The 66,881-nt window shown below is 41.1% G+C and overlaps 1 protein-coding gene across 1 annotated transcript; it reads left to right on the forward strand.

Annotated features, from left to right (window-relative positions):
- Positions 1-2,898: 2,898 nt before the first annotated feature.
- On the forward strand, positions 2,899-51,402 carry LOC306710870 (LIM/homeobox protein LMX-1.2-like; the record flags this gene model as incomplete). The annotated part of the gene is made up of 8 exons (XM_079179582.1): positions 2,899-3,024; positions 4,130-4,316; positions 42,370-42,602; positions 42,806-42,981; positions 43,136-43,213; positions 46,984-47,050; positions 49,302-49,466; positions 51,245-51,402. The coding sequence occupies exons 1-8, from the start codon at positions 2,958-2,960 to the stop codon at positions 51,400-51,402; spliced, it is 1,131 nt and encodes a 376-aa protein (XP_079035708.1). The 5' UTR covers positions 2,899-2,957.
- Positions 51,403-66,881: the final 15,479 nt, after the last annotated feature.

Below are 66,881 nucleotides of genomic sequence, written 5' to 3' on the forward strand. Positions count from 1 at the left end.
ATTAATAATGGTGAAAAGGACTTTAAATGTTTTTCACGTCAAATGTAAATATCAAGCTCTTCTGTGCTTCTGGTATATAATAAAACAAGTATTACCATTAAAACGTATAAAGGGAGAGCTATGGTTTGGATTTTCATACTTTTCTGAGCAAGGCTTCAACCCTAGCCTATAAAAATGGACGTAGTCACCGTGAAGTAACCTATTGGTTTGTGGAACCCGGAAAATCCCAAGAGCTTGGAGCTAAGTAACCTAATGCTGAATAAGACATTTTTAATATGTTACAATACACTTTTGTGAACTGAAAAAAACCCACTGCAAAAGGGGTAAAGTGCCTAGTCGACAACAGACAACTCCCATCCCTAAAGCATACCCAGCTTTATGGTATGTTTTACTCTAAATGAGTAGAGATTGAGACCATAAACTCATGTTTATAATGTTTATTGAGGTAATAAATCAAGAGAGAACTAGAGTCATTTTCTCATAGACTTCTATACAACCAGAGGAGTCGCCCCCTGGTGGACATTAGAGAGAATGCAGGTTTAAGACACTTTCGCATTAGCTTCACTCTTCAGGGCTGGACGTTACCACCAGGCTAAAACATGTGGTTGTTAGCTTAATCGCTTGCAAAAAATTGCAGTGTGGGATGCTTGTCACATTGTCTTCAGGGTTGGTTGTCACATGTGACTAATTGTGAGTGACTGACATAAGGACGAGTTGAGTTGTTCTTTATATTGTTATAAGGAATGCACTCATAGAAATGGTTCTTCCTGTTCCTGTTCTCCCAATGCAGGAGATGTGTTAGGTTGTTGCATTTGTATAAAATTAAACTTTTTTAAAATTCATTTTTAAGATTGCCTCCCATTAAAATAACACATAGGGACAACCTCAGATTAAATGCGTGGATCATCACCTTTTTTATTTTTACTACTGACATTCTAAATCAGTGTTTTAAAGATGCATCTTTAGAAATATACACGTTATTTTTCTTTTGAAATCTATTTTATTTGACCATCGTTCACAGTTCCATTAGAAACTTTGAAGCATTGCTGATCTGCTGCATATCTCGTTGTTTTCTGAATGGAAACAACTTTTCATTTTTTCTGCATGTAATGTGTTTGGAGAGGCCGTCAACCATCATAGCCTACCCCTCTGTATTTTATAATATGGACTGGAGGACGGGTCTGTAGAATGTGGCACTTCTGATTAGTCCCCCCCCCTCCTGCCCTCTTAATTGAACCCGACCCGCGCGCATCCTTCCATATATTTAATTTCCCGTTAATAAAAGCCTCCTCCCGCCGCTCATACATCACGACGATTTTATCTGCGAGCAAACTGCTGAATGCAGCACGAGCCAAAGAGCAGACAGCTGATGACTTTATATTGCTTTTCACACAGCTGATCTCAGGCCTGCGGCAGAGGGCTGATCAATCTGCAGTGCTTTATTTGAAACCGCCGGATACATCATATCATACCCGTTTAGAATCACGAGATGCTATCTGTGGGTAATATTCCATAATAGAAACGTGAATATTTATCCGTATTGTGAAAGCCGAGTGGGGGGGGGAAAAAGTTGCCTTTTAACGACGCGCGTCATTATGCAAATTCTACATCAGGCTGCACGTGCAGATGTAATCTTGGTTCCAATAAAACAGCAGATCGTCTGCATGTCGTGACAAACTAAAGGCCTGCCGTTCAGACCCAAATAGAAATAAAAGATACATACAAATGAACACAATTATGGATTCTAGACAGCAGCAGTATGTCCATGTATTGGGAGGGAATATGTATAAAACACGTAAATATTTCTATATGATATCATGGTGCTGCCATGAAATAAACCTGAATATTTCAGCAGTAAAATACGCAACCTGCTACTTCAGAGACACGAGACTACCGCAAGACCGACTACCAGCAGTAAGACGCCCCCAACAATTCTGATTAGACACTTAAAAAAAATCTCCAAATTATTTGTCATTATTTGGAATTACATTTTCAGATTTAGGAATTCTGTTAAATATGACATTATACTTTCAGTAAACGGAATATCCTTACATGAATTATAAGCAGGGGGTCAGGACCCTCTCCCCTCTCCAGTCTGAGAAGGCAGGGTATGTGGTTATATATATATATATATATATATATATGTGGTAGTCCACGAGGAGTGGGCTGATAGACTACTGTTCCATGTGACGGGGTCGCGAGTTGATATTCATAATATTTAAGATGCTGCTGGTCTAAATGCTGCCATACAGCACGGACATAATGAACCCCTTACTTTTAATTGCTGTAGTGAAATTGAGTCTAAAATACCATAACCAGCCTGTAAAATACAACTAAAACACCCAAATGTCCAGAAAACTGACATCATATGACCTCAGTGTCATCACCGACTGGAACATGTTAGAATCATTTACATTTGTCCTGTAATTTGAGGCCCAGTGTCATTCCGTGATGTTGAGCTTGTATGTGGATATTTGATGTGATTTGACAGAGCAGCATTCGGGAGGCCTGCATGGACTCACTGTGCAGCTTCTTGTGGAGGCGGATCCATCCGGACCCCCGGGCACCAATACCGCTGCAGAGCGGCGGAGACGGCGCTCGGCGGAGGCCAGGGGGGAGGGCTTCTATCTCCGCCGCAACCCTCTTTGAAAGAGCGGCTCATCAAGGTTAGGATCGCCGGACCCTCTTCGGTTCACACCTCTGGATTTACACCAGCTGCTGGTTCTGTCCTTGTCCTCCCCGGAGACAGACATCTCGCTTGGCTTGTTGTTGTTTTTTTACTTCGCGGATTTTACAAACTCACTATTGCTTCGTTGTTGTAGTTTTTGCCGCTGCTCGAGGCTTTGTGGGGGACTTCTCACGCAGACCGGGATCTCACGGTTTGTGGAAGTTGCAACAAGTCCGGAGCGTGCGGAGAGGCGCGTGTGGGCCGGCGGTCACCGCTCTGCTGTTTGAGGATGCTGAAGGACATTAAGATAGAAGACCGTCTGCGGACCGATGCGGGCTCTTTGGATGTTATGATCGGTGAGTCCACAGTCCTCTTCTCTCTCTGCTGGAAGAGTCTCTTTTCTTTTCTTTCTTTGATGACGTTGCAGTAAATCTCCACTCAGCTCTAAGCTTTGGCTTATAATAATACAAATATTAATATATATAATAATAATAATTATTATTATTATTAATATATAAAAATAAATATGTGCGTGTATGTTTATATATGTATACATATATATAAATACAATTATTATTGATATTTTTAGCCTAGTGAGGAGAGAGCTGAATGGAGATCTGCTGTAACGTCATCAGTCGGATAACATCATGTCAGGAAGTCGTTATCAGATCAGCCAGCTCAAGATTTTAAATCTCTGCGGAATTCTTCTGGATACAAAATGTATGAAGGTTACATTAAAATAAAATAAAGTTCGATCTTGTACCTCGTCGATCAGTTCAATTCTTCTGTGCAGCTTGTCAGAAATGACTGCTCTATATTATCTCTTATGATATACTTTGTTGTGTTGTTGTGTAGCAAAATGGGATTGCAATCTGCATTTCGTTGTGCAATTACCTATTTTCCCTGTTATGTTTTATAGGAGGTGATGCTTTTTTTAAGTACGTATATATTGAATCAAGAATGCATATTTTTTTCTCAACCAGATGTTTCGAGTCTACAAACTGCACGAGGCATTATATATAATGTTGATCTATACCATAGCATCGGAGTTGTGTAGCCTAAATCAATGCTCAGGCCTCGGCTAGGCTATATGGAAATATAACCGATGTAATTGCTTCTATTGCTAAAGGCCCGCAGCAGGTAGGCTATATGATGAATGTAGTGTAATATTTGCTCTTCGCCATAGTATAATGGAGAGCGAGAACAAACGAGGGGGAAAACAAACTGTGAGAAAACATAGAGCGGACTGGGTTTATGTCACATTACTGGTCCTTTTTATTTACTTATTCATAAGGCCAAAACAGTGCAATTAAACGAGCGAACACGAAAGGAAACCCTTTCAATTAATTCGCTCTGCGCGCCGAATGACGGAGACGCTACACGACCTTTCTCCTTCTCTGTGATTTTTTTATACGAACCACATCGCAGCGTTTCATTTGTTTCCCTCTTCCTCTCCGTCAGGCGGGGACTCTCTTCAGCGGGCCGTGTGCGAGGGCTGCACGCGGGTCATCTCCGACCGCTTCCTGATGCGGGTCAACGACGCGTCCTGGCACGAGGAGTGCCTGCAGTGCGCCGCGTGCCAGCGGCCGCTCACCGCCACCTGCTACTTCAGAGACACGAGACTCTACTGCAAGACCGACTACCAGCAGTAAGACGCTATCTGTCCTCCGCACACCACGCGCTCGGGCTCGCTGGGGCCTCCGGGGCGGAATGTGTGTTTAGGGTCGGTCGGGGAAGGACATTTGAAGTAGCGTAGCTTGTATTTTCTTTAAAAAATGCCGCCGTGTTTAGGCGTTTGAGCCGCGTACTAACGGCTGGCCAGGCCTATTCAGAAGCGCGTAGGCCTACGTTGTGTTTCAAGTTGAGCTGTGTTTCTCTTCTCTTTACCGCGAAACTATTTAAGACTTTGTTCTCTCCACAACATTCAAAAAGCTGAACAATAATCAGACCTGCTGTGCAAAGAAAATCACGGTTTAACTTTTAAAAAATCGCACTACGTGAATTGACGAAGTTGGCATAATTTATTGTGGGACTATTTTGTTCGTTACGCAAATGGCGTAATTCACAGATCCGTTTAATGACTCCAGGAAAACAAAGGCAGCCGTGGCCGTTTCTCTTTGGGCATAATAATATATTTTCATATCCACTGACTACCTGTTCTTTTGAATTATAATATCTACATTTTAATGCCAGATATTAAAAAGCAAATGTATTTTTATTTGTGAAAGCACAAGAAAATTGGATACTGAAATCTAATTATCATGTAGTTGAGCAAATAAGAGGCTGTGTTAATAATAACCGAAGAAGCACACACTGAATGTGTCACTTCTGGACGACTTTATGAAACATGAAAAGTCATTGATCTTAATGTGTCGGCCTAGTTACATTCATTGGAAATGAATGGGGGCTTTACAATATGCATTGATTGCTTTAATTATGACATAACTAATAATAATGTTGTACAGTAAGCAGGATGAGGTTGGACAGTGTGCTCTGGTTAAAAGGCTGTCTGGAGCTTTGAGTGGAGCGCCTGCAGGTGTTGTGTTATTACAGTATGGGCCTCCATAGGCTTTAATGCACCTTACAACACACACGGTAAACTGTACAGCTCAACGTAACAACCTAACAATCCACAACAGCTAAGAAACATCCTAGCACCCAGCTCCAGTTTGCTGTAGAATATGTGTATCTGTGCTTTAAAGTCCTATTTTTAGTAATATAATGAAAAAGGCACAGAAGAAGAGTGATAAGTTGTGAGCAACATGAGAGTGGTGTAAGCCTATTGGGTGTGGTGAACAGTGTTGGTGCAGCTGGGTGGTCTTGCCTCTTGAGTTTTTTTCCCAGACAGCCTGTGCAGCGCGCTGACAGCGGGCCGTCTGACTGTCACGTCATCTCTCTGCTGGGTGTCTCTGTGAGCCTGTCTGCTTTTCTTTGAAGGCCTTTTGTCCCGTATAGTGCTGGAGCTCTAAACACTCGCTGCCATGCGTCACCGCTGCATGCCGGAGGTCCGCTGGCCACAATGGGCAACACGCATCTCCCATGCAGCATCGGCCCATTCCCTCAAGCGTCAGTGTAAACACTGAATTTCACAACACAGATTGACCTTTAACCCTTTACCCTTTTGTAACACCAACTGGAAAAAAAGTAAATTGTTGCATATGATGCAGATGAGGAATATTTAAATAAAAGGTGTACCAGGTTTAATATTAAACCCTGGAACCAGCACAAGACTAAAAACCCAAAAGTGCTAAAACGAGAGTGAGACAATTTAACAATCAGAATAAAGCCAAAGCCAAATATGAAATGTGCTATGAGACAAAAGGACGGCTAAAAGTTTAAAGATTTTCTTAAAAAGTAAAAAAAGAAATATAAAGAATGATATACATTTATGATAAAATGCTATGTTTTGCCACCATAAAATCAAAATGAAATCCAATCAAATAAGTCAAACAAATGTACAAAAATAGAAGCTGAGATGAATATATTTGAAATGTAGATGTTACCAAAATATTTTTTTTTATAGTGAGACATTGTAAACTAAACCCCAATATACCAAGCAATACTAATATTACAAAAAGATTGAGGTCTGATCAGTTTCAGTAAAAACGTTTCAAACAACATAAAGTCTCCATTTCTCAAAGGTCTGGGTGTGATTCAACTTAATGCTTTAATTGTTAAAAATGTCACTTCTCTTAGGGTCAGCTTTTCTTTACTGGCATTAAAAATGCAGAGATGAATTCTAAGTGACAGCCGTAGTGTGTTGGATATTTTACATTTGATACAAGCAAATACAGAAATACAGTTCATTATGAAGGAGAAACCCAACAAACTGCTAAAACCCTTCAAGATGTGGATATAAAGTAAAATGTATTTATTTCACCCACTTGCGAATTTAAATAATGCCATTAGTGTCAAAAATACTCCATAATGTGGTTGAAACAAAAATAAATATGTTTTATTATTTATCGATCCTGTGTTCTGATCGTCATGCGTTACAACACTGACGGCCAACTGGCCAACAAATCTCTTTCATTGATGTGGAGAAGCAATAAAAGCATTAACGTTGTGCAGTTTAAACACTCACTGGAATCCTATATGATATGAGAAGAATATGTGACAGGAAATAGTTTTAATCTATCTAATAAAGCCATATGAACATAATAGTGAATGACAGAAATATTGTAGGTTAATATTAGAAATATTCAAAATAATCAGAGTGCTATTAGAAAGTTGACACTTAAAAAGCATAATTGTTAATGAATGCCACATCATTATTATTTCTTAGAGGAAATGGTACCACTTCATAAATGAGTAAAAAAAATTCACAACAGGCCTCATCAATAAATCATGAGACGAGCAAATCTGTGTGTAAATTAACATTTTTTTGATTGTTTTGATTTGTATTATCTTAAACGGTTAAACCAGCCATATAGAAGAGATTTATGTTCGATTAATCACAAATTCGTTTTATGTATGTGATTAAAAACAATTAAACATGTTCAATACTTTGTAAATGAGACAAAATAAATGCATTAATGCCGAGTTTCTTGCACCTGAGAGCCCTCCAATTGGGGGGCTAGGGGGAGGGCGAAGAGTACACACATGCAGTACAAATCACTTCTGAGAACGAATGAAATGATATTTTAAAATATTTAAAAAACCTACATGACGAAGAAATTCTGATCAAATGGACCATGTAACCTATTTTAATCACTCAAAAACATATATATACACAAAGTACTTCAAGATAGTACAAGTACTACCACAATTTCACCTATTTCTCGCCAGGAGAAGGTGAGCAATGTTCACCGTTACGATCCCAGCCGCGATCTATGGCACTTTCACACACACACCGCATATCCAAGAGCACGACACTCTTGAATATGGGTATGACATTTTCGAGCAGAGGACTCAAAATAGGCTTAGGGGTTAAGAGGTTTTAACAGACTGTCTCATTCTTTTTAGTTTCTTCTCATCAGTCTAACAAATGCTAGCCTGTATGCTAGCCTCTCATATTAGATTCAGTGTTATAACTTTGGAACAATACGAATATTCAGGCTCCCTCGTGTGGCCCAAAGGTGTACTGCAGATATACATTTGCAATAAAAGACTATGGAAGAAATTTATTTGGCGACCCCAAAAAAAATCTTGTGCAATCCACCTGTGGGTCCCGACCCAGTCTTTGGGAATGACCGTTGTAAACCATTTATTAATTGTATACATACTGTTAATATAGATGGTAAAAAACACCGGGTTACTCTACCTGTACATTTCTGCTTGCTTCCTGTGTGAGTGCTACAGTCTTTGTTGACTACCGGGGCATCGTCTTATTAAATGTTGTTTTTTAATCAAGTGCAGCTCAGGATCAGGGTCAGAGTTAGGGAAGATTTCTCTCGGGCTACCGCCTCGCTGTTTTATACTGTGTATTAAATTACTTCCCTCATCTTCCTTCGCCATTCAGGGAGAAAAAATATTGATGTAACGGCAATAAAAGGAGCGACCGGGGGTTTAATCACGGCTCTTCAGTCCTCACAGACTCAGCCTTAGATGAGGTTAACTCTACTGCTCTGTAGCGTGTAGGGTTGTGGTCATGTTTTTACAACCTGGAAAGTAAAAAAAAACAACCATATTATCAGTAGTCTCAAAGCGCTTACAAACAGTTACATTTACTCACTATAAAGCATACGGACATTTATTCAAAATCTGATTTATTTTACATATCCACGAGTTCCATTGAACACCTCAATAAAACATGGCTCACTATGTTTTTAATTTTAAAGGGAACATGTAACTCATTTTCAGGTTCGTACTTGTATTTTGGCTTTTTAATAGAACATATTATGAAATCTTATCTGTTTTTTTACACACACACGTGGGGTATCTGGACCAACGAACTATGAAATAAGACAACCCAGTCATTTTTTTGTGGGCTGACTAGATCGGGAAACATGTGATGCAACCAGACATTCAGATGTGGCTCCCCTTCCTATGTCACATGCAGCCCAATCACCTTTGATGTCAAGATGTGGAGATTTTGGAACCATTAGCAGGACCCTGCTAGAGGATCTCGTGCAGCCATCAGGCTCTCGGGGAGTTAGCATGTCACAGATATAGGCAGGAGCCCTAATCATTCAAGGCTTTATAAATCCTCAAATCAATTCTAAAACTCACAGGCAACCAGTAAAAAGGCAGCAAGGATGGGTGTGATGTGGTTGCTCCTCTTAGTACGTGTTTAAAAGCATAGAGTGTATATAAGAAGTGGACGTAGTCATCGTGACATCACCCATTGGTTTGGCCGTCGCCATCTTGGATTACGGCTATCACCATGTTTTATTTGGCAACCAGTGAAAGGAGGTTACCATAATTAGAAGGCAGAGGAGTGACATAGAGACGCCTTATACGGCTCTGGTAGCGTCAACAACCTGTCAATCACAGTAAGCCCGCCCTAAAGCATCCCCTGCTTTATGGTCTGTTTGACTCTAAATGGACCATCATTTACTAAATGAACATCATGCTGCATTGAAGAAGACTTGAAACTAGAGATTGAGACCATAAACTCATGTTTACAATATTTACTGAGGTAATGAATCAAGAGAGAAGTAGAGTCATTTTCTCATAGACTTCTATACAACCAGAGGAGTCGCCCCCTGATGGACATTAGAGAGAATGCAGCTTTAAGACAATAATGCAGCGTTTTGTATCAACTGCAGTCTTTTAATGGTAAGGTTATGTTATTTAAAAGTGCGTTGCAATAATCAAGTCTCGGGGTCATGAATGACCTTTTCTAGGTCTACAGATGAAAGGAATGAGGTGATCCTAAATAAATAAAGCACTTTATTCATAGTCAGTAACATGGAAAAATATATTGGGTAGCACACGTAATGCACAAATCAGCGACTTTGACTTTAATGTAAACTGTCCAGATCATGTCCCACATCAAACATGTTAACTGTCATACATCAGACATGTTAAATGTCCTACATCAGACATGTTAAATGTCCTACATCAGACATGTTAACTGTTCTACATCAAACATGTTAAATGTCCAGATCATGTCAGGGTTTCTTGTAAACAAAAGTCGTTATTTAACAACGAAATGCAATTGATTGGTTTCATGCTGAGCAACATTAACTGTCCATTTCTTTCTTGTCACTCAGCACAACTTATTTTTTTGTATGCTAGAAAACTAAAGTTAGCTTGAGGCAACAAAACCACATAGTTGGGTTCAGGAAAACAGTAATGAATGTGTGTCTTCACATCTACACATTCAGTGTAGAGCGCCGATCTCATGGTTGAAAGTCCTGTTTGTTGGACCCATCCACCTCTTATTTTTGGAGCTGTTATTTGGTTATGTGTGTTTAGCTGAACAGCTGATGAACTCATACAAAAGCGTTATCTTCATAACCTCATGTGAGGAGATGTCATTCTGTGGAGAGTGTATGGAGGATGTTGTGATCTGTAAAATACAAATAAAGAACAACAGCTCATTATGCATAAGCAATATGTTGAGACTATTAGATAGATAATTGTTGGTAATTTAATTGCTATTGACATCAGTATGCTATTTTTGTCAGTGCTTGTTATGTTAGTTATGTGTGAAGTTGAATATTTAAATTATAAATCAAAGTGAATGTCTTATTATTTTTCAGTTTTCTTTTTGTCAACAATTCCCATGAAAAGGCCTAAACCAACGTCTTACCCTTTCTCTGGGTCTCTTCAAAACGGCTCATAAATATATATATTTCATTATAAAATGCTCAGTATTTTCCTAAAACACCTGTCCTTTGTAGTTTTTATAAAACGTCAATCAAACAGGGGGAAATAGTGCATTTGTTGGGGATTATTTTAGGCCGAGGATTAATCCACATTTGGTGCTCTAGTGAGTGTTTGGGTCCAGCAGGACGGTGTGCGTGGGACTGAGTCAAAATAAACTACAGCGTGTGGGTGTATGGACCCAGTGCAACAGTGTGGCCCACTGATGTGTTTTAAACAACAATGGAGCTCTACTGCACAGAGGAAGAAGATCATCAGGCTGTGATCCACCAGCCGGTTGCTCCAGTTGCCCCTCGGGTAAACACCGTTAGCTCTGACAGCAGCTGTTCGTGTTGTTAGCATCGTTAGCTGCCAGCCGCCGGCTCAGCCTTCGCCATGTTGAGAGCCGTGCGGAGGCAATCCCTCTGCTCCGAATGTCGTATTGAGAACCTTTAAGGTTTTGTGGTTGTCTTTCAGTCTTATGCAATCAAGTCACAGGAAGTTTTTGAGTGTTTTGAATCCCTGGTGTTAACAGCCATATGCTGATTATGGCTAAAAGGTAACCCAGGAGTTGCGAAACTTTCGTGAGATGGTTTAGGTTAGGCATTGACCTCGAATGGTTAGGATAGGTCGTTGGGGAGTTTTTGCATGTTTTTGCAACTTGTGGGTGACCTAAATCTAGACACAACCCCATATACCTACTCTTCTCATTATATATACCCTGTTCAGATCAAAGCAGCCTCTCACGGCAGCATGCTGTCGTTCTGTCTCTTCTACATACTTTTTCATTCGTTAATAATATAGTGCGTTTGTGTGTGGCTGCATGTTTGTCATGGGTTCATGCAAATGAAAGATTGAAAGAAAATGTTTGGGGACTGCAGCTCTTATTTTTTTAGTGGGCTACAGATTCAGATGGATAACCAGCTTCCAAACAGTTTTGGAAGTGTGTTATGTTGAAAGATGCTAACACAGGCGATAAAAGCTAGGCTAACTCATCTTCTACTCAAACTGTCCTGATTCCTCTCCTCCTCTCTTTCACTTTGTAGGTTTCGTCTTTGTATATTTGTTTTGCTCCCTGCCCTTGTGTGTGATTCCTCCATTATTCATTTTTAAACAGGGACGTATGTGGGATGTGTAATTGTAAAACGGAGCAGGTTTATTTTATTAGAAACCAGAGGACCTGGTGTGTTCAGCATTAATCAAAGCAGAGACCCCTTCAGGTGAGGATCCAGGAGTAAATCCTGGACCCAGGCACAGCGGGCTGTCCAGGAGTCTAAATACACTCCCGTCCCCCCGGGAGCAGGGGGCAAAGAAAAGAAGAGGGGGGGAGGGCATATACAAAGTCAACCCAAAGCAACAACACAGGAACCAGCGGGAGCTCCTTAAATCGCTGTTCTGTTTGGATACCACAGCTGATCAACGGCCGAGCTCAGCGCTACAAAAGCAAGCCCCCGAGAAAACTTTGCAGATTGGGTTTCATCACCTCTCCAGACTCCTGCCCCGGCAGCCGCAGGTTGTCCTCCTCCCACAGTCTCCGACATCAGCTAAATACAATGATTTGTGCCACCAGTCCTCTGACCCCACCTTGACTTCAAACAGAGGCAACATGAGTTGCCTCTGTTTGGCACAGTCTGTGGTCGTGGCTTTTAGGGGGCAGTGGAGGGAGTTTTCAGCTCACAGAGTCAGGATACGGCTACTGTCTGAGGAAAACACAAAATCATACTAATTTCTATTGAAATAAGGGATAAATGAGTAAAGTAAAACGTGATATATAGATTTGGACCAATGAAAAAGTCCTGCTGCCAAGATAATACATATTTCTTGGTTGTTAAGATGAGTATAAGGATACAGAGGGTGTAACTCAAAGCTATAATCTGTATCTGTCACAAAAACAACCCAGTCGCCCGAAGAAATTCCATAACAACGTAACTACCGTGAATAAACAACAACCACCCTTAACTGACTTCTTACATAATGCTACATAGTAGCGTAAAGTCAACGTCAACTTTTGGTTTCAGACGGGACAGAAACATCGGTCTCCTGTGTGAAAGTCCTGTGTTTGTTTGACCAGTCCACGAACACTTAGTCTTTCTCGCTTGTATACTCGCTATCATACCACGTAACTCTGAATAACTGTTGCTCAATATACTATGTGAGTTGCTCTGACCGAATGCAAAAAACGTTCACATTCAACGTACCCGTTGATTGTAGAAACTTACAATGCAGATAGTTTTTCTTGCCAACTTGGCTGCACAAAAATATCTGTATTTAGATTTGTTACTGGATGAGGATAGGTCTGCACTGGAAGTTGTTAGAAATGATTTTGTGGGCTTAATTATCTGTGTGTGTATATATAAATATATATATATATACACACATATACACTCATAACTCTTGTAATTCCTAAATTAATAAAATGATAAACATGCCTTTCACTTGAACCACACCTTGAAAAAAGACATTCTTAAGTAAATAAAAGTTGTGTAAATGTTAATGATCCAGGTGGAAATAGAACAGTAGGAAATACAAGTGAGAATATGTATAATAATATTTATTATAATATAAATTGGAGAAAGTGTGTATTTGAAATTGTTGGCATTTATTGCAAGCCTTTAGCTCACACTCTGTTTTTCTGTGATAAAATGAAAAGTCAACATAATGAAGTGATTGCAACTTTACTGTGTCCCATACTTGTATCTCATATGTTGACCATTGACACCGCGTGGGATAAAAGGGAAATAAGAGGAAACCACAAAGGAAATAAATACATTTCAAAGTTAGAACATAAAAAATGTATTTGTAAACTTGGAAGACTATAACCCAAATGAAAAATCTGAAAACAATTTGAAAGTCATAATAATTGTCTTTAGCTTTTAGTCACTATGAAGGTTGCATAGTTGGACAGAGCACAGTTCATTGCTACATTTCAGATACATTTGATAGCACTGTCCCTTTACACAGTCCTGTTGTTTTATCACACAAGGTTAGGTGTTAGTCATTTAGGAAGTGATCTGTGTTTCTTCCTGCTGACCTCAGAACAGCTTGGCATTCCTCTACCACACTGGGGCGGACTGTAAAATTTGAGAGAGCCACAAATCATTAAGGGGCCGCAGGCAGTCTCTGTTGAATGCAGCCACTCTGAGAGGATGATGATGATGAATCTGCATCTGAACATTTATGCACCCCATCAATCATACAGCGTAGCTGTTTGAACTAATCCCTGGTCCACATACAGTGCTAAGTAAAAAGAGGTGGGAATTACTTTCTTTTCTTTTTTTAGTTTAAGCTACTCTGAGATTTAGAGTGAGATGGCTTGTTGGTCAGTGATAATATCTACTCATGACGACCTGAATTAAATGTGATGTTTGATTTGTGGTTGAATTGGTCACACGTCACAAAAGGGTTTCTGTAGATTAGTTTGATACGAGGAATCTGAGGAGGCTCAGTGGTCTGAACCAAGAGTCAATCTTTATTACTCCCTTCAACCGCGATCAAGGCAGCCTAGATCCAGCCCTTCTGTCCTTAACTTTCACAATAAAAGCCCTAGACATATACACTACATACCTGTTTACCAGAGGGAACTCAAATTCACTTAGAGCATTTTTGGTTATAGGAAACTCAATAAAATAGCTTTAGGCTGTATTGCATATTGCATATTGTTGTAAAACTCTGGAAAAATAAGACATTAAGACTAGAAAATATGTCATTAGAAATACTACAAACCCAAAAGTTGTGTCCTGTGAAGCTATGATACTGGGATGTACTCATAAGTATCTGGTGTTGCTCATTCTTCGCTGGATAAAACACATCAGGTTAAAATAATTTACATTTGTGCATGAATATGACTAAGCTACCTAGCTAGCTAGCAGGTAACGGCCGTGTTGGTGACGTGCATTGTGCGAGACAAGAGATGTAGTTCACTGATCAGTTTCACACAAAACTAAATGATACTACAAATCTTCAACAAACTGCAACTTTCTTGACTTGCAAAATGATCTTTTGAATTGGTAATAAATCAAGTGAGAAATAGAGTAATTTTCTCATAGACTTCTATACAATCAGAGGAGTCGGTAAAGAGAATGCTCAAACACTTCCGCATTGGCTTCACCCTTCAGAACCCGAGGTTGCTGCTTGTGCCGGTGTGCTGTGCCGGTATGAATAGTTTTGATGCAAAATATTTGCAAGTGAGTATTTCACATTTTTTGTGTCATTTATCCGTCATACCCGTCAGACCTGGGCCCTATTCCTCGTACGTGGCTAACTGAGTTAGCCGGATAATTTCCAGGATGAGATTACATAAGTGAGGCTTTTCGGTTCCTCAAAGCAAGTTTGGAAAAATCACCATAGCAACACATCCATAAGCCTGAACCTGCTCCAGAGCAGGCTTGAGCTAGATCCGCTGGATAAGCTGCCACTCCCCCGGGGAAAAATGTCAGCTCCCTTCCTCAGAGATCCATCGATAAGGAAGCGATATTAGTCAGATTAGCGTTTTATAGGGAGAGAGTTCTTCAAGATCGCCAAGATCCGTTATCACATCATGATGACTTCCTGTACGAGCGCTATCGATTCTACCGACAAGGAATCATTTATTTAAAGACCTTCTCGAGCCGTACATTGAACACCACACGCCATCTACTGTCTCACAGACTGGATGCAGCCTCGCGCTGTGTTGCGAGTGGTTCATGTTTCTACAGTGTCGGTGATGCGGAGAACATCGGGAAAGCCGCTGCATGCCGTGCTGTTCGTAAAGTTTATTTGGCGCTGAAGAAACTTCTGGATGTGTTCATTACATCACCATGACACATGTTGTATTGACTCACCATTCTGAATAATGTTTGTGTGCTTAGTGTTTACTTGCTCCCGTGTCTCTTGATGGCTGGTTGAACTACATGATGGTTGAAAGCACTCATAATGATATGACAGTATTATTAGTACACCATAGATATCATTGTTGTAGAACATGATTAAGGTGGACTCATGATAAGAATAGAGAGAATTACACACAATTTATTTTCACCGCTTATTACGAATAATACATACACACTGATCCGCCCATACACAGATTCACACACACATATTCAAACTCCTATTCTATATGGTAATCTACACATACATGTATACACACACATATATATATATATACATGATACATAAGCGCATACAGTACATATATCCTCATAAGTATCTATTAATTCGTATCAGTTAGATTCTCTTTGGGCTTGTTTTTATCTACTTATTCTGAAAGAGTTGATATAATTATTTTCGCTATAGATCTCATTGGATGATGCATTCCATTAAGCCTACTTAAAGAAATATCATCTGATTGATTGAGGTGATGAGGCACTTAAAATTAGCCGATACATTTTCCCAACACTTGCGCATTTAATGACGTCTGCGATATTTTGCCATGCTTCTCGTCTAGCCCTCGCAGCGTTAGATTTCGCCATGATTATGGTCTTGAATTCCTCATATGCGTTCATGATCATCTCCTGCTCGTCAGCGGAGAAAAAAGAGGCTCTTTCTTTGAGTTTATTTGCCGTTGTACTGTTAGAAAATCATGGTTTCGGTGATCGACGCTTCCCCCTTTTGAAGTAGGACGGACACGCGCAACGATCCTGATGACTGACGTCTGGCTCGAATTAACGAGACTGTTTGAGCGCAGATCAGCCTTTGAGGAACCGAGATAGCCTGATGTCAATCATCGAGTTAATTTAAGCTGGATAATAGGACATTTGATCGACTTAGTTGAACCACGTACGAGGAATAGGGCCCTGAACCTACCATGTTGTGAAAGTAAAACATTGAACAATTACATTTAAAAAGTGCCACCCAGACACAGTTACTCTGTATAATCCACAGACCACATTGTGAGCAGCTTTTATTCATATTACTTTGTATAAAGAAAATAGTCTGGATGAAATCTGCTGAAAGTGAGGCCTGTGGATTATACAGAGAAACTGGGACATTGTTTCTGGAAAGAGATGTTTGAAATGTCATGGTTTGATGTTATTCATTATTTAATATGAACATTTTTAAGTCCATCGTATTGTTTTAAGAGTGAATCGGGATGCTTTTATTTTGGATTGATGAACATTTCTTAGTTCACTAACGATATGTTTGTGACATGGTATAATAAGGGGAAATTTCCACCACAGGAACAATCTGACATCATGCTGCTGTTTTTACGATTGTGTGAACTCCCCCGGCTTTTGTGTTGTTCGGCCCAAGTGAAAGTCAATAGCCAATAAATAGTGGCCGGCCTGTGGGTTTTTACTTTCTAGCAGACATGCCACATTTTTACCACTCACGGTTTTTATCTGTGAACATTCACTTTTCCACCCTGACACCACCTCTGCACTTCATCCACGTCTGAGTGTCAGCAGATTCATAATGGGTCTGTGGATCAAAGAGTGTGTGTGGGGTAGGGGCACAGGTTATTTTGTGATGTGGGCCATTACACTTGGATTCATAGAGCATCCCAGGGTGGGACGACACGTCTGAGGAGTTTGTTGAATTCATTATTTTTATTACCAGTGACCAAAGAACCAAATCCTCGCTGTCCCTCACAATAGTTCATATGTGACTGACGGACATCAGTGTGTTTTATATGTCCCATTATGTCATGTCTTTTTCCAAGACTTGGCCTGATTGGTTTATTGCTTTAGTTTCACAAATATAGTCTGTTGTTTTAACCTTTACGGCCCACTTCCTCCTCGTCAAACACTGGCTGATTTTGAGGAATATTTCCACCAATGAAATATAAACTCAGGATAACTTTAGTTCAATCAGGAGGGACTTCATTTTTAAGAGTGATTAAATAAATGTACTGACATGGAGCACAAAGGCTCTCACGCTAACAAGCTGTGGCCATGCTCGCAATCGGGGTCGGGCGGGCCCTCGATACCACGGTCATCACTGCTGCACAGACTCCGGCTCCAAAATGCGTAGGATGGCGGAGCTCGTATCCGGGATATTTCGACTTCATTTCTGTACAGTGGGAGTAAGTGGAGAGGCATCGTCCATCTCAGGCTGGTCTCATCCAGCATTCGTAGCAATACCTCCGAAAAATAATGGACAGTAATTTGTAGATATCTCCCACATTTATTTAGTATGTTATCCACGTAATCATGAAGGAGGACGTAAAAAGACCTCTGAAGCACACACCGAGCGGGAGGGAAGGAAGATGGGTACAACAAACAGCGATCTTTTATTTTGGAAAAAACACAGGACATCAAACGAACCGTTGTATGACGATACGTTGTCTATCTATGTACACGGTCTATTATCCACACCAAAAGTATCTGAAATGTGGTTAATAATGCCGAAATGCATTGGAAAGATGTGCACCCAAAGTTGAGGGAGCTTGATCCCTCAACTGTGATGGATGTTTACTGGCAGTTAGGGTACCGGTCACTTTCGTTTGTCTCGTCCAGATACATTTGACTAACCTGGAAGTTTGTTTCCTACCTGTCTGGCCGTCTGACTGCTCATGTCTTCTTGCCCTGTCAGAAAGATAATGACATTGTTGGTGTGACTGAGCCCAGACGGAGCTGACTGAGGACAGCAGCTCTCTGCTCTGACAGATTCATGTTTGCCAGTCTGTGGTTGGCTGGGTCTCTCTCTCTCTCTCTCTCTCTCTCTCTCTCTCTCCACTCCCGCTGCTTTCCCTTTCCCCCCTGTTTAATCGTTATATCAGCGCTGCTGGCCTCTCCCGGGAATCTGGCTGGCATTTAGAAGGCTGAGACGACTCAAGACCCCAAGGGCTCATCCAAAACCTGCCTGCTCCAAGCTGTCCACATTATTAGCTTCCTGCTCTCAAAGGAGACATTCACACACACTCTCTCACACACACGCACACACCAATACAATCACACACTTCTTCACTCCCTCTTTATGATTCTCTGTTCTCTTTGCGTTCTCTTGTGTTCTGCCTCTGGTTCTCCCCGGAGGAGCAGGAAGAAGACGTGTGTGTTGTCGGAGGGCGTCTCCACCACCAGTGTAACAGTAATCACTTCATTGATATTCCTTGCCTAATTACGCTGCTGCGGATCATTTGCATAAATCATGTCCCTCTTTTTAATAAGGAGGACAAACAGACATCTGTAATCTTGTTGGTGTCTTTCACTGCAGCATACATTATGTCTTTCTCTCTCTGTGTGTGTCTGCCTGCATGTCTCTTTCTCTTTAGTACTGTGAGTGTCTGTCACACCACGGTGACCAACCCACTGATTTTCAACCTGCCACTTGCTCAAAGATATTAAAGGATGGCATCGCTGCCCAATCAACAATGGATTATGAGACAGAGCAACAATTATGGCAAATGTTTGTTTCAACAGTGTAGACATTGGAGACTTTTATTTTGTAGTGATGATAACATTATCAAAAATGTATATGTTGGGGGCTAAAAGTTGCCACAGTTATCTGATGTCACTTTACGGTATTTCTGACACCACTTCCTGCCATTTGGTGCCACCAACATGTAAAGTTACCAAGTGCCTCTTTAAGTAGATCATTTGAAAGTATTCAAATATACAATGGAAGCAAGGATTCATTTTTTCAGTGGTGCATCACTTTTTACAATCTGGAGCTCAGAGCTCACCAGTGATTGTCAATCTGCTGACATGATGCAGACAGGAAGATACTAGTTTGTTTACCACAGAGCAAGAGACGAAGACATGCAGCAATATTCTGTCCTATTTGCAACATTTCTGAAGCTGATGTTATTGCACACACAACTTTACATATTACTTTTTGGACACAGAGAATCTTCTCATCGATCTCTTCGATTAAAGGCACACAGTTTAATTTTACTTCATCAATTGATGGTCCATGTTTGAGCCTGTGACAATCATCCACACACACATGGTAGTCTGATGGACACACAAAACACATGTATCGGACTCACCTACTACCTCCTCATCACAGACGTTGTGCTGTGGCTTCTTAGCTGCATTGTTCACATTTCTGGCTGGATTAAGGCCAGCTGTGTGAGTACATGGCCCGTCGGGTAGTGTCCATTTAGGATTCATCCATTTAAGTTCATCAGAGCCATGGAACGTATCCTCAAACAATGGAGTTATTTTTGTCATATTATATATTTATCATGTGTTTTCCTACGCTTCACGAGCAACCAGTGCACCTGCACAAGGCCTTGCTGTGTTTAGGGAACAGAATAGTTTGAAATAAATACATTTGAGATACTTGGTGAATTCTGGGCTTTGTTAGGTTTTGGAAAAGATGGTGGTTTGGGTTAAAATAATTACAAATATGGTATTTTTTCAGTATGGAAGTTACGTGTCAAAAAGTCATTGTTTGGGTTAAAACAACGATGAAAGTGTCAAATAAGTCAAAGCTTGGGTTGATTATAGACTCACCCATCCACCCGGACCTTTACACTACGTCACCTGTTCTGACTCATGCTTATGTGGATTGCATATGAATTGCTTACGTGGCTTATAAAGGAATCAGTGCATTACTTTTCAGAAGTATAGCTACGAACAGTGTATGAGAAGAGCCTGAGCCACCACACAGGGTTTTCTAATCTGAACATGGGTTCTCCTCCCCCTCACAAGAAGCTGCTGTTGAACAAAGAGCCAAAAAACAGCAGTCCTGGTGCCATTCCACACAACACATTCACCCCCACCCTTTCCTCATTTATTACTGGGCCTCAATATAATGATCTCATCCCAGAGGCTGGAAATGGTGAGGCAGCACATTTGTCCACTATTTTTGTGGCAATGTGTGTGTGTGTGTGTGTGTGTGTGTGTGTTCACGCCTTTACCTGTTCCCCATGTAACCTCAGCAGGACTTACCTTTGTGATAGCTGATGTGGTAGGCTAAACACATGTGACCCAGAACAGTGCTAAAGAGTTTTGTTTCCCTTTATCTTCCATCTAGTTCCCCAGTTTCACCGCAGAGTCTACTGCAGTGGATCATTAGGCCCTTTGAAATTTAGAAACCATTATCCAATTATGCAGTTAGAGTGTCTAAGCATTCACAGAGGTCATCTGATCTGGTAAGTTCAAATACCAGCAGTGACATTTTCAGAGCAGGCCTGCTGGGCGCACGCTGCACCTACATGAGAAAGAATGCACATGATTGTTTCAGAGAAGCACTTCTGTTTATGGAATGAAGAGTCCATCCTGCTTTTTTAAAGCTTCATTCTTTCATTCATGCACATACATTGTTATTGTCTGAAGTATTTATTAGAAATGTCTGTTCAGAGTTTTGATTTGATAACCTTACAAAACTACATTCAGATACAACTAAAATATATTCTCAATCATGTTTCTGAGGGAAACAGTTTTAAACACGTGATAAACGTAAATTGAAACAAAACAAAACCTAATCACAACAAACTTGGTTAACCAAAACCTGGTTATGTTAGTAACATAATGGCCAGTGTCATTTTTTTGGGAGACCAAACTGGAAAATGAAATGTAATCCAGGAAGTCCAGTTTGAGTAATAATAACTTTGTCCATCCTGGTCTCCTAAAAGTTATGCTCCTTGTTTTTAACTTATCACAACGTCTCTAAACATAGGTCACGGAAATCTCAGAGAAGATGGTTTGGTCAAACAAACACAGACTTTCACCCAGGAGACTGCTCTTCGTGTCTGATGTGGAACCAGAAGTCAACGTTGAATTTTTTTAATTGACATCTGTAATTTAAATAATGTAACAAACATACTTATTATAAGCCCACTAAACCTAACCAAGTCATTTTGTAGCATTTTCTGTTGTGTTTTGTTTCAATTTACAACGTTAATCACGTGTTTAAAAATGCAATTGTAATTCGGGAGAAAATACATTTCCCTTGAAACGTAATTGAGAATACAGTTTAGTTGTATGGGAACATCATTTTTACCTGTAACATTTTTGCCTTTGCTTGTTCTATTTTAGTGAACCATGGCTACAGCACTAGGGATATCTTCAGCACATTTTCTGTGCAGTTGACAGAGTTTCAGCTCCAAATGACACAAACAATAAAAGAGAGTGAGTATTGTCTTTTAACAGGAGCGTGGCTGCTTCAACTGCAGCACTGGTTTATGAGGCTCGGAGCAGGAGGGCTGACCATGCTGCTGAGAGCGAGGGCGACCATATCTTTATGTGAGCTGCTCATGAAAATCACTGCTGTTCACTGAACACTGTTGCAAGCTGTGTTTATCTTTATTCTTTGGAAACATGGGCATTGTGTCTTTTTGGACCTTTGTGTTGTGACCGTGGGTATTTATGTCCAGTATGTGTGTATACATACGTGTGTGAGGTGTTAGTGTTCGCTTTGGATGGAAATATTGGTGAAATATTTTTTTGCTTCTTTTTGCCAGTGATGAACACCATATTAGAAAAATATACATTTCTAATCCCCCCGACAGTTGTACAGCTTAAAGAAACCCACTCTGCACGGTGCTACAGCGTGACCGGTGAAAGATGTAAAGAGGGACTAGATGACATACAATATAAAGTAAGGCAGACTTAAACTACATGTGGTCATTGAATGCAGCAGCATCCTGCGTCACAAAAACGACTGTGTAAGCAAGCCGGTTCTCCAAATATTATAGGATTGTTTAACAGATAAAAACTATTTAAAACATTAATCTGTAAAACATCATTTCTTATCTGAGTCAAATTATAGAGCATGCGATAGGTAGGTATGGAATTTCTCTCAACATGCGCTCCATATAACCATTTTACACTCATTCAGTCTGCAACAAAACTCTGCCTGCTGTCAGGAATGTAACTGCCTCCATCTCACCAGCCTCCACCTGTATTATTATTTTTTTTTACTTGTGCTCACGTTCATTAAATGTTGTGTATCTCAGGCTCTGCCAGAGGTTGTGAGCTAAGGACTCTGTCTCAAGCTGGCTCCGATTTGTTCCAGAGCATCACATTAGCAGAGCCAAACCAGAATGCATGTTGCTGCAATAAATGGTAAAACCTCGATGTAAGGATCCAGAGTGAAGACATAGCATTCTCCATTTCTGACATTGATTCAAAATTTGTATTTCAATTTTCATGAGACGTGTCAGAATTGAGTGGATACATTTGACTTTAATCTCACAATTCTGACTTTACAGATTTCTAACATTAATCCGAGGAGCCCAGATTATTGTTTGTCTTGAACAAAGACGCACATCAGCAGCAGCCGCGCAGCTTATAAGAGTGGAGGTCATGCCCTCTCTGTCAGACTCAGAGCCAGGTATCAGTCGGCAGTGCATCAATTCTGTCTTGTCCTGGGAGAGGACTGTGGAGGCTGGAGGGGGTGGGGGTGGGGGTGGGTGTGTGTGTGTGGGGGGGGGTTACAGCTACTCAGAGACAACCTGCACTGCCAGCAGTGATGTATTCTTCCTCAAACAAATGTCGGGGCTGGGGATGGGGGATCCCTTGGGAAATAAAGTCTGCCTCCATCCACAACCCCCCTCCCCTCTTTATCTGCTCAAAGCCGTGTCTATTTATGAGGGTATAAGTGGTGTTAAGTCCCTGTGCCTCCAGGATGTTTATTAGTAGCAGGTCCAAGCTGACTGAATGGAAATTATGTCTCACCTTTAACACACATTGATTAATATGTCTGAAGGTATTTATTAAAAAAACTCTCTGTTACAGAGCAGTCATTTTCAAACTAAGACAAGATGAGCACAAACTGAAGACTTGGATAAATATTCACTTAAGACAAACACTCATAGTGTCACCACAAGTGAGCAAAGTAGCCGGTGGCAATGTGGGATACCTTATCTTGTGCTACAGTGTTACACAACCTCAATACGCAATATACAAGATTTCATGGATGCAAGCCAACTAGGCTATACACACTATACACACACATCACCAAGGCTAATAATGTTAACTAATGACACAGCAATATGGACTGTAAGCTTGTTCTGGACCAATAGACAGTGTCCTCGGGCCCAAATGATGTGTTGCTTCGTTTTATAATTTAGACACACATAGACAGACACACGTTTGACATTTACACTTAAAATTAAGACACATGGCACATATATTGTAATGTATATAACATGTAATAACATGTTGAACATAAGGTGGTCCTTATTGCCGCCACCCACTGCAACCATTAATCCTTTCATACTGTAAATTAATTATTGCATTCATTCATTTGTTATTGGCATGCAGTGTAGAAAGCCACTTTAATCCAACTCAGTGTGCTCGCAAAGTAAAATGACTGTACTTTGCAATCTTGAGGTACTTGTACTTTACTTCAGTATAGGGGTGTGCAATATGACGATATTGTATTGTGAACAATTACGCTTTATTTATACTCGTGCGTGGCACTATGTAGGCCTCCGCAGATGCCGAGTGAGCTACTAGCATGCATGAAGTCGTATATGCTCAGCACGCTGTTGGTTGCAATATTCTCCGAAATGCCAGACGGCATACAAACAAAATGTACTGTGAAGAAGCAAGAAAACAACGAGGGAAAGCAGCAAAACGCCACGATCTGCCTTTACAGAGAGATTGCTAGTATTGTGCTACCGTGTACATTCTATCAGTTGCAGTTCTATGGCTCCAGTGTTTCCCTTGCAGACAGTGTGTGCTGGCCTTAGGCTCTCCACACATGGAGGAGAGTCAGGTGAAGTGAAGATAACGTTGGTACTGGTTACAAACAGGCTTGGTAGAGTGAGCCACGTGCTGGTGGTTTAAGTGTTTTTGTGTTTTTAAGCTGAGTTAGAACAGATCCTCATTGTTCTCTGCGAAGTTTGCTGCAAGTGATGTAATGTAGCCCTGAAATATAAATATAAATATAAAGCCTTTTAAATGCTACATTGTTTGTCAGCAATACATCATAGGATACTTAGGAGGCCATTTGGCCATGTGTGCTCTTACTAATTTGGTATGCAGTTAACACATCAGTCATAATTTTGTTTTAATGAAAACTCAAATCCTGGCAATTGCTCCTGGTTTTCTTCACCAGTGTTTGGGAAGAAGGAAACAACGGGCAGTAACAGGGAGTAACAGGGAGTAACAGGCAGTAACAGGCAGTAACAGGGAGTAACAGGGAGTAACAGGCAGTAACAGGCAGTAACAGGGAGTAACAGGCAGTAACAGGGAGTAACAGGCAGTAACAGGCAGTAACAGGCAGTAACAGGCAGTAACAGGGAGTAACAGGCAGTAACAGGCAGTAACAGGGAGTAACAGGCAGTAACAGGGAGTAACAGGCAGTAACAGGGAGTAACAGGCAGTAACAGGCAGTAACAGGCAGTAACAGGGAGTAACAGGTACTTAGGAGGCCATTTGGCCATGTGTGCTCTTACTAATTTGATATGCAGTTAACACATCAGTCATAATTTTGTTTTAATGAAAACTCAAATCCTGGCAATTGCTCCTGGTTTTCTTCACCAGTGTTTGGGAAGAAGGAAACAACGGGCAGTAACAAGGAGTAACAGGGAGTAACAGGCAGTAACAGGGAGTAACAGGGAGTAACAGGCAGTAACAGGGAGTAACAGGCAGTAACAGGCAGTAACAGGGAGTAACAGGCAGTAACAGGGAGTAACAGGCAGTAACAGGGAGTAACAGGCAGTAACAGGCAGTAACAGGGAGTAACAGGCAGTAACAGGCAGTAACAGGGAGTAACAGGCAGTAACAGGCAGTAACAGGCAGTAACAGGCAGTAACAGGGAGTAACAGGCAGTAACAGGCAGTAACAGGGAGTAACAGGCAGTAACAGGCAGTAACAGGCAGTAACAGGGAGTAACAGGTACTTAGGAGGCCATTTGGCCATGTGTGCTCTTACTAATTTGGTATGCAGTTAACACATCAGTCATAATTTTGTTTTAATGAAAACTCAAATCCTGGCAATTGCTCCTGGTTTTATTCACCAGTGTTTGGGAAGAAGGAAACAACGGGCAGTAACAAGGAGTAACAGGGAGTAACAGGCAGTAACAGGGAGTAACAGGGAGTAACAGGCAGTAACAGGCAGTAACAGGCAGTAACAGGGAGTAACAGGCAGTAACAGGGAGTAACAGGCAGTAACAGGGAGTAACAGGCAGTAACAGGGAGTAACAGGGAGTAACAGGCAGTAACAGGGAGTAACAGGCAGGAACAGGGAGTAACAGGCAGTAACAGGCAGTAACAGGGAGTAACAGGCAGTAACAGGGAGTAACAGGCAGTAACAGGGAGTAACAGGCAGTAACAGGGAGTAACAGGGAGTAACAGGCAGTAACAGGGAGTAACAGGCAGGAACAGGGAGTAACAGGCAGTAACAGGCAGTAACAGGGAGTAACAGGGAGTAACAGGCAGTAACAGGCAGTAACAGGGAGTAACAGGCAGTAACTGTCAGGATCCCTGTTGGACCGTGTGGGTTAACCTCTGGTTTTCCCCAATCTCCTCTCCTCATCTGGCTGTCATATCCCTGTTTGTTGTGTTGTGCCATGTGCTCTGGGATTTTTCCTCTGCCTCCAGTCACTCCCATAGCCACACCCCTGACTGGTGCACAGCTGCAGCCACTCAGCCAATTACCTCCCACAGGCTGACACACCAGACGCTAGTTACACTAATCCTTTCCCCTGCCACTATAAGAACCCTGGTCCTGCAGTCTGGGGTTGTCAGTTCGTCCCGTCTTCCACCCTGCATCGCCTGCTGTCTCGAGCGTCCGTCCTCCGGTGTCCTACGGTCCGGGAGTCCCCCGTTCCACTGTTGTGTTCCAAAAGTTCGTCTCGCCCCTCCGGTGTCCTACGGTCCGGGAGTCCCCCGTTCCTCTGTTGTGTTCCAACAGTTCGTCTCGCCGACGCTCTGCCTGCCTACGGTGTCTGCCTCCGGTGTCCTACGGTCCGGGAGTCCCCCGTTCCACTGTTGTGTTCCAACAGTTCGTCTCGCCGACGCTCTGCCTGCCTACGGTGTCTGCCTCCGGTGTCCTACGGTCCGGGAATTCCCCGTTCCTCTGTTGTTTCCCAACAGCTCTTGTCGCGGACGCTCTGCCTGCCTCCGGTGTCGTGCCACGGGACACACACCGTCAGTCTGCCTGCCCTCCGGTGTCGGACCACGGGTACCACACCGTCGATCCGGCCTGCACGCTGTGTCGGACCACGGGCTCCACACAGTTCTTCCTGTCGGTAATCAGCTGTGATCAATAAAGACTGTTTTCCTGACTCTATCTCCTGTGGTCTTGCTATTGAGTCCTAGTCCTTGCATTCCCGTGACAGTAACAGGCAGTAACAGGCAGTAACAGGGAGTAACAGGCAGTAACAGGGAGTAACAGGCAGTAACAGGCAGTAACAGGGAGTAACAGACGACCCAACTTTAAAAGTGATATATATGTGCCGTATGGTGGATCTAATTAATGCCGATGTGAAGAGAGCTTCATGTGAAGTAGGAAAAGTACGAAATATTTGGAAAATGTAAAAAGAAACTTCAAACTAATTTTAAATTGTTAAATTTGATGATTGAATTTGGTGTGGTGTTTTTGTTACCTATAACTTTATTTCTTTGAAAAGGAAAATAAGTCTGGCTGCACTGTTCAGTAACTTGCCAGATAGTCTTCAAAACCAACATGAAAAAGAAATGTGGTAACATCCTAAAAAAACAAGATCCTGAATCCATGTCGCCCACCCTTCTACTAATAACATTCAGGGGCCAATATTGTATTTTTTACTCAACTACATTTATTTGATATGTTTAGTTATAGTTACTCCTATCACTTCTCAACTAATCTGTAATACTACTTCATTATTTAAGAGAAGACATTAAACATTAAAGTGATGTTCACAATTAATGCATCAATAATTATAATCCAATAATATATCTTTTTCACTCAGGTGAGAATAACCCTACCCAAAATCCTGCACTTCACACCTGCCCTTTGTGTTTAGAATGTAGAGATCATTTTCAAACTAAACAGAGCCCGGTGATGAATCAGTGTGGGTGTGCTGGTTCAATTGGACACAGGCTTGTCACCACCTTTCAGTCTGCAGCTGGGACATCAGTCCTCTGTGGGTGTGTCTATTATCCTCTTGCACACAAAAGGCCACTGACAGTCGTCAAACAAATTGTTCTATTCCAACAGTGATGATAACGTCCATGTCCCTGTAAACCATCTCTGACATAAAGGCCTTTAAAATGGCCTCGTACAAGAAATCCAAAGACAGTAACCCATGAACATAAACTCTGGCATGTACGTTTTTCATGAAAAACCCTTGTGTAAAATTGAAACACGGCCGTGTAGTTTAGTATTTTTATATATTTAGTCACCAGGGATAAATCTACGCTAACAGTGTAAAAGGATCACAAATAATGAAGAGTCATAAAGTCAGCATACTGACTCAGTATTGTCTGTTACTAACCTGGTCTCACCCCCGACTCGTCAAATACCGCTGCTAGGTCGGTGGCGCTCGGCGATCGATACATCACACTGAGGCTTCCTTTAACGTCTATATGAGACGCACAGGGCTTTCAACTACCTCCAACGTAAAGCCACTGCATGGGTCAAACAGACACACAACTTTCACCTACCGCTGTTCAATGTGTGTGAAACCAAGTCCACTGCCTGACCAAGTATCTTTACTGCATAAGTAGTCAAAAAACTAAGTAAACCTGTGTCGGAAGTTTATTTTGAAAACAGATTAGATGCACGTAACAAGCAGTATACTGTTTCTGTGAACATGGAGGTTTATTTTGAAAAAACTAGCACACCATCCCCGAGCCGTCCAACATTATATATATATATATATATATATATATATATATATATATATATACCGGTATATATATATATTTGGCAAGTTACTGAACATACACCATTTATATATATATATATATACATGGTGTATGTTTTCCATGACCACACAAGTTGTAACGCTGTGCATCACAGAGCTATTCGATCCTTCTTGGGAGTTCACAAATCTATCTAATCTATCTTCAATGTTGGCCCTTTGTAGGGATGTGGGTTGAGAACCTCTAAACATCAGACATAAGTTTCAAATGCTTCAACTTTGGAATAGACTTGTGAAGATGTCTGATAAGAGACTAACTCAAAATATATTTCATTGGGGCATTTTGCATGGCCATCCCTGGGCTTAGGGTTTGAAATCTCATGTTTAATATGAACTATTTGTCATTTATTTTGTGATATTCAGGAGATTAGGATCAAACTGTTCCTCGTGCACAGAGAAAAATGGTCTGTTGATATATGGTGTAAACAAAAGTTACAAAAGAACATATTGTCTCATAAAGAATAACTATAGTGCAGAACTAACTTTATGTGAAGTACAACTTAAACAAAAGAGAAAGATCCCTATGTGCACAGTTACGCTCAGGAACATTACCATTAGCCTCAGAGACCGGCAGCTTTATTTCCACTCTAGAGGAGGACACAATCTGTTTGCTGTGTGAGCTCGGGGAAATTAAGAATGAGGTGCACTTTTTGTTTTACTGTCCTATCTACGAGGACATAAGGAATGTACTCTTTGGTAAAATGACTTCCATTAATGTTGATTTATTTTGGCTGGAAGACTGAAAAAGAAACCTTTTTCGTAGCAGGCCTGTTAGAGAAGGCAGAACGTTTTGTTTCAGATCCAGCGGTGCAGTAACATGTCATTTTGTAATTGAATGAAACTTAATGAAATGCGTGTCCACTGCAGCTGTATTTTTGGTATCTTGTAAACCCATGAGGGCTGGGCATGTTATGTGCATGACAGGGAAATAAAGATATCTATCTATCTATCTATCTATCTATCTTATGTTTATTAGACTTTTTGTGTCTGTTAAATGCCTGAATCTTCCAAATTCCACGTCCCCAGTTTGACATAATAATTTTAATAGCTCAGCTTTTTCTGGAGCTTTTAATTGCACCTCATAGTCTTCATCGGTGGAGGTGTTTGCTCATTTTAAACGATCAAAAATAACTGCATACATTTTCATGTTAATTTCACAAAGCTCTCCCATAGCTTCAGCCTGTTTATATAGGATGTATTTCACATGACTACCATCTCATGACAGTTCCCCTTTAGGTTTAGGTTTCAGCATTTTGGTACATGGTTTTGTTCAAGGTTTCATTGACTGGTCAAAGAATCCTGAAATTAACAAATTCTTGAAAGATCAGGCTCATGTACAAATGACACGACACTCTGACAATGCTATGTCTTAGTAACAAACACAAATTGCTTAATTTTGCATTACAGGTATATTTAAAGTGGTTTTATTAATCAAATGTAGAGGTGGATGAGTCAAAGCAGTGGTGAGGACCACAGGGGAGAGGTTGGCCACGGGGGAGGAGGGGTTAGCAGCCTGAAGGCAGGGCTATTGAAGGCGTTGTGTGGTGACGGACAGAAGCGTGTCGTGAAACAAATAAATTGTAACAGCCAGCTGGAGCACCAGCCCCGCCAGCCAGTGAGCCGGAGGCTTTCATCACTTTAGGAAGCAATAATGAGGAGCAGCCGTGATCAGCCTGGAAATATGACTCCATCATGACCCAAAGCAATGCTTATGGAAGGGATGCAGAGGGGCCAGAAAGCCCATTGGCCCCAAATGAAACCCACCAGATTGCCATGACAATACTTATTGTTATTATTGTACAGTGTGTCCTCCCACACCACATGCAACTATTATTATCACCTTTGTGAAATGTAATGTTTCATAACTGAGGAGATACAGGCAAATCTAGATTTTGGTTGTCCTCCTCCTGGTCCTGAGGAGATCTGAAAGCCTTATCTGGGCAGATATCTGACAGATACATCAAATGGCAAAAGACATACACATACCATATTAGTGTTCATTTTGTCAGCTATATGTAGATTTATATGTCAGCCCTGAGAAAAAAAAGTCTGCGTGAGTTTTCAGCCTGGTCTCATTTTCCGTTTTTTTTAATAACTTTCTCTTTTAAGTAGCTCCGCTCCACTCTTGAAATACCAGCACAAAGTATGTTGCCATGGCAACACATCACCTGTTTGGGATGTGTTGGTTGGTTGGTTGGTTAGCGAATATCGAACCCTCCAGCCCCCCATGGAAATCAATTTGAGTGGAAGCAATGTTGGACTGAAGATGGAAACAGAGTGTAATGCGTTGAAAATTTGGTCTGATATCAGTCATGAGTTTCTGTGTTTACTGCTGAGGAGGGCACTCCATTTATGATTTGTCCTGGTCTATTGAAGGAAGGTGCTGGATTAATGTTGCCGTGGCATATTGTTAAGTGACGGGAGGGACAGGTATGTAGTCCTTGGCTGATGGAGCCTCAACGATCTCCCAATTATTTGTCTTATCAACAACTCCATTTGACTGCATATGACCTATTTAACTGAGGAGTGACATCATAGTTGAGTCTGCCAGTTATGGCCTCCTGAAACTAAAGCAAACTTCCAAGATACAATCCACCTCACTGATTTTAGTCTAAAAAAAGTCTGAAAATTCACCCAAAACTTACAGTTGTTAACCTGACTTGCTGGATGGCTTGTTACACACAACCTTCTGGGAAGCTGTCATTGGAAACTGTTTGGAAAAGGGCAGGCATTTTCAAAAGATACTTGGCAAGGGATTGGATGAACCATCTGTCAATCAAACTCTTACAGAAGCCAGTCAGGAGAAGAGCGAAAACATCTTTTCCATCGCGAAAAGCCTTTAGTGCCGTCCTTTGCTCTTCTGACGATGAAGAAACTCTCTCCAGGTCTGATATAACTGATGCTATTGCAGCATCTAAGCTAACCTCTTTGGTTCTAAGCCGCCTTTGTTTTTTAGAACACCTCTCCGTGTCGTCACACACACCTAAGTGTATGTGTGTGTAGCAGAGGGTACCCTCATCCCTGTCTACCCCCCCCCCCCCCCCAAAAAAAAAAGAAACGGAAAACAAAGGAAAAACCCACCCAGGCCAGGACTGCTGCCAGACATACATTCAAATTCCTGCATGATTCTTGCATGACCTCTGGCTTATCGACTTTGAGAGGTGTAAATAATAATTTTGCTAGTAACCGTGTGAGATATTGCACAGCATTAGATCCCGTCAGTCCCCTCCTTCAGGCTGATGATACGGACATTGCAGCATCTGCCGCTCTGCCTCTTGGTGAGCAATGGTCTTTGAGTTGTCTTTTACAGCACTCTCCACTGTCGTAATCTCAGATTTTCTTGAGGCAATATTCGTTCTGGATTGCATTCAATTTGTCTTCGGCGCATTTGTCCGTACTACATGATTTGCATTTTTTCTCAGGTTCTGCCATTACTCTCTCAGTTATTAGAAAACATGCAGAGTGTCAGAAAAATCAAACTAAGTTGAATAAATTAGCAAAACAGTGTGGAAGTCAAATCGACAGACAAGGTTTCAATGGTGATGATAGAGGGGATTAAAAGACTCAATTGTTACAACTAGGTTCTAAATAAACCATCTATGACCACCGGGGCACACACAGAGTAGTGTAAATGAACTCTGCACCAGGAATTTCAGCAGGCTGTTTTCCATCAATGACAATGCTTGTGCCTGTGACCTTTTATAAGGACTCGGTTCCCACGTTACAAATTGGTCCCCTTGGCAAGCGTGATATGTCAGGTGATGGACCCCACCAGGATAGAAAAACAAAACGCAGAGAGAGAGAGAGAGGTAAGAAATCAACCATATAGAGATGAACAAAACATTGCAGCTGCATGTTAAAGCAGGATTCTCTCCTCTCCTGACCTCCCTTCCCTTCTCCTCTCCCTTTCATTCTCTTCCCTTCCCTTTCCCTCTCCTCTCCTCCCTTTCCTTATCCTCTCCTTTCTTGTCTTCTCTTCTCTCATGTGGTTTGCTTCAAGGGCTTTTTCTTCGTTTTGTGGTGAAACGTCTAGAGTCTAGACAGTATGCTGGGTTCCCATCAGTACAGACCCACGCACACACTTACTGTCAGTAAGTTACAGAATTGTGTTTTGGGTGGTGTCACTATTGTTATTGTTCGGCCCGTTGTCATGAGAACTACACTCAGAGAGTACTGTCTCACTCTCTGTCCTGCTGGTCTGTTCGTTTTGCTCTCTAAGGGACAGTCAGTTATTCAGTCACATATTCCATCCTATCCTTGTCGGATAAGATGGAATAGCTTTGCCCTAGTTTTGCACTGGAAGCTGGGTGACCCATTTCACAACTCATTCTCACTCCCATCTCGTCAAATACTGACACTTGGTCACTGGCCCTAAGCTTCAAACTATGACGCTCTGGGTTCCCCTGTACAGTAGTGGCAGTGTTGGACGTGTCAGGGACGGCGTGTCCGTTTCTGCTCATTACATAGTGTCTTTTTTAAATAACATTTAAATAAATAGGTTTGCTTCTTCAAAAAAGTACTTGGTTGGGTTTAGGAAAAGATTTGTTTTGGTTCAAATAATTATAATAATATTAATAATACCGTTTTACGTAACTGGTGTTAAGTAGCCAATGTAACGAAACTGCAGTAAATTAGTCAACATTTACTTGGTTTCACACAGGACACGAACAGCGGTCTTCTGGGTTTTTGTTTGAGCCATTCCCCCTTCCTTATCTCCCGCCCTATGCAGACCTTCCCGCTTTTTATACTACATCAGTTGCTCTGAGCGTCTTACACTAATGTGGATGGGTTTATATTGGAGTCAGCTGCAAGCCTGATAACCGGCTAAAATTGGTACCAGACGACCAAGCGACCAAGCATTGGTATTTGATGAGTTGGGAGTGAAACCAGGTTGCATTTAAATCTATAAACCACCTGATTCACAACTGTCCACTGTTGGGATTTTACAACTGTATGTCAGGGTCATCCAATTTGCATTTCTCCTTTGTTTCACTGTCACCAATTGGACCGGAGGATCTCCTAAGGACCTCTTGGCTATAGACTCACCCTCCTCCACTCTCTTTGACTCTCTCTGTGTGGTACTTGGCATCACATTTTGTTGTGCTTCGCTGCCAAGAGAAGGCAATCGCAACTTCAGCTCCCCCTCCTCTCTCTCTCTCTCTCTCTCTCTCTCTCCGTTCTCTTTACAACACAGCTCTGCTGTATCGGTGGAATAGACAATCACCTCCAGCCTTAAACATGGAACGTGTACCTGATTGATACGACAGTTGAATGTGACAACGTGTACAGTGCATTGGGCACTCTGCTTAGTCTTGCACTGCAGTCTTAATGCAGGATAAAAAAATGTCCTCGTAAATGTACTGTACATAAGTATGCACAAACATACACGTATAAAATAAGCATGGAAACTTCCCTTAGGCATTGATATATAAGATTGTGAGGATCCACCCGTCTCACACGGTGTCCACCACCACTCTATCACAGCCAAGATTTAATATCACATAACCTGCCAACAGCTGTCATGGCAACCTGCTTTTTCCCACAATGCAATTTTCCCACTGTCCCTGAGCTCTGATGTACAAAGTCTCCTTTCTCTCTATTTGTGTCTTAAGTCGCCTGTATATTAGAGAGTATCGGTCTAGAATGAGCAGTTGGATTCTGAGTTTGATGTCATGTCTCTGAGCTTGTGTATTAAAGGTTTGCCTCACAGGGTTGTCGAATGTGTGTTGCAAACTCTGGCTATTGATTTGTTTGTTAATGAAATGTCATAAATCAATTCTAGGTTATTATTAAGCTCATCCCAACCTTTAAACTAAGGCACCAGGGGTGAAGGCAGCCTGGTAATCCGTCAGAATTGACATTTAATTTTACTGCATTAAGGCCTTTACAAATTTGGGGTGGTTTTTAGGTGCGATTAATTTGCACATCAATATATTTTTTAAAACCAATCACATTGAGACACGACTGAGATTTATTCTCAACTGTACTGCGAAGATAGAAAGAACAAGCCCAATCATATTTGTTTCCCAAACAGAGCAAGACAGATAACATCAATTATGAATTTGCGTTCCTTTTAGCAATAGAACCACAGTACATATCTGTTTTCTTACAGGCTCGCGGGCGAGAATACATACTCAAGTCTCTTGGCGTGTAGATGAGCAAAATCCTACACCACCAACTTTGAGTCCGGACTGCGAGCGTGTTTATTTCTTTAGTTCGGGATGGCCCACCCCAACAGCCTTTCCTGTGCCATGGTGCTCTTTCGGGGCTTAAAGTGAGAGAAGCTGACATTGCGTAAACAGGTTGCAGTCTCAAGTACCAGTCTTTGCGTTTAACTGAGAAAAACTGTAACTGAAATCTTATTGCTCCAGCATACAATGATATTCCAGACAACCGTGCTTCCAGCTTTGTGGCAACAATTTGCATTTGTCCCTTTCCTGTTTCAATATGACAATTCCCCCATTCACGAAGCCAGGTCTATAAAGAAATGGTTTTCACAGTCGGCTGTGGAAGAACTTGACTGAACCCTATCCAGAACCTTTAGGATGAACTGGACTCAGCCATCATCAGTGTTGGACCTCACTATTGCTCCTGTGGTTGAATGGGAGAAAATATCTGCAGCCAGATTGCAACATGGTGGAAGCCCATAGTGTCATAATCACATCTTCAACTATCACATATTGCAGGAATGTGAGGATTTGGCATATTTTGTTTGGGTGTCCATATCGTTTTTACCATGTGGATGTACATCGGGTACATGCAAGGTTAAAATTGTTTTATTTTCTAATAACATAACTCAGTTGCCCTTCCTTCTTTTTCCAACACCACCACCTCTGATAGACTCCCTCAGTGCAAAGTAAACCTCCAGAAGGTGAATAAATGAGTGCATCTGATTGATTGCTGAGATCATTTCCCTGCTAACAAACATGTTGAAGTGAGTCCCCAGAGAATCCCGAGGCCTTACTCTGACTTCTTGAGCTTTGACTGAGCAAACAGCACATCCCCACTCTCTGAATCCGGCTTTTATTTCCCCCTGCCTCCTTCACAATCATCTTTTGATTACGCCTACTAATTAAACCTCCAACAAGCTGCCACCCGAAGCCGCCACCCAGCCTCCTCCTTTAGGTCACCCAGGTCCCTGAGGAGAGAGAGCAAACAAGAGAACAGTGAAGGAACACACACAGTCTGTTTTTTTCTGCTTCATCCTTTCTCCACTCCTCTTATCCTCTTTAATCCTGTACCTCTTTATGCTTGTTAAGCCGCTGGAGCAGTGTGGAAGCATAGGGCACAGGGCCAGGGGGTCAAGGAGGCTCCTCCAAAGAGGCGGCCCCGAGCAGTGGTGGTCCAGGTCCTCATGGAAATCAACCGCTGAGGACTTTTCATGAATCCTCTGTTGGAACAAATGTTCGCTCACATTGAAAGCTGCACCAAACAGGGCTTTGGAATAGACACGACTAAAAGTCTAGAGCCTCGGTGGAAGCTGTTTGTTTAAGTTTAAAGCCTCGCTAGCTGCTCCTTGAAGCTGCAAGGATCCGTAGGCCCCACATGTGTTGCACAGAACCAACAGCAGAATGCTAATGTTACTGTCATTATTAATAATACGTTTGTCAAGGGAAAAGGTCATGGGATTGTTAAAATCAAAAGGTTCACCCTCTTGGGAGCATACAGTGCTCTGTATATTTCATGAAAATCAGCCCGCCATGCATACTCTCCCAGAGTAACCGTTTTCAGCAGTTAGTATGCTTATCTTCCAAATACTTCAATTATGGCTGAAAACAAAGCTCCCAGCAGAGCTCTAAGCACAATACAGGAGTGTGTTTTTACTGGTAAGGCTAGGAATAGCAAAACCATCAACTCTGACGTTCATTTCAACACTGTCATATTGTGGAGTATAATGATGACAACAGCCTGTGAGAATTTAAACCCAGTCAGCAAAAAATATATCCAAAAATATGTTTCATTAATACATTTCATAACAGCCTTGTATGTTTAACATTGAGAAAATGGGTTAGGTATATGCAACAAAACTACCTGGTTATGGTTAGCAAGAAGATCAGCAAAGTAGCATAGCAACGTAACAATTGTAGATAAATAACAAAAGCCCATAGCAGACTTTGTTACGTAACGTCTTGTAACAACCATAAAGTCAACATTTACTTTTGGTTTCACACGAGACACGAACAGCGGCCTCCTAGGTGAAAGTCCTGTTTTTTGAAAATTAAATTAAAACTAGATATAATACATAACAGATTCACATTGTATGGTTATTTTCTTTTCCAGATCATAAAGCATTTGAGTGTTCTGTATTGCCATGTGTCAGCCATGTGTTGTTGAGTTATTCTGCACCAGAGCTATTTGCATCATTATGAAAACCATGCAGCTGACCAACACATTGCCGGCGAAGGGTTACCTTTTGCTTATCTTACCAACCGCAGTGTTGGAGTGATTACAGCGAATGAGTTTGCACAACTTAAATGTGTATTTAAAAAAAGAACATGAACCCATAAAAACTGTTGAACTGGTTTGAAAATAGTGACAAATCTCTACTGAAGCTCACATTTAATTAATTGTTCAGTTCACTTCCCTTCAGCTGTTTTATTTAAATTAAAACAGCTCATTTAAATTTGATGCTTTTTTGTCAGTGTAGAGAACTTTTTTAAAGAACAACACTTCATTTTATGGATACATAATTTCCAATGTATGTTGAGTCTGTTAGGGCAGGTACATATGGTAGTGACATTTTTATCAGCAGCCACAGTTTGTGAAATGAAAACAACATCTTCACATTCAAACCAAACTCGTACTTCACAGCCACTGATATTTGAAATGCAGTGGCGGTCCGTGCATTTTACACCTGGGCCTTCAGTGCTTATCCATCTACAGTTGAACCACCTCCTAATAACCTCATTATGACGCCACAGCTACAGTTTATTATTTATTTCTAGGGGTGTAACAATACACGTATTCATATTAAACCGTTCGGTATGAGGCTTACGAACCGATCAATACGTTTGAATAATACTAGTGCATTTAGAAAATGCAGAGGCTTAAATTGTGGTGGGAAATATAATGTTTTCGGTGGACTTCGCTCAACATGGCAACCCACCACGTAAAAGACACTCTGACCCCGGAAACAAAACATTGTACCCTGGTGTGGCACGTGTGATCTGGGAGGCACACTATGCTAAACTAGCTTAGCGGGAAAACAACAGCAGCACACAAGCTACAAACTCTCCCCGCAGCGTTTAGGCAGCTGTTCACTACTGATTCAAACAGGGCTAAAGCAATCGCCACACAATCCCCATTTCTCCAGACCATAATTCTTGCTTTGTAAAACAAAACAAAACCCCAAACAGAGAATCAAATATCCGACCCTAACCCCGCGCATGACGTCATTAACGGACAATGCATATAGTCAAAATCAATATAATTAACACAATGACAAGAACAAACTCACAAGAACCAGTCACATACATTTATATGACACTGTAGCGCTAAAACACGTATTCCACTGCACACTCAAGAGCACAGGCCATTCAAATATTATTCACATCAGAGGGAACAATATTAACCATATTATAAAAATTACACCATAGACAAATGAACACAGTAGTAACGCTACTGCAGATGTAAAAACACAAAAGCACTTCACTTACCAAAGCTGCTGTTCACTAAAGACAAAGTCCATCCTCCTTTCTTTGTTAATGAAGAGTTCAATGACGCGGTTGTACAGAACATCGGTGCGGTTCACTTCCAGCCAGAGGTCCTCCTGTCAACGTGTTCGTTGAGTTGTAGATCCACTCGGGTCTCAGCAAAAGTTTTCAAAAACACCGTAGCTTGTAATTGTCCTGCCGTGCTATGGTGTCGTGTTGCTACCTTTGTTAGCCAAGTCAGTTTAGCGTAGCATAGCTCCAAACACCAAGATGCTCAGTTGCAAATAAAACGCATTCTTATCCAGAACATGTGTAAAGCTTCTCCGATGCTGTTAGCCAGGAATACTGTTCGTACAAATCCTTTTCCTGGCTGGGTCAGGGCTGCTAGCTGTGGGGTTGGCCGACACTTTCTTACAATGTCCAGTTTTTCTGGAAATGTCCTTCTTGAGAAATCTATTTCTCCTCCTTCAGCCATTGAGTGTTAAAGAAACAAAGCTAGGTAAAAAAAAAAGAATCTACATCAAGCAAAACGCTAAAAATGTCATGTCAATGTCATAACTTCTTACATATCTTTCAACTTGAACTGTTGCTACTAACTACTAAGTTCGGCTAGCTGGTTCAGTGTCACAACAGTCACGCTAGCCCACTGACCAATCACACCGCACGTTATTGCTGAGCCAGCCTCACGTTAATGCTGACATACTTGTAGACTACCTCGGTAGCTCTGACACGTCAAAGAATACGCCCAACATGTCAAACTAAAGATCTGATTGGTTGAAGACTATGACAATCAGACAATATCGTCCCCATTTACTTTAATCTACAAAGTTTACCTGAGGGCATTGGGCCTCTCTTCTTACCGAGAGAAATATGGGTGAAATCTGATTGGATAAAAGCTCTACTTAAAACAAGTTGCGCTGGAAGCAGCGCTGAAGGCTGGAAGCAGAGCAACAGAGGAAGACAGTAGCTGTGCAATTATAAAATAAGCTAATGGGGCAGATTATTAGAATACATGTAGTGTATTTGTGAAAAAGTATAACATAAAATAGCTATAACTTTGTGATTCTGTTTAGGCCAGCAGAGAAGGCTTTGCTGGCCCTGGCGGCCCACCACTGCTGAAATGATGTGCCTGTAGTTTAAATGTAAAGGAGGGTGTTGGACAGCAGGGAGAAAGAGCTGCTGAATAGAGGAGGGGAGTCCCACTCAGAGAGGAGGAGGAGGAGGAGGAGGAGGAGGAGGAGGAGGAGGAGGAGGAGGAGTGCAGCTGTCCAAACACTGAGCCCCTCTGTACCTGCCTTTAAGCTACCTCCTCCCTCCTCCCATCCCTCTACCCTGTCCTCCTTTAAACCTGTTCCCAGATCACACAACCACCACTTACACCAGTGAACCACACTATTATTATTTCCAAACTTACTTAAAGTAAAGAGCATCAGATTGTATCAATTAAAGTGTTTTCCTTTTTGTTTAATAGCAGCCACGGCCAAAATACATTTTGACCTTTGATGGTCTTTCATTTTTTTTACTTTACCAGATATCTATTGCTAACAGTGTGAATGAATTCAAAAGCACTTGGCCTTCCCATCATGATATTGTACCTTGCCAAGTCTTTTTCTTGTCCAATATATATTATTGTCTTGCTAAACACATGTAAATATGTATGTTTAAATGTGTGCATATTTACACATCCAAAAGACAAAGAGTGGGGCTGGGGCAATCATCAACTACTAAAATATATTCATTTGAATAATATGAAATACTGATCAGATAAGGTTTTAATATTTATTTTTTGTTAAATGAATTGTTATATTAATTGGGAGTTTAAAAAATAATCTTTAGAATAATCGATATATTACTCGTTTGAGTGGTGTTTGTTTCCAACTGATGAATGTGACTAATATTCACTCTCTTTTAGCTCTGTTTTTTGTCTCCACCAACTCATGAGAGAAATATCTGTCTCAAAGTGAGTCACTTTAAAGCTTCATAGAGCTGAGGGGAACTGCAGTTATTAGATAACGCTCTGTGGGTTCAGGGCAATGAGGAACAGCTCTCACTAAACCTCTGTGATTTGATATATTGTTAATAAAACTGTTAATTGGTGAAGCTTTAAGTACAGCTATGTCTGCCACTGTAAAACAAACTTGATAGGGACAAAATAGAAATACCCTAACAAACAATCTAATAATATACACATGAATGATACTTTCAAATAACAGAAGCCAGCATCCCAACCCAGTCTAAACAAAACCATAAAAACCTTTGTGAGGCTTTAGTTGCCATATTGTAGCAAAATAAACTAAATACTGTTGACAGTGAGTGTTGTGCACAATATACATTCATTACAAATATTTTACCTTTGCAATAACAGTGTAAAGATCCATTAGTGAACATTTAGTCTTTATATCATTTACATACGCTAATTAGTTAAAAACGTAATCTTGAGAAGAAAGTGTTGGTGATGTTGGTTGGTTGGTCTGTCAGCTCAGTCTAGGGAAAATATGACTACTGGCCACATTTCCATTAACCTTGAGGGAATAAATTAATTTTCAAGAAGAGGATGAATCTGAAATATTTTGTAACCTGATGCTTTGCCTAGTGCCATAAATGTTCCTTTGGTCAACTACATATTTATTCATACAGATCTGGCTTTACAGTCAGAACAATTTACCAAAATCCAGTCAAGGGCAAGGAGGTACGGAAAAGAAAGGATCTCTTCCCTTCATAGTGTCCCTCCACCTCAACACACACACACACACACACACACACACACACACACACACACACACACACACACACACACACCCCTCATCGTTAACTCTTCCAAAGAGTCCCCCCCCCCCCCCCCCCTTTCTTATTTGTCTTTTGTTCCTGTCTATCTTTTCTCTCTCCTTGGCTTCTCCACTCTCTCTTCCCGCTCTCTCTGGAAGGTTTCTCACTTTCTCTCTGACCTGTCAGGATGAACAATGTGTCTATAGAGAGGATAAGGACCTCTCCTTCCAGAGTCCCCCATGGGACCTTATTTCAGGAATAATGTCTAAGGTAGATAACCATGAGCGACAAATCATTTTTTTATCATAATAAATGAATCCTTTGCTTGTTAGCAAGTTCGGTGACTTGGCTATGTTCCAGCATTGTAGCTCAGAGCATATCTGTTGCCCCCACAGAGCTCTCAACATGGCAACTGCTGAGCTGTCGTCTCACAGCTACAGTGCTAACAGAGCTAACAGTGAAAACAACAGCAACATTACTTAGCCAACAGTGGTAACGTTAGTGATAACCAGAGGGTGAGACACTTCCGCAATGACCGCATGAGCTCAGTGCAGAGCGGCAGCCTTGAGGTAGCCAGTGGGGCACGTGCACTAACATGCACTAAAAAGCATGCAGTTGGAAATGTTACTCGATTCTTTCTATCTGAATCAGCCTCCTGTGGGCCCATTACAACATCTTGTCACATACGCAGAGAGCTAGTGGGGTTAAAAATAAGTGATAACTCATAACTGTGGTATCTAATTCATTTAGCTTGAAGCAGCTGGCTTCTTTTCAGATTTTTCTGCCAATTCATTTTCCTCACTTGTTGTGTTTTTACCCGCTCAGTTCTTATCTCAGGACAAGCGTACCTGGAAATTCTTAACCAAGAGTCCCGGTTTTCAATGAGTTTCTCAAAGAAGCTGAGTAAAAAAACTGATTAAAATGTGTGATAAATGTTGGTTTAACTGTGTGGTGAAAGATGATATTACACTACTAATCATGGAATCATTTAATCTGCAGAAGTGAAGTCAGATGAAGTTAACAACTTGATTAGTAACTTCATGCCACTGTGACTGATCAGGACTCTGGGGAAGAAAAAGTAAAGGGAAGCACCGTGGCCTCACACCAATGAAACCAGAGAAAGTTAGCAACCCTTTTTCAGACTTCTCTGTTCATTAATTCTATCCCACTATAACCAGTCCACTCAGCCTCTCTGTCCCACTATAACCAGTCCACTCAGCCTCTCTGTCCCACTATAACCAGTCCACTCAGCCTCTCTGTCCCACTATAACCAGTCCACTCAGCCTCTCTGTCCCACTATAACCAGTCCACTCAGCCTCTCTGTCCCACTGGGCTCATCAAAGTTTTTTAAAATGTCAAACTGTATTAGGCTCTGTAGTCCGGAATTATTGTCTCAAACAGTAGAAAGGCTTCACAATGAAGGTAAACGTTCCTCTGTGAACGCAGAACTCACCACCGGAGGAACCAGCATGATCATTTTAGCATTTAGCATGTTAGTTGGGGGGGTGCATTAAATTAGTCATTAACTAAGGTATTTGCAATCTTTTTTTAAATGATGTCAAGGTATAATAATGCTAACTATAACTACGACCCCACCCCCAATCTCACACAGGCCATCAGGACTTTTTCATGTGAATTTAGTTTGGACAGTAAATGTAGCTACTTCCTCCCCTGCACCCTAGTATACAAATGGTCCGATTAGTGACAGTGGGCCTCAAGTCCAGTGCAAATTATATAATGTGGTTGTTGAACCCCCCCCCCTATACAGTATTCATTGTTAAAACTCTTCTCTCTCCTGTGTGTCCTCAGGTTGTTTGCTACCAAATGCAGCGGCTGTCTTGAGAAGATAACACCCACAGAGTTCGTAATGCGAGCTCTGGAGAGTGTTTACCATCTCAGCTGCTTCTGTTGCTGCGTCTGTGATCGCCAGCTGTGCAAAGGAGACGAGTTTGTTCTGAAAGAAGGTCAGCTGCTTTGCAAGAGTGATTTTGAGAGGGAGAGGGACCTGCTCAGCACAGTCAGTCCAGACAACTCGGACTCAGGTAACACTGGGGATACCATCGTAGGCTATACAAACACAGTGGGTTGGGAAACGCATCCAATGTAGGACTTAATGTAGTCATTTTGATATCGACGATCGGTATCATTAGCATCATTACAGAGAAGACACAAAACTGCACTGAAGTCAAATCTGCAGTAAAATTAAGTCGAAGAATTGTGTTTGTTTATTTCTGTCCGGTGACAGATAAGAGTGAGGATGAGGATCTGGAGGTGAAGTCAAAGAAGTGCCCTGCCGCAGGGAAGGGCAGCAATGACAGCAAAGACCCTCGCCGGCCCAAACGACCACGCACCATCCTCAACACCGTGCAGAGGAGAGCATTCAAGGCCTCCTTTGATGTGTCCTCCAAACCCTGCCGAAAGGTTTCTAACATAATGTTATATTTGATGTTCTTTTGTTGGCAGAAAGAAAAAAATATGTCTGATATTTGGGAAATATGCAATAACATTATGATGCACACATATGATGTTATTGTATAAAAGTTGATGATGAGTGTTGCTGTGCTGTGACTTACAGGTGAGGGAGACCCTGGCTGCAGAGACAGGACTCACTGTACGGGTGGTCCAGGTCTGGTTTCAGAACCAGAGAGCAAAGGTCAGTAAACCCAAAATGTTATATCTTTCAAATCAAATCAAAAGCTTGGTTAGTGACCTATATGCTAATTTTAGGATGTGTCAGGTTCAGGAACAGTCTCCACTCATAGTGTCTTTTCCAAATAAACTTTCAACGTATAGGTTAACTTAGTTTTAAGGTTAACTTGGTTAGGTTTATCAAAAAAATATGGTGGTTTGTGTTAAAAAAAGTATGTTTTTTATTTAAATTTGTTCAGTATCTGACGTTAGTTAAGTATGGAGCTCAGGTAAAATGAGTATAAGCCGGCTTGTTTCACACAGGACACATACAGCAGTCTCCTGGGTGAAAGTTCTGTGTCTGTCTCTGTCTGTCACATGATTCAACACATCTTGGTGGTCCCTGAAGAGTCCCCCACATCGCTTCCCTTGACCTTAAAAGCACCGTTTGTTGTCAAGTCCGCCAAGTTGGCCTACCAAATATGTAACAAGACACGATCACAATGCTGGCAGAATTGATGTCATTATCCAGATCTGGATCGCGTGTGAAAATGGGGTCTTACTGTCCTTTTTTGCCAAAAGTGCTTAATTGTCTAAACCAGTTCTACATCAGTTAAGCTCCAGGGGATCGAGAATCTATAATCTACTATTTGCTTGGCTTGGTGGCATTTGGGAGAATAAGCTCGTCAAAGTCCGAATATCCTATAGGCCTTCTACTGAAGTCAGTTTTCAGTCTGTAAGCAAGTCACATAGTCTACAAAATGTGAAATGCTGGATAAAGATTGGTTATGTTGTAATAGTCACTGTTCTACCACGTCTCCTCTTTTGACAAAAATATACGTCAATCAATCAGATGCAGTGGAATCTGTTTTCAGCAGGGAAAAAATGCTCAGTACACAGACATAAATCTCCACTACATATGCCACCTCTTGGCTCCTTTATATAGCCTTCTCCATCTCGTCACCTGCAAATACACATAGCCCCTGTTCTGCTCACAGACAAAGCTGCTTGACAGTATACAAAATACTTTTTCTTTCCTTACTATCATTAAATACCATGTGCAGCGCCAAAGCAAAAGTGAATGTGTCTCCTAACAAGTGTTGTGTTTATCTCATCCCGATACATGTTATTACTCTGTGCCACAGAGCTCTTACCTTGCATGGCAGCAGAATTCATGCAATGACACGACATCAAACAAAAATGAATCATGTCAGGCTTCAATTAATGCATTTGTGTCTGGACTAAGCAGTGTCCTGTGAGAACCAACCGGCAGCTACAGCCGTGGTTTTGGTGTGTGACGACACGGAAAGGCAACTGTTTTTTCAAAACAACAATGGCGTCTCCTAAAAAGGTTAGCGTAGATGCTTCATTGGCATCCGTTGTATTGGAACTGGGACGGCTGTAGACACTAACTGTATCTAGCAAGCGACATGTCGGCTGGGTTGCTGCAGCTGTATGAACCCACATGAACAGATTTTATAACGATTTATAAAAAGTCTGACTTCATGCTTTGTTCGGTCCAGCCGCAAGGTGACAGGCAAATAACTTTGAAAATGCTTGTTTTCTGAATGGATATCGGATCTATTAGTGCTTGGCTACGCTACCACTGTACCTGCTCCATCAACACTCAAAATAACGTCATCCAGGGATAGATACAACGTTACTGTTTATGCCATAGATAGTCTATTCATACACAGACATGTATACACAAAATTCCGTCCGGTCTCTGTACAAATATGAGTTAACACAGATCTATGGCCCATCAGTACCCACAGACTGCTTTTTTTCTCCACCATTTCTATTTCAACCACGACGTCAGGACATCAGGGATGACCAGCGATTATGCGAATGACGTGAATTTCGGGCATTTGTGATGCGTCATTCTGGTGGTAAATTTGTGTCTATTCGCATCTTTGCATTGTCTTTGTATGTAATCCCAGCTCACTACTCCGAATGCTTAGGATGGGTTAAATGCAATGTACCTGTATGTATATGATGATTCTAATAAAGTTTACGAGAGTATTTCTTCATTGAAAGAAGCGCAAAGAACAGCATTGATGGCTTTTCGCTCTCTTCTCGACTGGCTTTGGCAAGAGTTTGATTGACAGATGGTTCATCCAATCACCTGCCAAGTATTTTTTTTTAAGTGCCTGCCCTTTTCCATACTGTTTCCAATGACTGGCTTCTCAGATGGTTCTGTGTAACAACAACAACAACCATCTGGCGCGTCAGGTTAGTAGAGCACCATTGTTGTTTAAAACACATCAGTGGGCCACACTGTTGCACTGGGTGACATGTTGCTTCATTACCATGAACACACACACTGTAGTTTATTTTGACTCAGTCCAACACACACCGTCCTGCTGCCACAAACACTCACTAGAGCACCAAATGTGGATTGATCCGCCATTGAAAAAAGTCCCCAACAAATGCACTATTTCCTCCTGTTTGAGTGACGTTTTATAAAAACTGCAGCGACCAACTGCAACTTCAAGAAAGTACTGAGAAAATATTTAAACTGTATGTTTGTGAGGTATTTTTTAAAGATTTACATCTTCAGTGTGAACCAATGGGCTTAGCAACAGGGTAGTGAAGTCAAGTGTTGAGAGACGGACTCACACAATGTGTTAACAATAATTCCATGTATTGTATTATCTTTCTCTGTATTTTAACCTCACTTGGTCTTTTATGAGGAAAGTGTTAGATACAGCCTTATTTTTGCAAACAGTCAGTGACACAGTGATAGCCGTGAGTTCATCATAAACTGTTACTGAACATTTAGAAAATATCTTTACATAACAAATGACATATTTCTAAAATTATGTGTGAAAACTGGTCAAGTGTCTCCATAAGACAACTTATACGTATACGTCCTGATTTGACACATTTCTGTATTATGACACATTTTCCGTCTGATCGTCACAGCAATGATCAATCAGAACTTCCATTACATAATAATTTGTGTACTTAGGTATGTCCACTTACTTGAAATATATACATTTGTAGGCTGATTGACTTGTCCTTTTTTCCAATAGCGTGCTGCTGGAGTTTCCTCGTCTCAAAGTCAATGTTTTTTTTTATTGTTTTTTGGTTAGATGCCTGGAATAAGGTTTGTGGCTGAAACAAGCTGAGGAGATTTGAATGTTTTGTTCTATGTCATAAAAAACACCCTTGAATTTTTAAATTCACGTTTGTTTGCCACAGAGCTTATTTTCTGCAATAATCCATAACCCAATGGAAGAATCCCATTGTCTTTTTTGTTGAGAGAAACAGTGATATGCTTCCAATTTGGCCTACAACTATACGTCCTCCCTGCAACACTCTATTGATGAAGATGTTTTGTCTCTTTATTTATTTGATTTTCCATAACTATATATTTCTTGTAATAGTAAAATGAATACCGGCCCATCGGTATTGCCCTTCTTTAGATTACAGTATGTCATTGAGATGTAAAGTTGTCATGTTATGTTTCTTGTGGTTTCAAATATATATATATATATATATATAAATATTCATCACTGTCTGCTAATCCTAAACACCCTAATATTCAAAGCATTTTCTTTTTTTTGTAAGTGGTCTCAGGTGTGGTTTGACCACCTGACACATCACACTTCTTTATTTGTTTTTGTTTATACAGTACATATTATTTGTTACACACCTCAAACTTTTGAAGGTCACTTGATATTTTAAATACATAATTCAGAGAAGGTTAACAAGAGAGCTCCGTTTCAATGTCTCCTTAATAAATGCCTGTCGGCCACATACCAAGCTTTTTTACTGTTCATGTATTTACAGATGAAGAAGTTAGCCCGCAGACAACAGCAACAGCAGGAGCAACACAACAGCCAAAGGCTCAGCCAAGGTGAGGAATTATCTGTGTGTTTATATACTGTACTGTTCAGCTGCCTTCTCTGAAAAAGCACCATTGATGTCCATCTGCATGATTTAATCTGTCCATTATAACTGTAATGACAGTGATTACTGAGAGCTAGGTAATTCACAAATTATTTGGAGAAACAGCTTGAAATATTACATTTATTAGGGGAGCAATAAACAGAGCGGAGTCACTCAGCAAACACTTCCAGTTTTGCAGGCTTTAGAATGAGTCCCATTCTCTGAATCCAGAGTGACATCTTTGCTGGTAAATATGAGCTTTTCCAGACAGTGGAGCTATAAAGTGTGGGCCACAGCCATGATTCTCGCTGCAGCATAGCTCCTCATAGCTAAGGGCTTATTGCCACTGTGGTCTCACCGCGTATATGAGCAGACAGTTTAGATAAGTGTCTCAGTGCTTTGGCAAGCACTGCCTCTATCTGTTCAGGGACTTCCAGCGTGTCAATATTGGCATAGCAGCAGGGTTTATTATAGTGGAAACTGCTGTTGTTAACCAAATGAGCTAAGCAAACTAGCAAACGGGGGGTTGTTTGACATTGATGTTAGGATGAGATGAAGCCTCTCGGATGACTGGTGAGATATCTTCAAGATCAAACAGCCAGTCAGTTTAGACAATGCGTTTCCAGTATATGCTCTTATAAGAAAGCCATTTGTTGTGCAGCATTCATATTCTGTAGAAAAAACATGGATGTAGTGTCTGTGTTCACAACCGTAGGGATGTTTGGAGCTCAGTGCTCCAGAGCAAGAGAAGCATGTCTGTTTTACTGCTTAAGGAATATATGGAATTACTACAATGCATCCGTGGCTGCTTGTAGTAACTTACTTAAATGATTGGCGTAGATAATAAACATGTATTCAAAGATATTCAAGATATAACGATGGCCAAAACGCAAAACCTCCTATCTGAAAAATGTACTTTGTTGAGAAAACAAAAAAGAACTTCTCGTTTTCGTATTTGTTATACATAATACACTGTTTTTGGAATAACTTTTCTTTCACAATGAAGGGCGGGAAAATCTTGCAGACAAGACTGAATATGAGCAGCCTTGCTGTACTCATCATCCAAAGTGAAATCCGCCAATCAGAAAATAGGCAGATAGGAGGTTTTGCGTTTTGGCCATCGATAAGTAAAATTGAAGGCTTTTATGAGAACAGCGACATGTTCTGTTTTTCAACAGCTGCTGTCACTATGAGCAACCACAATGCATCCGGTTGATAGTCACAAGTTAACACGGTTTGCAGAGACTTGTACATGTTCTGTTTGTTTACTTGTGGTCATTAGGTTGCCCTAGTTAGAGCAACTAACGTTATATTTCACAATAACACAATTAGTTGATATAATTAATTTATTCTGTGGTACTACTGCAGCCCCTAGACCATGTCTTAGCCCGCTAATGTTAGCTAGCTTAGCTAGCAATTTAAAGTTTGTCACTTCTGTTGGAGCAGCTGAGCTCCGCGCAGGTTCTCCCCGAAACATCTTAGACGTTGTTAAAAGTAACGTTACATAGAAAGTACCGGTAAACGTTGAACATTTTACACTTCTAAGGACGTGTATCGTATGGAGACACCAAGCTTGCTTCTTCGGCCGAGCACATCTGGTACCTACACAGGTGTAGGTACCAGATGTGCCTACACCTGGTACCTGGAATTGTGTATAGCCTGGGAAAACCAAGATAGTGATCTCAATCCAGATATGAGATATGAGACACTTGAAATGGCAAGTGTAAATGGGAGCTGTTTCAGGTTTAAAAAGCAGGCAGACTACAATTTTAGGGTTTTACTGAACACACAGCAGCTATCTTAGCCTCAGTGAATGCTGTAGGCGCACCCATTGGAAATCCAGCAACACGTATGTGAATACAACAAGAGAATACGTCAACTGTGGAATAACTGGGGGTTGCGTTTCTCCTCTCATGGAGGAGCTATTATGTCCCAGACTAGTCTGTCCACATAACGCAGAGAGACCAAACTGATAACAACCCTCCATCTTTCTTTCAGTAAGACAGCAAACAAGCCAACCCCCAAATGTGAAAGTGGGATCAGTAACTGTAATGTAATCATCAATGTTAATCAAATCACTGTAACTTTACTGCTCAAAACCGTGAGTTGGACGTGAGATGCCCTCACAGGTATAGGAAGACAATGTGCGCATGTGCTATGTGACCACTACATCTGAGAGTTGTAACCCTGCTCGCACTTGTTGCTACTGACTGTTACAGAGGTGATATCAGGTTGTATGGAGGGCCTGCTCAGCTCCTACTCAGGGCATCTACCTCCAAACCAGCAGCAGCTGGTGACCATGGAACACGGCAGCTACCACACTGACCCCTTCCAGCAGGGCCTCACGCCACCACAGATGCCGGGTGACCATATGAACCCCTATGGTGAGCACCACACTCTATAATGGCTGCACCTGTGGTCCTTTTTTTACATGTTCTCTGTAATCTCCTTGTTTCCTTTGATGTTAATATGATGTGGAGACTTTTGTCTGTAGTGGTCTCCAACTGGAGACCTATCCAAAGTGTTTCCCTACCTGCCCCCCAATGCATGCTGGGATAGGCTGCAGCCCTCAACTACAGTAGAGGATTATTTCACATCTCTGCAATACCCAATGTGAAACCTGTTGATTGAAGATAGTATCATGTTGCATTATGGGAAGAATAGGATCCTGTTTTTTGTGGACCTTGACATTTAATCTGCACTGGTCTTGGGTTTATAAATCAAAAATGATAGCTGATCATTTAAAAAAAAAAAAAAGTACCATCTGGTTTGAACCACATAACAAACTGTTAAGTACCATCATGTTCCAAGACTTGACTTTTAGTTATTTGCTTTCAAGGATTATCAAACTAGGATTTTGTACTTCTGGAACACAACTCTAAAGATGTGCTTTCATGTTCCAATGGTGACATTTTATTTCATTTTTTCAAATTTGTCAATGAATGAACTGAACTTATGAAGCAGGTAGCTCAAATCAAGCAATCTGATTGATTCATATCAGTGATATGATACCCACAACAGCTATGATGTCTAATTCCTTTGCACTTTCAGTGTCATTCCACGTCTGAAAAAAATTAAAAAGTAGACTAATGTGTTGCTTAGCGACAGGGTTAGGGGAGGATTGCAGAACATGTCACAAGTTAGCCGCTAAAGCCCGCTACAAAATGGAAACATGTACGACTCTATGGAGGCGTTGATTGAGCAGCGCCCATCTCCAGAAAAAAAACACCTGCTAATCGACATGCAGCGCCACATAAAGAGGAGGTTCCACGATGTTGCCCAGAATATACAACCAAGAAAGAACGCAGCAGAAATAAACTAACCACTGCCCACACAGCACCACAACTCAGAAATTGTCTGATGGGACCAGAGAGATTCTGGCTGTAAGTGTCCACAAGTGTGAAAGCTCTCTGCAGAGCTATTGGCAATTGAAACTTGGGGACAGGAAAAAGCAACACAGCTAACTATTGAAGCCAGGCCTCGCACAAGCAGTAGAGTCATCCAACTGATGCTGGACAGTGTGTCAGTGGTTGTACATTAAATGGCAACATGCAAATAATGAAATTAAATAGCCAAATAATAAATTCAATATAACACTAGCCTGTCATAAAAAAATATATATCTATATGTATATATAGGTATATATATGCTAACTGCAAGTGTTCGCTCCATAGCAACTGCCTCGTCAGTGCAGGCAGCCAACCCAGGAAGGCCCATTCTATTGTGAACATTATTATTTATTAATAAAAAACTATTCAACTTGGAATGTGTCTATAACTGTCGTGTGGCCATACTTGATGATCGTTTTATATAAAAGCAATATCTTACTTAAAGAAGTAACATGGAAGCAGCCCAACAGAGAGCTATCTCCAACCCCAACACTCATTGTTAGTGGTTTTAATGAATTTACTGTATGGTTGAGTTTCACTGTCGTCAAATACATTGCCACTAAAATGCAGCGAGTAGCCTTTTATATGGCAGTAATACAATGTGTCAGGTCTGTCAGCTTGCTGTGTACAGCTCTTCTGCCCCCCCAGTGGCCAATAAAATCAATGAATGCAGCTTTAAATAGAGATATCTGTGTTTAAGTGGACTTCTTAAAGCTACTGCCCACTCACGGCCGTTGTGTTTGACTTCACTGTTTCTTCTCTGCTCTTCACAGGCACCGACATCATCTTCCATGACATGGACAGTGACACCTCTCTGACAAGTCTAAAAGACTGCTTCATGGCCACTCCAGATGCAGGCTCCTCGCAGGCTCGGGCGGGGAACCCCATCGACCGCTTGTACTCCATGCAGAGCTCCTACTTTGCCTCTTGAGAACCCACTATCGCCACACCGTAATCCCAGGCCATGAACAGGTGAGCCCGCATTGGTGAAGACACAAGACACATGTCCTCTATGACATGAATCAGTAAGGAGGGAAAAGTGATTGCAAGACGGAATCCACCAAATATACCTGACCGACCTCCACCAGCCAAAGGAAAAAGGAAAACTTCAAACTAAAACTTCCCCTGCCAGTGGGCCTCCATTCTGCTTTTCGACTGGGCTCATTTTGTTGGATGTCAACATTTGTACAGATATCACATTGGAAGTGTTTAGTGCTATGAAAAGTTGGAACATTTTGTCCAAAACAAACTGTGTCACAGAAACGTTAGGCTCCGTGTTTCTCAGTATGTAACACAGTTTAATAGGTACTTTATTATGGTTGTAAGTTGTTTTTAATGGGACAATCAGGCAAATGTAGTTTTGGTGATGTAATATTAGCAGACTACCAAGTGAAAAAATAACAGTGAGCCAACTGATTGATACCTGTTGCAGAATGTATATATTGTTCTAAATGTAATTACTGTTCTTCAGAAACATCCAGTTTTGCATGTTAGGATAGACGATTTATTTATTACTCACCAACGTGCTGGTATACAATAAATCAAGAAATTCTGTTTAAAAAGGCAATAAGATCCCATTGTTAAGTACAAAAAATACTTCCTAATTCATTGATGATTTGATTCTGCTATTTATGATGTTATTTGCATTGTTTATTAAGTGTGTAAATTACTATTGCTTTGCTATTTATTTTTCCATTGAGATCATGTGGACATTGTCAAGAGGGCATCTTAGATTTGCTAACTTATCAAAAGTGTTGGTACTTAAAATAAAAATAAAAAATGCATTCTCTTGAATTCTTGTCGTCTTTTGTTGAATTACATGGGAAACGGTCAATGAACAATGGTAGGACAATTCTAAGATCGGCAGTTCGATCCCCAGCTCTTTCAGTCCGCATGTCCTTGAGCAATATACTGAAACCCAAATTGCTCCCAAAGGCCTCGGCATCGGTGTGTGAGTGTGCGTGAATAGGCATTAGTTTAGATCCTGATGGGCAGGTGGCACCTTGTATGGCAGCCTCTGCCATCAGTGTGAATGTGTGAATGTTGGCATGTAGTCCATCCATTTAGAAAGGTACATACAAGAAAGAAGAAATTAAATAAAAAGAAGAATTTAGGTAAAAATGTTGCATATTTCATGCTACATTGTATCCTCAAACGATGGTATACAACATCTTACAAAGAGTTATTGTATTCAACTGCATAATATGTGAATTGTGTGTATGCCAGAAATGCCCAGATGTATAGTAGATTAGCAAGAATTTCTGAGTGTGCTTACTGGGGCATAAAACAGGCCCAAAGAGCATTCTGGCACTTCAGACTGTTCAATAGAGGACAATAATTATTATTGTCTTGTACAATGATAGCAAATAAACGTGGAGCTACTCGGGACCCAGGGCGTTACGGTACAGTTAAGAGGAAAAACACAGGAGATCACATATGTAACGTACTCTAGAGACAATATTTAACACTGAAATACTTAATAATTCAGAAGCACTTTATGGCGCCCATGTCTAACATGCACTATAAAAAAGTTAATAATGCTTCATAATCTCATTATAGCACTGTTTAGTTACAAACTCATAAACTCATAAATGTTCATCATGCTTTATAACAATAATAAAAACACATGAATATTATTATTTGCAACTATAATAGTGTGCTATAGTTGTAAGACAACTATAGTAGCCATAGTTGTAATACATTATAATCACAGTAATAATACAAGTGCTAATTGTTTGCTTTAATTAAAGAAAAAAATATTACAATTAATATAGTAATTAATTAATATTAATATTATTGCAACAACACACAAAATGTTGTAAAATACATTTATACTTTAATGAAAACAATGACCGCTTACACTAACTTAGAAACACATTATAATGCAATATAACAGTAATAATAATTAAATGTAAAAATATTATAATGTATCACTACTAATTATAATACACTGTGATACTTGCAAAATAAGTCAGTGAGTGATCAGCTGTTATAAAGTATTATGATACTTGACCTCATAAGTCATTATGAGGTGCCTTATAAGGTGTTGTGATTATTGTTATAAAGCATCATGAATATTTATGAGTGCTTATAACTATAATTATAAGCAGATTATAATGCATTATAACTATGTTTATGATGCGTCATAGACAAGGGCGTCATATAAAGTGTTACCAATAATTTAAATGTTCCTTTAAAGAAATACTAATAAACATACTGAGGGTAAGAGGTATTGCTGATATGATTTGTAATAAACAATTTTCATTCAATGGCAGCGCCGACCGGTAACGTCGGGATCGATACGGGGATGTGATGCAGACGTATTGTTTGAGTGTATTTCAGTGTGCTGTTAATGCCATACCTTTTGTTCATTTAGTATGCATCACATACTAATTGAGTATGCACTAGTGCGCAGTACGTTAGTATGCGAGTTTGAACACTCTATGACAAGTCTGCATTAGCTTCACCACTCACATGTTGTGTTTACTACTTGGGGTAGACCAACAATAGAATCCTCAAGCCAAAACATTCTGATGTCTTAATGTAATTTGAGGGAAGCTTCCCACGAGCTGGATGTAATGGAACGCGTAGTAAGCAGAAAAGGCAGATGAGACGGAGAATGGCAGAGATAAACGACAAGGAGGGAGAGAGTCAAAGAGTGCAAAGAGCAGGGAGAAAAAAGAGGTGAAGAATTCACAGGATTCAGTAGGTGAGAGTTTTTGCCCGAGGTGTGCAACACTGTGAGATGTGAGGCAACACCTGGCTGGCTCTTCAATCATCCTGACAGCAGATCAGCTCGACATTTGCGCTTCACCTCGTTTCTCCCAAACCTACGCCGAGATCTATCTTGATAAGCAGCTGCTTTTTCTCAGAACTGGTTGTTCTTTTCTTATTTGTTCCCCTCTCATCTACTGCACCCTGAAGGAGGAGTGCTCTCCATTACTCATCAGTTCCTTCTCCTTTCTCTTGCTCTCCTTTCTCTCCCCTGAGGCAGCAAATAGATCATTATGCTGACCCTAACTAACCCTACAGACGCCATGACGCTCAAAGGCCTTTACACATCAGGGGCGTTTTTTTCATGCTCTTAATTCGCACGTCAATATATTTTTTGTTATGAGTACTTTCACACAGGAAGTAAATATGACGCGACAGAAAACTGAAGACGATTTTTTTGACCTTACACCCATAAATAAAGGCCTATGTGTTGTTGTTATTGTATAATGTTTAGATAAGAAATATGTATTATTTAGTTATGTTACTATTCTAACTGATTGTACCCCGAAATAACTCACAAAAGGCCCCAAAGAAATATGCAACTCTTCTATACTGCTTACTTACATAATTTGAGTTGCAATGGAAGAGTGGCGCTGTTCCTGTGTGTCTGTCCAAAGTTTGTTAATATCAAACGTGTTGCGTTTCAAAATTTCCCCAAATTCCACAAAGCACTCCATTAGATCCCCAGCAGTATGACCGCCAAGCCTAAAGTAGATCAGGTGAGCGTTTCTTGAGATGCGAAGAACACACAGACAGACTGACAGACATATTCCCTGCTTTGTAGTTAGTTTATCATTTTAAAAGTGAAAGTTCTAATTTTAGGATTAGATCTTTTTAAGTGTCTAATATTTTGTCCATCTTTTGATGTGCATTTACATATATGGAAAAGAAACAACATCAAAAGCATCTTTCGAATAAACACCTTCCTGTCAACAAGGATCTCAGAGTTTTATTAAAGGACTTTTGTATTGTATAACAATGTAAAGGGGTCTCATATTTCCGGTTACATTAGCATGCAATGCAAAGTTATTGGGACAATGTGACCTCCATATATATATAGAGAGAGAGAGAGGAGAAGGAAGGGGTTCTAAATGACACTAAGGGCTGTACAAATAACTGGTGCAAATTGGGGTTGTGGAACAAGAACAATGTCTTGAAATGCAAATATGTGGTCTTTGCATTTTTCACATTTCCCCATCAGGTCATGGTTTAGAGAGGAGAAACAACTGACATCCAGCAGTAGTTGTGGAAAGTCTGTGTGGATGTTGAAGGGTTGGATAACATTTAACAATACTATTTAAACAATCTGTAATTGCTGATTCACTCTTTTCCACTTGAAGTTTGTTGTTTGGTGACATTATATGGTCAATAAGATTTCAACGCGTTTTCACATTTGTGTACTACAAGCTTTAGAATAATTTCTAAACATAATTTTACAATTGCAACATCTTATTGATTATTTATTTGACCTCATAACTAACTAAAGTTATAGCTGCATCAACTTTACACTAAATCTAAATCTTATTGTCTAAACTAATTCTTTGGTTTCCTCCCTTATGGACCCTGGAGACATTTGATCCCTAAACTAATAGTATACACACGCACACCTGCAGGTACGCACTACTTCCATCAGCCCAGACAGGTTCTACAAACCCTCACACCTCAGATTTGAATCCAGTAATCCCTGCAGTGGGATTTCCCCTCTGGAGTTTATACCTGGCAAGTGCACATGCACTATCTAGTTCACTAAAAAAGTACATGTAGTTCTCCTACCTCTCGACCTGGTTTCATGACTGACAGACGGCAACAATATTTACCCACCGCGCAACAAATCCCTTCCTCCTCTGTATGAGCTGTGAGTGAGCATGAGTGGAATAACTCCCATTTGTTCCGCTCCGACAAGCTGCTGGATGAAAGACAAACAGCTGCCTCTTTGCCAAACAATTGATCATAAAAAAATGATGCGTATACACGGCAGCACACAAAGACAGCTCATGGTTTGAGTTCAGTCAGGTGGAAGGTACAGAGGGAGACAGATGTCAGTGGCTTTCTGCACGATGAAACCTGCCGCCCAACAACGTTTGGCCTCGGTGTTACCGGCAAACATTTCTCAGGTGACTCAGAGGCCAAGGTGACAAAACGTGCTCGCAGCACTCCTTTCATCAGACAGATCATAGAAGGAAGTAACATGTATCTTGATTAAGTATTTCTCAAAACAAACTGAAAATGTCATAATTCAAGTGTTTTATTCATGGTTTTTCACCTTATGGGCTCTGACTGGGCCTCTTTTGATTTTGTATTTTTGTTGCTTATTCTTCTTCTGCAATGGTTTAATAGCACCCGAATGGAGAATTAGCTCCACTGACTGTTTATGTCCATGAACCAACTGTTAATATTCAGGTTTATATAGTACAAAACCTAGCCCAGTCAACTTTGTTGTACTTGATCAACCACTTAAAGCACCTCTACACTACATGTCATTCACCCAGTCACACACAGATGCACCTGCAATTTGGACACATCGAAGCCGGAAATCCGACCGCCGATCATCGGATTGGAGGACGACCCCGCCCTACCACTGAGCCATAGCCTCCCCATGACATGAGAGGTACGTGGTATAATAATGACTATAAGAAGCAAGACAGTTCACAGGGGGCAAGTGGCTGGGGGGGTGAATGGGTTGAACAAAAATGTTTTTTGCCTGAACCTAACCATTTCCCACCGTTAATCAAGCGTCATTTTGCATTTCTGCAAGTGTGTTACTATGTTAATATAAAACCCTTTTTGGATTCAGAAACGTCGATGTGGAACATTTCCTGTGATTTGCAGAAACGTACAATAGCAACATCTTTTTTTCTTGCGACTGGGTTGCAAAATCAAAACAGCAGTTTTCTCATGACACTTTTCATAAACAGCAGGCCAAGACCACAATCTTTAATTAACAGAGACCCAACATTTTCCAATGAGCAAGCATTTAATCGACAGCCTCAAGGAAGAACTCCTCTTTAACAGGAAGAAACCTCAAACACAACCAAACTCTGAGTGGGCGGCCATCTGCTTTGACCTTGGGTTTCATAAATGATAATAACAACTTTAAAAAGAATACAAATATGACTAATAATAATATTATTAGTAGCAGTGGGCGTGAAGAAGAACCACGGCAACAAGGCAGTCATGATCCATGATCCAGGCGCAACCATGATCAACCATGATCAACCATGTTCAACCATGATCAACCATGTTCAACCATGATCAACCATGATCAACCATGTTCAACCATGATCAACCATGATCAACCATGTTCAACCATGATCAACCATGATCAACCATGATCAACCATGTTCAACCATGATCAACCATGATCAACCATGTTCAACCATGTTCAACCATGTTCAACCATGATCCATGGGAACCTGCAAGATGAGAAAGCACAAAAACTCAAGGGAAGATGCCAAGTTAGTAACATGCACTAATGCAGTGGTTCTCAAACTTTTTCTGTCACGCCCCACCTTGGAGGAAGAAAAATGTTCATGCCCCACCGCCCCAACAAAATTGCAACAAAATGGTCCATGTTGAACTATTATTGAAATAACATTTTGTGACGCCATATGCTCACACATACCAGGAGAATTTTATTTTAAATATGAGCTTTAAAATGTAGCATTCTGGTGAACTCTGAGAAGAAAATTAAGTGATAAAACATTTACTTTAATCAAAAAACTAATTTATTATTCAGTTATTAATCAGTATTTCAGCTCTATTATTATTAACCTTTAAAAGTTTTAGTCATATAAAAACAAAGATAGCAAGAGTAGCGAGAACCATCGCCTGTACAAATAAAGTGATTAATTTTCATTACTGTATGGCTTCATATTAACTTCCACTGTTACTGTAGAGCTGTTAGGATTGTAGCCAATCTTCTATTTGCAATTAATATGCATTCAATTCAGTTCAATTATTTCAATGAAAATGATAATCTACTCCGGCTAAGGTAGCTTATCAAGAGTAAAATAACAGCTGTGATTTAACTGCACGTGGGACTGTTAGTACCCTGGCTGTGGTCATCACAGTGAACAGTGTCTGCAGTGTGATGAGAGGACACGTGAGCCCTTGTTGCTGTTCTTCATCTCCTGGAGCAGAGGCTGCATTCAGCATACCCTGCTTTATCAATGTATTTAAAACACTGTGACAGCAGGAAGCTGTACTCACCTCTGTTTAGACCTCCACCTTTATCCAGGCCCAGCTCCACCTTTATCCAGACCCACCTCCACCTTTATCCAGCCCCAGCTCCACCTTTATCCAGACCCAGCTCCACCTTTATCCAGACTCAGCTCCACCTTTATCCAGCCCCAGCTCCACCTTTATCCAGGCCCACCTCCACCATTATCCACACCCAGCTCCACCTTTATCCAGACCCAGCTCCACCTTTATCCAGGCCCAGCTCCACCTTTATCCAGACCCAGCTCCACCTTTATCCAGACCCAGCTCCACCTTTATCCAGGCCCACCTCCACCTTTATCCAGACCCACCTCCACCTTTATCCAGACCCAGCTCCACCTTTATCTAGACCCAGCTCCTTCACATCTCAGCCCTGCATCAAGCTGCGCTACACAAACAGCCTCCTCTTCCTGAAGCTCTTTGACCTCATCATCTCATCAGTATCTGGGCCTTTCATTCTACTTTGAGTTAAAACAAACAACCTGCAAACAGATCCGCTGGTGTTCCGGTTTAACGTTAACGAGTGACCGCGTGAACTGAACTGGAACACGGGGGGGGTGTTTCATCACGTTACGTTTTTTCCTCCTAAATCGCGATAATGACGAACGTTAACAGTCCACAGAGTTCCGCATGCAGTGAACGTTAACTTAACCCAGCAAGTCTGAACTGTAACGGTACTTAACGTAACTTAAACTTTAACTGAGGGAAAGACGCTGTAGAAATCTTAACGCTGATTGGCCAAGACTCCACACGTCACATCAAAGATGTTTTATTGTGAAGATCACCACATCACCTTTTCTCCTCGTCTCACTCCAATCTGAGAAATGCTGGCTGGCCAGTTGACCCCCCCCCCCCCAAAAAAAACCAACAACAACAGCTCTACGGATCTACACGATTCACGTGGATGATATATTTTGATTCAAAACGGCGAATTTTGCCAAAAAGCGACAAGTTTGCAGGTATGAATGAAATTCTGCATTTCCCCCGAGCCCCACCTGCAATACCGCTGCGCCCCACTAGAGGGGCGCGCCCCACAGTTTGAGAACCACTGCATTAATGTAACATAAATGCATACAGATGGAGAGGAGCTCAGTGTAAGGCCACAATCGCGCTGAGATTTGCCGCTAGATAGGAGTTGCCAGCAAAACCATTGTTTTCACATGGTACTGGTACTTGGCGTGCACCACGCATTGCGTTTTTCTCAATCTCACACTTGCCACTCGCCAGAAAACCAATCAAATCAAGCAAGAGGCAGGCTTTGCTACGTTGCTACTTCCATTCTGTTTTGATGCCGGCAGATTTAACAGTAGGACAATGGCAAATGAAGATGAGAAGTTGATATTAGCAGTATGATGAGCTAGGGGCTGGTCCAAGTGTTGTCAAAAGAGGAAAGACTTCTCTTAAAAGTGGAGAGATTGTCTGCCACCCTGACTAAAAATGGCAACTGCTTCCACAGGAGAAGTGCTTAATAGCTGAAGGCCCTGGCTCCCATTATACTTTTGGAGACTCTAGGAAACACAAGTAATCCTGCATTCTGGGAGCACAGTGTTCCAGTTGGATAAAAGGGTACCATGAGCTCTTTAGGATAGGATGGAGCCTTACCATTAAGGTCTTTGTAGATGAGAAGGAGGATTTTAAATTCTACTCTGGATTTACAGGGTAAGGTCATTAGCCAGTGCTGAAAAGCTGATATGGGAGAAATATGATCCTATTTCCTAGTTCTTGTCAGTACACATGCAGCATTCTGGATCAACTGGAGAGTCTTTAGAGACTTATTGGAGCAGTCTGATTATAAGGAGTTGCAATAGACCAGCCTGAAGGTGACAAATGCATGGACCAGTTTTTCTGCATGTTTTTGAGACAGGATGTGCCTGATTTTTGAAATGTTGTGTGATTGAAAAAAGGCAGTCCTTGAAGTTTGTTTCATGTGGGACACAAAGGATACATCCTGATCAAAGAGCACTCAGAGATTCCTTACAGTGGTGATGGAGGTTAGGGCAATGCAATATAAGGTAAATATATCTTATAGATAGTTGTTTGGGAGGTGTTCGGGTCCTAGTACAATACATTCCATTTTGCCTGGGTTTAGCATAACAAACAACAAAATTGCTGGTCATCCAGTTTTTTTTTTTTTGTCTTTAACGCATGCTAGTTTAGCTAAATGTTTGGTTTCATCTGGCTTGATCGATGGATATAATTGGGTGTCATCTGCATAATAATGATAGTTTATGGCATGTTTCCTAATAAAATGGCTTTATAGAAGCATGTATATGGTGAGTGGAATTGGTCCAAGCACAAAAAAAACTTGGAACTCTGTGACTAACTTTGATGTGTGTGGAGGATTCATGTACAAACAAAGATCCATCAGATAAAAAATACTTAAACCAGCTTTGTTAGGTTCCTTTAATGCCAATTACATGTAATTGAGATTGATACATGAGCGTGGAACATGCTGAGATTGGAACATGTTCCAATCTCTGATGTGATGGTAAACTGTGTCAAATGACTCGCTACAATCTAACACGACAAGTATAGAGTTCTTTGTCTGATACAATGAGAAGGTCATTCATGACTTTCACCAGTACTGTCTCTGCTATGATGCACTCTAAACCCTGACTGAAAAACCTAAAAGAAACAAATCTTATTTAGAAAGTTATACAACTGATTTATCAAGGATCTTAGAGAGGAAGGGAATGTAAGGAATAGATATATAGTTGGCTAAAACATCTGGATCACAAACAAAACCTTTATTACCTTGATGTAACATTTTAGATTTTCTTAAATTATTTTTTGATTGATAGATAATGTTTCTTTCAGTGTACGGTACTTCATTCTATCCTAAGTGTCAACATATAAAACTATAATATTCAGTTGTTGGAGCACATAAAAGAAGTGAATCTTAGTTGGATGTCAGGCTGAGATATAGATCAAGTGAATGTTGGAGAGTTTTTAAAAACAAACATACAGGGATGCGTGTTGCAGTGAAGAATCAGGTGAGATTTGATTGTTAAACATGAGTGAAGGCAGCTTTGCCTCTTCCACGTCTGTAGATTTGATCTCACTTACAGGAATTCTAATCTTCACACATGCCACATTCTTGGCGCTCTGCTTTAAATATGAGATAAATAGTGAGTGTCTGTTGCTAGAGGCCCCCTGGGCTCCGCTCTGGGCCCGCTGCACTGAGCTGTGAGACAGCCTCTGACAATGCACCGTTTCTCCGAGTCTTATCCGAGGGCAATCTGACATCACAGGTGTGAGCGAACAGAGCAGTCAAACGCAGGCACGATACAACTCTCTACCCTGGGGACAAGTGGGCTGTCTAAAGCAGACCTTCTATTGGCTGGCCTTGAGACAGTGGCTGACACCTTGGTCTCCGCAGATCTGGAAACAAACTCACTTTCTGCTCAGCTCTGTAACCTGTTGCCCTCAGTCACATTACCGCCATACTTTTCCACACCTTGGAGAAATACACTGATTGAGTCTGTGTCTCAGACAGATGAATGGCAGCCAGAGGGCAGGTAGTTGTGCACACTCCATGTTTGATGGTTTTCACCCCCTCTTTTAAACCAGTGCTGCACTTGAAATGTCTTCTTGGACTCCTTTTACCTTTCTGTTTAGCAGTGTTCACAAAATGGTAGACTTCAGAAGTAGCCCGACTGCATTCTCTATTACTGTGTGTAAATCTCACTTGTCCTATTTTTTCCCCACATTTTAGTTAACATTTCAGCAGTGGTGGGCCATCAGGGCCAGCTAAGCCTTCTCTGCTGGCCTAAACAGAATCACAAAGTTATAGCTATTTTATAATTAAATCATTTTTCACAAATACACTACATGTATTATAATTTTTTAATTTTTAATTTTCTCATCGCACAGCTCCTGTCTTCCTCTATTGCTCTGCTTCCAGCACAGCTTGCTTTAAGGAGAGCTTTTATCCAATCAGATTCAGCCCCTATGTCTCTATGTAAGGAGAGAGGCCCGATGCCCGCTAGAGAGCCTTGTAGTTTAAGTAAATGGGGAAGTTATTGTTGATTGTCATAGTCTTCAACCAATCAGATCTTTAGTTTGACATGTTGGCCGTATTCTTTGATGTGCCAGTGGCACCGAGGTACCTGCTAAGTACGTCTGCATTAACGTGCGCCGTGATTGGTCAGTGGGCCAATTCTGTCTTGTCAAACAGAAAGCTAGCTAGCAGATCTTAGTGTTTAGTAAGAGTTCAGGTTGAAACATATGTAAGAGAAGTTATTTTTAGCGTTTTGCTTGGTTTAGATTCTTTTTTTTTTACCAACTTAGTCTTTTTAACACTCAATCGCTGAAGGAGGAGGAGAAATGGATTTAGAAGTTACTGACTTTGTTCACAAAGAAAGGAGGATGGACTTTTGTATTTAAGTGAACAGCAGCTGTGGTAAGTCAACTGCTTTTGTTTTATTTACATCTGCAGTAGCGCTACTACTGTGTTCATTTGTCTATCGTGTCGTTTTTAAGAATATGAATGGCTCGTGCTCTAGCGCTGCAGTTTTGCTGGATTGATTTGTTGCTTTGTTGTCATATAAATATATGTGACTGGTTCTTGTGAGTTTGTTCTTGTCATTGTGTTAATTACATTGATTTGGACTATATGTATTGTCCGTTAATTACGAAGCATCCCGTCATGCGCGGGGTTAGGGTCCAGACAATTGAATCCGTTGTTTTCTTTTTACAAAGCAAGCATGATGGTATGGAGAAATGGGGATTGTGTGGTGATTGCTTTAGCCCTGTCTGAATCAGTAGGGAACAGCTAATCGCTGTGGGGAGAGTTCGTAGATTGTGTGCCACTGTTGTTCCCCTGCTTAGCCTCCCTGAAGACACGTGCGGGGCCTCAGCTGTTTTTTGTTATTGTTCCAGGTTCAAAAGGTCACACAGCCGTTGTCTGTTACGTGAGCGAAGTCCACCGAAAACATTATATTTCCCACAATTTAAGCTTCTGCATTTTCCAAATGCACTAGTATTATTCAAACGTATTGCTTGGTTCATAAGCCTCGTACCGAACAGTTTAATACGAATACGTGTATCATTACACCCCTAGAAACAAATAATAACCGTAGCTGTGTCGCCGTAATGAGCTTATTGCGAGCTGGCTCAAGTGTAGTAGGACAGCACAGAAGGCCCAGGTATAAAATGCACGGCCCGCCACTGATTTTCAGCCACTCATTCATGCTGGACAGCGCCCACTGCTTTAGTTGGAAACATAACAAATAAACTAATATGATCAACAGAATGCGAAGAGGTTACAGTGTTGACATATCAAAGACGTTTATGTGTTGCAGAGATAACTACTGAAATTAGCATGCTAATTAGCTAGCACTGGCCCGTCCTGTCTTGTAATACCACTTGAACCTGGAGTGGCGATAGTGAGTCACCATAAAATCCAGTCTGTCCTTAGTCCAACATAAGGGGACGAAGAAGTAGAGCTGCACAGAGGGCCTGTCAATAATAAAATCCCTCGTCCATGTGCGTTTTGATAATTTGTTTATTGGTTTAAATTCAAAGTGGCAGAAATGAGAAAACTACTCCTACTACTACCACCACGCCTCATCTTCGACCCCGTCAGGAGGCTGCTTTGCCGGGAGTAGAGCGTGTGTCAGCTCTGGAAGGCAGACGGCTCTTTAAATTCAGTCAGAGCAAAACCAAGCACCAGGGCTCTGATTCCAGGAGCTGCTGCCCCGGCTGGAGTTCTTTTGCCGGCCATATCTGAGTCACCACAGCCGCTAACAGAAGCTCGTCTCCAGGAGCCACAGCACACTTTCATCCCGGCGAGGCTGTGATGCTGACGTTCTTCTTGAGGGAACACAACTCAAACCATAATAACTTCAAGTCATACAAATGGAAATCTGAAGAAATCTGTTTTGATTTTGAATGACTTTAATGGCTGTAAATCAGAACGTTATTTTGTAAAGCATACATTACTGAAGCAATACAAAGTACTATATGAACCTAATATTTGAGTACAGTGCAGTCATGGCCCCATTCTACAGTCTGTCATTGCATGAGGCCCCTGTGGCCCTCTTGTGGCCTGTAACATGAGTTGTTTCCCTGACTTATGACGCTGATTTGTTTATTGTTTTACTAAGAGCTCCTTCTCTGCTGAGATCATTTGAAGCTATGGACTCATTTTAGGCCTGAACTTGCATTGAAACCTAAGCTCCCACTGCCAGACATTATTCATTAATAACAGCAGGCTCCTGATGACATCAGCAGCACACTGTCATAAACATTAAAGATGGCTGACACCTGTCTGCAGCTATACATAGGCAGCATGCTCGAGTACCAGGAGTGTAAGGCTTACCCTTCTGTCACCTAGGGCTTCAGGTGAGTCTGAAAGACGTTTGTCACCAGCCGGCACCGAGACGCAGACTGGTGGTATATACCATGTAAGTTGAAATTATTTTTTTCATGTATTCCTTAGCAACCAGTTCCACATTTAGAGCCCCAACTATAATGCTGAAATACTATAGCACTCATAATGAGGTATGGGTGCAGTTGAAAAAGATATAGGTATAAAAAGCAAAACTTCAAGAATGTTCGAATAAAGTTCTCTTGATGCAATGCCCTTGGTCTACAGGCCTGGTGAAGACAGTGGGCATAAGCCTGCCATTTGCTGCCTATTCCAGCCGGAATTCTCCTCCTTTTCCGCTATGCGCTATTTATTTTGCAAGGGCCCTGTCGCTGGATCACAGACTCAGTGCTGCCCGAGACGATTGTGATTAGTTTAAAAAAATACATCAAGCCAGAGAGTTTTTTTCCCCTTTACCCAGAATGCATGGTATGGAGACCGACCTTTCTGTAGCGCTGACACAGGTAGGTAGAGCCAGCTTTTATCCAATCAGATTTCACCTCTGTGTCTCTAGTAAGAAGAGAGGCCCCAGGCCTGCAGACTCACAAGTGCATCCATGTGCAGTTTAAGTTGAATGGGGACGATATTGTTGATTGTCATAGTCTTCAACCAATCAGATCTTTAGTTTGAGATTCATAGACACACCAGAGCGGTTTGCAGGCCTAGTGTTACGTCAGCATTACTGCAGCTCAGAGTCCAGATGCCTCTCTGCAGCAAGGGTGCAGAGTGTGCTGTGAATGGTCAGTGGGCGAGCACGTGACTATGTGCCCGCGAAACATAATGCTTGCTAGCAGAGCTTTGGTTGTAGCAGACAGAGTTCAAGTGGAAATATTTGAAAGACATTTTACCTAGCTTTGTTTTTTTAATATGAAATGGTGGAAGGAGGAGAAACGGATTTAGTGGCGGAGTTACTGGGAACGCTTTTCTCAAGAAGGACATTTCTGAACAAACTAGACAGTAAGAAACGACCCCACAGCTAGCAGCCCTGACCAGCCAGGAAAAGGATTTGTATGCAGCGTCGGAGAAGCATTGCACATGTTATGGCTGGGAATGTGTTTCATTTTAACTGAGCGTCGGTACTTTTGGAGAGACTCGAGTGGATCTACAACTCAACGACCACGTTCGCAGGGAAACAGCTCCACAACCGCGGCCCGCCCTTCGCCGGTCCACGGCCGAAGACGACCACCGGCGGCGGAAGACCGACGACGACCGGCGAAATACAACTGTGGAGGCTCGACTGGCATCGATGAATGGAGAAGGACTTCTTACTGGAACTGATGTACTGGGATTAAACTCTTTGTCAACAAAGAAAGGAGGATAGACAGTATTTGGTAAGTGAACTTCGTTTGTTTACCGTTTGTAACAGTTACTACTGTTCACTTGTCTATCGTGGCGTTTTTATGAATAATATTTGAATGGCTCGTGCTTTGCGACTGCTCTTGTGAGTTTGTCATTGTGTTACATTGATTTGGACTGTATTGTCCGGTAATGACGTAGCGTCCCGTCATGCTCGTATTCATGTATCTGCACTCTGCATTTCGTGTTTTGTATGCTAGGTGTTGAACTTCATGTAACATTTTATTTCATTTGTCAAATGTTGCAGTGTTATATGAATATCCGGGAAACAAATAATAACCCGTAGCTGTGACGTCATAATGAGGTTATTAGAAGTGTAGAACAGCACTGAAGGCCCAGGTATAAAATCCACGGCCCGCCACTGCATTTATCAGATGGACAGACACAAACACCACCTCTAATACTCTGTCCGCTCTTTGCTAACACATTCTCAATGATAATGTTTCAGTGTTGTCAGCTTGTTCTGCATTCTTTGATGATTCATTTGATGCTGCTAAAGGTACCAAACGTTTTTCTTCTCTGCTCCACACCCACAAGTATCACAATTAGTTTACAAGTAAAATTTCTATCTTCAACACATTTCTTGTAAATAACATAACACCTGTATATTTTCATTTTTTTGAATTGTTTTGTGACCATTCATGGTTACGAGGTTTGACCACATTTTAAAGTGAATGTTATTTATAAAGGGA

The sequence above is a fragment of the Pholis gunnellus genome (genome assembly GCF_910591455.1).
Source record: "Pholis gunnellus genome assembly, chromosome: 18".
NCBI classification, from domain to species: Eukaryota; Metazoa; Chordata; class Actinopteri; order Perciformes; family Pholidae; genus Pholis; species Pholis gunnellus.